This window comes from Camponotus floridanus, unplaced genomic scaffold, assembly GCF_003227725.1.
Source record: "Camponotus floridanus strain SB8 unplaced genomic scaffold, Cflo_v7.5 scaffold234, whole genome shotgun sequence".
Taxonomy (NCBI): Eukaryota; Metazoa; Arthropoda; class Insecta; order Hymenoptera; family Formicidae; genus Camponotus; species Camponotus floridanus.
Genome location: NW_020229364.1, coordinates 1 through 60,103, shown reverse-complemented (window position 1 = coordinate 60,103; position 60,103 = coordinate 1). Strand labels below are relative to the sequence as shown.

General features: G+C 27.6%; 2 protein-coding genes across 3 annotated transcripts; one reads left to right on the top strand and one right to left on the bottom strand.

The window, feature by feature from the left end:
• The first annotated feature begins 249 nt into the window (after positions 1-249).
• LOC105257938 (plastin-2) lies at positions 250-41,980 on the top strand. The gene is made up of 4 exons (XM_025408844.1): positions 250-748; positions 34,435-34,865; positions 38,764-39,979; positions 40,910-41,980. The coding sequence occupies exons 1-4, from the start codon at positions 698-700 to the stop codon at positions 41,105-41,107; spliced, it is 1,896 nt and encodes a 631-aa protein (XP_025264629.1). The 5' UTR covers positions 250-697; the 3' UTR covers positions 41,108-41,980.
• Positions 41,981-47,843: 5,863 nt separating this feature from the next.
• LOC105255152 lies at positions 47,844-52,205 on the bottom strand. 2 transcript variants are annotated; one of them, XM_025408847.1, is made up of 7 exons: positions 52,052-52,205; positions 51,900-51,969; positions 50,441-50,615; positions 50,235-50,276; positions 49,989-50,127; positions 49,192-49,357; positions 47,844-48,117 (listed from the first exon to the last, which is right to left on the bottom strand). In XM_025408847.1, the coding sequence occupies exons 1-6, from the start codon at positions 52,151-52,153 to the stop codon at positions 49,250-49,252; spliced, it is 636 nt and encodes a 211-aa protein (XP_025264632.1). In that variant the 5' UTR covers positions 52,154-52,205; the 3' UTR covers positions 47,844-48,117; positions 49,192-49,249. The 2 variants fall into 2 exon arrangements, with proteins under 2 accessions (XP_025264632.1, XP_025264633.1); XM_025408848.1 differs by lacking the exon at positions 47,844-48,117 and adding an exon at positions 49,754-49,826 and having other exon boundaries at positions 49,200-49,357.
• Positions 52,206-60,103: the final 7,898 nt, after the last annotated feature.

Below are 60,103 nucleotides of genomic sequence, written 5' to 3'. Positions count from 1 at the left end.
CCCAGACTTTTGGGACACTCTGTATATATATATATATATTTTTTTTTTTAAGTAATACTAATTTTATTTTTAAGTGTATTCGTTAAACGAGATTTATTGTTAGTGTATTTTTTGAATACAAAATAAAAATTCGGAGCCCGACATATGTTCAATCCAGTCAAATTGACTGGACGGTTCGGGAAGATTCGTGCGTTCTCGGTGATGGTCGGGCTGCTGACACTGTGTATGTGTGTCTTCCCTCCGTACTCCTTATTCCTACTCCAGTGTTCGCTGCGACTCCGAGTAGGTGGGATGCTGTTGCGCGTTTAGCTCGACTGGCTGCTCGTAGAGTCTCGAAAATTTGTTCCAAAACGCGCCCCGCAACCGAGCCGTTCGTAGTCAACACTAGATATCGCGTGTTCGTGTTCGCGCAACAACATCGAATAAGAAAGTCGTCCATCGTGATCATCGACAGTGGTCGTTGCACGTTGCTCGCCGCATTGTGTCACCGTGTGTACGGAGCATATACGCGAGTCACCGGGCCGAGAGGGACAGACGGTTTCAAAGAGGAAGTGAGAGAGAGAGAGAGAGAGAGAGAGAGAGAGAAAGAGAGAGAGAGAGAGAGAGAGAGAGGGCGTGAAGGAGTGACAGAGAAGCATTGACCGGGGTCGCCATCGCGGAGAAAAGAAAGGCGGAAGGATTATATATTCCGGCAAACATGGCCACTGCGATCGACGACCGGCAGGAGCTATTGGAGCAATTTCAAGCGGTGAGTATTGTCGGTATCCTCGGTGAGAAATTTGCGGATCTCGCGCACTTTTCTTACCTCACCTTTCCGTCGTCTTGACTACTCCACGCGGTTTCTTATCGATCGCCGGTTTTATCAGCGTGGAAATCTACCTGTCCTCTAGGTTGCGTCTCAAAATTTTCTCCTTGAAGTGGAATAGAGTTTCGTTGACCAATCAGGACAAGGAAATTTTTGTTTCTTCCACCCTGATTGGTGGATTGAACGCTACTCTCTACTCCAAGAGAATTTTGGAATGTAGTCCTGTAGAAGCCGCGCCGGTTTTGTCACCACCCTTAATCAGCCGGTGCCTCCTGCGCACCTGTGAATCAGAATTGCAATCGACAACGTCCTTTTGAGGTGAATCATATCTCGCGCCATTTCCCAGGTCATTTCCCAGTAAACACAAAGTAACAGTAATATAACATTAATGTTATAATTTCCTATTCAACAATGTAACTGTTACGTACAAGGCATGTTACATTGCAGTTATGTTGTTGAGTGGGAAATTATTAAATAATTATTAAACATGAATCTTATATTACTATTACTTTGTGTTTACTGGGTTAACGAGATTCAACATGCCGATCGTACATATTTATTCCAAGCTATAAGCGGAATTGCGAATTTTCCGATCGTAAAAATTATATTGACGATATATAAAATCATCGGAACGATTGAAAATTTTTGTCTTAAATATACATATATTTGTTTTAAATATATAATCTGTATATATCCTATACAATTCTGTTAAATAGTTTTATATTAAACAATTTAAATGTAAAAAATATGGATTGTACTAAAAAATATAAGTATATAATAAAAATTGTTTAAAATTAAAAATAAAAATGTACACAATATATAAATTATGATACGTAATTAATATAGAATTATAATATACCGGGTGTTTCAGACCACCCGTACACCCCATTTTAAAGCAAAGGAAGTGGTTATTTTGAAAAATGTTTCAGACAAAAGTTGTTGAAGATAAAGTAATGCATTACATGGGTAAATTTGATTGACCTTGGGTGGCGTTGTGAAGGTCATGTCAAGGTCGACTTGAATTTTTTAAATGGGAACCCCTATTTTTCATTGCATATTCTTGTAGCTTATCTCGAGAGCTTTCCAAAACACTATAATTAAGTACCTTTTTATTAAGTACTTTTTGAGTTATAAGGCTTGAAATAATTTCTTAATTTTACATAAACCATAAAATATCTAGTAAACCATTCATTTTTCGATTATCTTACCTTCATACTTTTATGTACAAAATAATGAGAGGAATCAATTGGTGTAAAGAAAACACATAGTTGTTTCTAAGAAAAAATATGTAATTTGCAATTAACAATTCCATATTTTTTCTTAGAAACAACTATGTGTTTTCTTTACACCAATTGATTCCTCTCATTATTTTGTACATAAAAGTATGAAGATAAGATAATCGAAAAATGAATGGTTTACTAGATATTTTATGGTTTATATAAAATTAAGAAATTATTTCAAGCCTTATAACTCAAAAAGTACTTAATAAAAAGGTACTTAATTATAGTGTTTTGGAAAGCTCTCGAGATAAGCTACAAGAATATGCAATGAAAAATAGGGGTTCCCATTTAAAAAATTCAAGTCGACCTTGACATGACCTTCACGACGCCACCCAAGGTCAATCAAATTTACCCATGTAATGCATTACTTTATCTTCAACAACTTTTGTCTGAAACATTTTTCAAAATAACCACTTCCTTTGCTTTAAAATGGGGTGTACGGGTGGTCTGAAACACCCGGTATATATATGATATATATGATACTTGTATAGAAGATTATAACAAGAAGATTACGCAAATTTACATCGAAATTTCAACATTTCACATTATTTATTTCACATCATGTATTTCACACCTCAGTTAAGTCGTATATTCTGTAAGAAAATTTTCGCTCTGTAAGCTCTATAACTCTGTAGCTCTTTAGCTCTTTCTTTTTTTCGCTCTTCGCTCTTACTTTTTTACTCTACAGTGCTACATAGCTTATAGAGATGCAGCTTATAGAGCATTTTTACAGAATAGACCCATAAATCTCTTTTCTAACGTTTTTTACGTTAAGCTTGCGATCAAAAAAAAAAAAGAAAAATAATAAACTTTTCATTCTTTCTAATTGTAATATGTAAAAATTGTTCAATGGGAACGATTAAGTATTTCACACTCGATCGATCATGGTCTGACACAAAATTATATAATTATATTCTTTCATGAACTCGTTGACTGAGCTTGAATTGTAAAACAATGATAAATTGTATAATTATGTTACCTAATTTTACAATTTTAAAAAAGTTATAAAAAGATATTACTTTTTATTTCAAAAGGAATGTAAAATATTTTGATATAAGAGTACTTAAAGAAAATAAATTGTATTATAATTAGGAGGTCTCATTTTGCAATTTTAAAGACATTATAAGATGTTATTATTTTTCAATACAAGACTTGTAATTAGGAAATGAATAAGAATCCAAAATATTTTGATATAAAAACGTATTATTAACTCATAAATTTTTGTATGTTTGTTTTACAAATTAATTTGTTTTTAACATGTGAAGAAACTCACTGGCTACCTAATTTTATTGCCAAAAAAAATTTCACTAAACAAAATAAACACAAATTTTAAGAACAAATAAATAGTGTATTATATGAATTATTCGTTCAATTTTCTTTAGGTGAAGAAGCCAACTAAACAAACATCTAAAATGTAGAGAGTAGATTACTATAAATATATACATACATATATACATATGTATACATATATATTTAACATATATTTAATATATATTTAACATATATTTAATATATATTTAACATTTATACATAACTAAATTTTTAAATCAACAAACAGAATTCATTTATTTTTAATAAAATGTGAATCGCTTTTATTAACTTATACTTTAATAAATTATGCAATATTTAAATAACTCAAACTTAAATTTGAAATTTAATTACTTAAATTTGAAACTAAATTATTTAAATAATGTAAATTAAGTAATATTAATTAACTTATATTAAGAATAACATAAGTTAATTATTATTATAATAATAATCAAACTTTTATTAAACAAATCATTTAAATTTAAATTTTATATTTTGTATTTTTAAATTTTTATTTCTATAAAAAGTTTTTATTTCTACAAAAAGTTTTTTAGTTTTACTAATATTATATAACTTTAGTTTTATTAATATTATATTATGTAACTTTGAGAAACATGAATAAATAGTTATATATTTAGAATTCATTTCTATATGATATGACGCAGCAATTTGTAAAAGTTTGATCAATGCATCATTTTTCGTCTACACATCTTCAGATGATACAGTTAATTGTGAGCAAAATTTTACGATATAGATTAAATATTATTAAATACCGATAATATGATCGTGCATTGAGATGTAGCTATGTATACATATTTGATTGATTGAATAATATTTTTCTTAATACTGTTGGCAATTAAAACATACATAGATTGCGATATTGATGAAAAACAAAACTTGTTGAAACTGAGATAACAAAAAATTATACAATAATTAATAATTAATAGTTTCACACACACACAATATTATGTGTCTAAAATAATAATTCGAAAAATATTAGCAACAATTTTTGTTTAAGAAATGCAAATAATTATATTTTGCAGTTTAGAAAATAATTCAATTCAGTTTAGATACTAATTAGAGATAACAATTGTTATTTTATAATCTAGAAGTCCAAATCTATATTGTATAAAATAAATTAGGAGAAAGGAAATGGTAGAAGAAATAGCCAATTCATGTATAAACATTCTCTAATCATAATTTCGTTTTTCGATGATATTTGTCTTTTGTGTCATCATTAGTAAATTTTATGATCGCTCTTATTTTATTTCGTGTGAAGATAAATCAGAGAAATCACAAATATATTTGCTACAGCTTTTGCAAGTATAATTCGTCTGGTTGCTACTCAATTGCATTCTATTCTTTGTGATAGACATTTTACGGTTGATCGATTCTGAGCGCATAACTGCTTGTTTCTAAAAGCATTTTTTTTTACCATTCGCGATTTCGAAAGGTTACTTGACTCTACTAGTTGATAATGATTTTTTACTAAATAATAAATAATAAAACTATATCAAGGATTAGATCGTTTTATTAAATTTTTAGACGATGTAATAATATAATAAATATATCTACATTTAGTAAATAACTTTTTGTACAATTTTAATTCTGTATCAACATTTTTTTGATAGGAATTTTATTATAATGAATAATTTATTATAATCTTTTATTATAATTTATTATAATTTTATTATGATAAACAATAATGGAAATTTTGTTATAATATCATATTAAATTAAAGGACTTAAAGATAAATTAAATTTCTCAAGATTGTCAATTCAAAGTCAATAAACTAATTTTAATATTAATTATTAACAGTAATTAATTTTAACAATAATTAGTGAGACTTCGATTATCTTACTTTAATACTTTTATGTACAAAATAAAGAGAGGAATCAATTGGTGTAAAGAAAACACATAGTTGTTTTTAAAAAAATCGGAAAAATGGATATTTTACAAGATATTTTACGATTTATGTAAAATTAAGAAATGATTTCAAGCCTCATAATTCGGAAGTACTTAATGAAAACTAACTTAATTATAGTGTTTTGGAAAGCTCTCGAAATAAGTTACAAGAATATGTAATGAAAAATGGGGGATTCCATTTAAGAAATTGAAGGTGATCTTTACGTGACCTTGACAACGCTTTTCAAGGTCATACTAATATTACTATGTAATGCGTTACTCGAAACCCTATAACTTTTGTAGGAAACATTTTTGTCTGCCGTTCTCGGTTTTTGAGATATTCGGCTGGCACGGGTGATCTGATACACCCTATATATATATAGGGTGCATCAGACTACTCGTGCCAGCCGAATATCTTTCCGAATATATATATATATATATATGAGATACATTTCTTTTTAATCAAAGAAATATTTGTAGAAATTAATCTATTATCATTATAAAATACAAAAATAAAATCAGCTGTGTACTAGAAATCAATATTATCTGACATGAAAAAATCAATAATAGATGATAAATCGATATACGTGTAAATGTAATTTTGAACCTGAGCATGCGAATTCTATGTGATATCATTGGCAAATTTTGATCGTTATAACTCAAAAATTATTGTAGCCTCAATATTGTTGTATTAGAATTTTCGTCTCAACTTTTGCTCAGAAATATGTCATTAAAATTTCGATTGTGAGTGGCGGATTTTATATTTTATGTAAAATTAAGAAATTATTTCGAATCTTAACTCGAAATGTACTTAATGAAAAATAACTTAATTATAGTGTTTTTTAAAACTCTCGATATAAGCTATAAAAATAATGAAAAATAGAGATTTCTATTTAAAATTTTTAAGTTAATCTTCGAATGACTTCCAAGTTTGATCCCTAGGTCAAAGTCAAGATCATCAAATGTCTCTCTCTTTGAATTTTACAACTTTTGTATTTGACATTTTTTTCTAAAGTGCTTTTCTAAAGAGTTATTTTAGTGGATCATTTAAAAAAATGTGTCACCCTGTACATACAGGATGTACCTATAGTCTGGAAACGGTCGAATATTTCATAAACTATACATTTTAATAAGAAATGTTTCTAACAAAAGTTGTATGACTTGAAGGAGGCCATAAGATGGTGTCATTGGTTTGACCATGAAAAATTATTTGAAAATCACGTGAAAATCACCTTTAATTTTTTAAATGGAACCCTTTATTTTTTATTACTTATTCTTGTAGCGTTTCTTGAGAGATTTCTAAAGCATTATAATAAAATATTTTTTGTTTAATATTTTTCGAGTTATGAGGCTTGAAATAATTTCTTAATTCTATATAAATCATAAAATATCTAGTAAAATATTCATTTTTTGATTATTTTATCATAATACTTTTACGAACAAAATAATAAGAGGAATCAATTGGTGTAATGAAAAAAACAGTTGTTTTTAAAAAAAAATATGTAATTGTTAATTGCAAATTAGATATTTTTTTTTATTTTTACACCCTGTATATAAACTGTATTAGTGTAATTAATTGTTATGATTTACGTTTGTTATTATGATTTATTATGATTTAAAATGTTTCCCGAATAAAAAAATAATGATTGTTCTTAAAATATAGAATATCGAATTTATCGCTCATCGTGTAATTAGAAAAAGAATATTTAAAAAGAATATTTAAAAAAATAACAGTATTAGTTAGCGTAGAAACATAAATTAAGAATTAAGTGAATATAAAGTATTCATCTTCAACTCTTAATTTATTGCTTCACAATTGTGAAACGATAAGAATTAAATTAATTAATTAATTCGATAAAGGCAGTTTGATTATTTTATAACTTACAAACAGTTAATCCGAAAAATAATTTAAGATTAAAATAATTTTATTAATTATTTGCGTTAATATAGTTTATTCTTGTAGATAATAATTATAATTTATTCTTGTAGATAATAATTATAATTTATTCTTCTAGGTTATTAGCATTATGTGTGCCACATGTTCGGTTTATTTACCTAAATTAGACAATGAACAAATAAATTCAAAAATGATGTTTTGGGAGCAATTAATTTAAGAATTAATTTTATCAAGCTGATATTGTTATCTCCGTATTTCTTGATTTTATTTTCATGTTTATTATGCGTTTATAAAAACTTAATATTTTCAATTTGTATTTTTGAAGTAGGAACGATACATTTGTGCTTAGAATAAAATGAATAACAAAATTAACAAAATTAACTTAACAAAATAATTAACAAAATTAACTTAATTAACAAAATTAACTTAATTAATATATTCGAATTTAATTTTTCATAGTGGATTGTATAGAAGATTCCAGGTTAATAAAGGTCAATTATTATTAATCATAATTATTAAACATTTAGCTGACTTTACAAGAGAATGGATATTTTTTAAATACATATTTCTCAGAATACCTATTTCTTAAAAACATGGAAAATGTGGAATTTTCATGGATTTTTTTTTATCTTATAAAATCAGAGAATTTTCATTAAATTTTGTTAGGACACACAGAATTTAAAACAATTCCTTCTTTAATAATTTGGTTATTATTGTAAACAAACAACAAGTCAAGTAAATTATGTATTTAAGATACATTATAAATATATATTTATCTCTTTTTTTATACGTATATTCAATATCTTAACAAAATATTGAATGCAGTACATATTCTTTATTGCATTTTTAGCGATAAAAAATGGAAATGAATACAAATGAAAAATATTTATTTTGCGAGAGTTATTCAATTTTTTTTCAATACATTTAGAAATCCAGCAATTCTTTAAAATTTAAGTACTATGTTTTTCCTTTCATATGATTGAAGAACATTAAAAAATGCATACAATAAAAAAATTTATTTTTGAAAGTCGTAAAAAGTTCAAAATTTTAAAATATTCTCTTTATCTGAAATTTTAAATAAAAATATCTGGAATGTCAGGAAATTTTCAGGGAATTGTTTTTACAAGATTTTAATGTATGTAAATATCTTGCTTGTGCAATTATGCGGAGATTGTCGCGAATCTTTAGGACTTTTCTTAAAAATAAAATTTTTGTAGAGTACTTTTTGAATTTTGCGTGATAACAAATAACGAGTTTGCTGTATGCACGAAAACATTTAATCAGTGTATTGGAATATCTGCATATTATACAATATGTAATTAAATTCAATGTCGTCGAATAACAAATTATCATTCTCGCAGTTATAATTTTCAATCTTTGAATGGAGCTCTAAAATCGCAAATAAACGAAATTCTTTTCTTTATTTTTATTAATTCTATTCTTTATTTTTATTAATCGAATTGATTTTATTTTTTTTGATAGGCTTTAATTTAGGTCTGTATTCCCCCTCTCTCTCTCCGATAATGTTAAGATACAAAGATATCTTTTTACTGTATTTATATTGATATGTACAATAAAATTACGAGAAGGAAAATAAAGGCTGCCTTGAAAATAATGACCTTGCTATGAGCGAGATAGCGGAATTGTTCTTTTCCGCCACGATCATACTGTCGAGAAAGTCTTCAATTATCTTATTGATCGCATTACCGGTGTGAGGCAAGAGGCACAACCCTTTCCTACATCCTGCATGGTAAAATTGTATGCGAACGATGTATAAGAGCGTATCACCCCCGTGTCATGATGCACGCATGATGAATCATCACACTTTAAAGTCGATAAAATACAATAAAATATGCTTGCGGAAGACACAAATCACTTTTCCTTTTTGCGTATAAAAATATTTCTTGAAAAGGAATAAATGATTCGTAATTATTATTTTTATACCTTTGCATATGATCATCTATCCATCTATCTATCTATCTATATATCTATCTATATATGATACACACACACATACACACACACACACACACACACACACACACACACACACATATATATATATGTATGTACAGGGTAGGCCATTTTAATTTACTGAAATATTTCAAAATCTATAAGCTTAAGACAAAAATGTTTCAGACAAAAGTTGTATGGCTTGAACGGGGACATAAGATGATGCCATTAATTTGACCTTGAAGAGTCATCTGAAAGTCACGTGAAGGTCATCTCCAACTTTTTAAATGGGACATTCTATATACTTTTGCATATTCTTGTAGCTTGCATCAAGAGATTTCCAAAACACTATGATAAAGTATTTTTTTATTGAGTACTTTTCGAGTTATGAGGCTTAAAATAATATCTTAATTTTACATAAACCATAAAATATCTAATAAAATATTCGTTTTTCCATTATTTTACCTTAATACTTTTATGTACAAAATAATGAGAGGAATCAATTGGTGTAAAGAAAACACATAATTATTTCGAAGAAAAATTATGTAATTTGCAATTCTTACATATTTTTTCTTTTGAGACAAGCTACAAGAATATGTAAAAGTATGTAGGATATCTCATTTAAAAAATTGGAGGTGACTTTTACGTGACCTTCAGGTGACTCTTCAAGATCAAGCTAATGGCACCATCTTAAGTTCCCCTTCAAGTCATACAACTTTTATCTGAAACATTAAACTTATGGATTTTAATATATTTCAGTGCGTAGATTAAAATGGTCTACCCTGTATATACCGGGTGTTTCAGACCACCCGTACACCCCATTTTAAAGCAAAGGAAGTGGTTATTTTGAAAAATGTTTCAGACAAAAGTTGTTGAAGATAAAGTAATGCATTACATGGGTAAATTTGATTGACCTTGGGTGGCGTCGTGAAGGTCATGTCAAGGTCGACTTGAATTTTTTAAATGGGAACCCCTATTTTTCATTGCATATTCTTGTAGCTTATCTCGAGAGCTTTCCAAAACACTATAATTAAGTACCTTTTTATTAAGTACTTTTTGAGTTATAAGGCTTGAAATAATTTCTTAATTTTACATAAACCATAAAATATCTAGTAAACCATTCATTTTTCGATTATCTTACCTTCATACTTTTATGTACAAAATAATGAGAGGAATCAATTGGTGTAAAGAAAACACATAGTTGTTTCTAAGAAAAAATATGGAATTGTTAATTGCAAATTACATATTTTTTCTTAGAAACAACTATGTGTTTTCTTTACACCAATTGATTCCTCTCATTATTTTGTACATAAAAGTATGAAGGTAAGATAATCGAAAAATGAATGGTTTACTAGATATTTTATGGTTTATGTAAAATTAAGAAATTATTTCAAGCCTTATAACTCAAAAAGTACTTAATAAAAAGGTACTTAATTATAGTGTTTTGGAAAGCTCTCGAGATAAGCTACAAGAATATGCAATGAAAAATAGGGGTTCCCATTTAAAAAATTCAAGTCGACCTTGACATGACCTTCACGACGCCACCCAAGGTCAATCAAATTTACCCATGTAATGCATTACTTTATCTTCAACAACTTTTGTCTGAAACATTTTTCAAAATAACCACTTCCTTTGCTTTAAAATGGGGTGTACGGGTGGTCTGAAACACCCGGTATATGTATATACATACATATTCGTCACATTTTTAATTATTTAATATCAATTTTTACTTATATTTGGTATAATATTATTGTTATTTATTTCTCATATAGGATTTTATTTCTTAAATATAGTTTCAATATTTTTTCTGCTCTTTTTTTTAGTGCAACTTTTTCCCGATTAATTATTATTTTCTTTCTTATATAAACATTGTCTTTCTTATAAATATTTACCAATGTGAAAAATGTAATTTTTTAAGAAATAATAAAATATTTGAGTATGATTCCCATAATTTCGATAGTAAATTTTGATAATATTTTAGCGGAGAATATTGGAAAAATATTTAAAAAATTCTACGACCAATAATATCATTACTAAGCAATAAATACATTAAAAAACAAAATTCATTCTATATCTAATCTTGATCCTTGTTGAGAGTGAACGTCGTTTCGTCTTGAAAAATAAATATATACGGATATAGTGGGTTCTGTCCCCCCTCCCTCCCCCCTAAAGAGGAGCTTCACTTCTGGAAGATATAACCTAATCTTTTCTGATTTATAACTAAAATTTGGTTCGCCTTGAAAAGTATATGCCTGAACAACATCTTTCTTCAAGTCGTAAAAAATATAATAATTTTGAAAATCGTTAAAAATAACATAGAAGTTAATTATTGTTCTATCTGATTTCAATATAAGAAAGGTAAACAATGTCAAACAAAAACGTATATAGTCTATATTCAGTGTCAGGAAATTACATATTCATTATATTAGCATTAATATTGTATATTAATAATATCTATTGATCGTAGAATTTTTTAATTATTTTTCACATATTCTCCGCTAAAAATATTATTGGAATTTACTTTTATATTATGGCACCAAAGATATAGGAACCAATATTTGTTGTAATATTAAAATTAGTAAATAAATAAATAATAAAATAAAAAAATTATGAACTATATAATTTTACTTTATAAAAATGATAAATAATACTAATAATAAAGAATAAAAAAATTAATAAGTAATAATGATTAAAAAAACTCATGATTAATAAAATTTCACATACATTGTGAATGTAATTTTAGAGTAGTATAATTTCTTTTTCGAGATTTTTTTTTCTTGAAACTCGTCTGGCTGTAAAGGCAAAAGTGTGAAAAAGGGATATGTATTCAGTGTTTTCTGGTGGATTACCCATCACCCTTTTGCAATCATTCTTGATGCTTAATCCTTTTAGTCATTCAAGCATACTTTTTATGTCGCCGTAAGCACGATTACGTGAGATGCATATTCAAATATCAGAGGATCGAGGGATTAAAATATACACATTAAAAAACTATTTTTTGTAAATAAGTAAAAGTAAATGAGTATGTCTGTAGTGCTTAATTAATAAGAAAATAAATAAGAAAAAATAGATAATTTCTTAACATTTAACATTGAATTTGTTAATAAATGATTTTTAAAAAGTTTATCTTAACTACATATCTTAATTATATAATGAAGGAATATATGATACAGTTAATGATAATATAAATATTTAATATTAATAACTACCAATTTATTAAAACTCTATTTATTTAGTATTTTCACCATTTTTTCATAATTTTTAATTAAATTTTTGTCACATTAAAAAGTTTTTAATTAAATTTTCATTAAGATTGACTTTTAATGATTTGCCATAAATAAAAACTATTTACCATTTGAAATAAAAACACTTTATAGATTGCATTAGCATTGCAATATGTTTTTCTTCCAAATATCATTTTTTGCAGGTTATTGAAAATGGAACAATGCAATAAAGTATATCTTGAATTGCGTAAGCTGAAATGTGTGCACGAACTCGAGCTGTTGGAACTCGCATTTCGCTCATATTTCCTACCTAATATTCGCTTCTGGAATTTCGCACTTTATTTGCTAGCAAAGGCAATTCATTGTGTCAGCACGATGACTTTTTTTTTGTCGTGTTATCGAGTCAACGTAAAAATACCCAAAGCATTAAGATTATAATTAAATTTGAATTATAAGCACTGAAACTAAATTGGTTTATTTATTTTTTTGTATTTCTTATGTTCATTTATCTTATTTAAATACAAATCTAAATTGAAAGGATATATATTTTTTATATGGGTATTTGTGTGTGTGTATGTATATGTATACATTCATTTAGAAGATATTAGAAATAGCAGTTTTGAAATCCAATTAAAATTTTTAATTCGGATTATCGGGTGATTCGAATTATAAAATTAGGAGAAAATAATTAGGAGAAAATTGATAATATTATAGAATTTTATATATATATATATATATATATATATATATATATATTGTGAGTATTGTGAGAAATCGTTTTATATAAATAAATATAGTAATTTATTTAAAAAAAATAAAGATGACCTTGAAATAATCTCATTTAAGATTCCTTCATTTAAGATTAAAATAATTCAAGAGGGATCATCTTATATCCCTTTGAAATCATAAAACCTTTGAAGCAAGTATTTACCGCTGGAAGACTTGGTTTTCGAGAAACCTCTGTTATTTAAAATAAATCATTCTCTCTTTGTATATACATTTATTGTATATACATTGTATATACATTGTATATACATTGTATATACATGTATATACATTTATATAAGATATACATAGGTAGTAATCGTGATTTTCGCATGTATTATTACTCACGTGAGAGCTATAACGGATTGTGCGTACACGCAAAAAAATTACTCCAGAATAGAAGCACAAGCGGCCACCCGAAGCGCGTCGTGTCATCGCGTTGGCACGTGCTGTTCTTTTCTTATCCAGTAACCGCGTTGGTCTTTTGTAAAAACTAGTGGGAGACCAACCACTGTGAATAAGTAGTGTTTACTCGTACAGTTTACTCGACATATACGTGATTATAACGAAAACAAAAATATTGACGTTAATATCAAAATAAAAATATCCAACAATACAATTTAATTAATTAAGATTATGTTAAGACTTTTACCAAGTGTGCAAAATTTTGCTTGTTATTCAATTTGGATTTTTCTTGTCCATCGATTTCAAGATTTTCAATTTCTAAGTTTCCTCCTTCGCTAATAATAAGAAGATTGAAACAATAATTAAAAATAAACGCTTGCTTGCTGATTATATAATAATAGTGAAGAAATACAGATGTGTGTTGTTAACAGATGCGTTTCATGTGCCGGAGATTCTTGAGATATTACAAAATCATGTAGTCGGTTGAAAAATATTTCACAGCTTCAGGAGCATGAAATTAATGCGGAATCTATTAATATCCACGTGAAAAATATTTTTTGTTTTATTTTATTGTTGATTAAAACAAAAAGATTTGAAAAAATATGCCGAAAAACGAGAATTAAATATCTTCATATAATGCATTTTTATAATTTATTAAATTTTATTAAAATTATTTAATTTTAGAAGGAATATATTATTAATGGTATTAAATGGAATATATTATTAATAGTATTAATGGTGTTGATGTGTCTTAAAAAAATATTAGATATGTTATTAAAAATTATTTATATTTGTCCTATTAATTATTTGTCCTTCTTTTCTCCTTTTTTTCTAAACATTATCTATGGACATTAGTTCAAAATTCTCGTGAAACAAGTATTTGCATTGGTGCATTAATGTCAAGATGTTATTGCATTATATATTTATTTCGATAACGGGAAATGAGATGAGAAATAATTCATTTACCACCGTAAAAATAATACATATTATCTCGCAATATTTATATACCTGTGCGTTTTAAGATATTCCTTGAACTTTTGCAAAGCGAGCCAATTTGTATAAACAGACGCAATTGCCGCAAGGACTGCTCTTATCATTAGAAGGCTAATAATAAGCTCACTATTTCAATTGTTGCTCAACTACGTTGCTGCAACCTAGCGGCATGCTACAATTATTGTTATGCAATTCTACGTCGCTGGTATAATAAATGGGTCGCACAATTAACTATTTAAAAGTAAGATCATTGCGCAACTGTCCCTAAAAGGACATAAGGTCTAATGCACATATTACATATATTTTATGAGATTTTACTAATAAATAATTCTCAATAATTGGAGTGTCTCACTAAAAAATTGGAATTCTCTTTCTCTGGAAATTCCTTTCTATTATAATTGAGGAATTTTCATTGAATTTTATTGAAAGAGATAGGAAATTAAAAAAAATCGTTTTTATTAATTTTATTCTTACATTGCAAGTCGATAATTCATTGATTAACCAAGTTGTGACTTATACGAGTATGTATATATTTAAAATATATATCTCTTTCTGTTTATATATTCAATATTTTACTGAAATACTGAATATGCAATATACATTCTTCATTTTTATGTAATGTTAAAAGATGAAAATATGTTATGCAAAAATATTTATCTTACTAACCATTTAATTGTTTTCAGTACATTAGCAGAAATGTAGTATTTAAAATTTATTTTTCCTTTGTATAAATAAAAAAGAGTCTTAAAAATAACAACACAATAAGAAAACTTATTTTTTAAATTTTTATTTTAAAATACTTTCTAATTTTATCTGGAATCTTAAATTTATCTGGAAAAGTAGTGAAATCTTACAATTAGGAATTTTTTTACAAGTTTACTATATAAACATTATTTATGAACAAGTTTTTATTCGATGTTATTTAACTGTTAAAAAAATGAAATAAACTTATAAAAGTACATTACTGACATAGAATTCTAGCCTTGTTTCTTGATCAGCGGTCAGATTAATAGCGGTTAATGGCGCAATAATGTATGATAAGTTGTGGTGAATCATTCTTGATATATTTAATAGTAATTTTTTTAACTAACTTGAGATTAAATATGCAAGAAATAAGCGCTATAGTGAATTGAATTATCATCATACGATGTATTTATATCATTTAAAATATTAGATAAAGTGAAATATATATTACAATTGTTATCATAAATATTATTATAATATATTTTATTATAATATTATATTACATTATAATACTTTATATTTAATTATTATTAATTCCTATTACATTATAATTATTAATAATTTGAACTTTTTAATTAGAAATATATTTATATTAGAATATTTATAATTAGAAATTTATTATTGCGTAGAATCAATTTTTATAAAATGAAAATAATAGGAATTATATTCAAGAGTAATGTTTCTGCTGATATTCGTTATTTAACATTTATTGAATCTTTTTTCATTGCGTTTAATATTTTCCGCGCATATAATCAGCTACATTCTCTATCAATACACGCGCGCGCACACACACACATTCACACACACACACACATATACAGGGTGGCACGTAAAGTGTTACAAATTTATAACTCGAAAACGAAGTAATTTAGAGAAAAATGTTTCAGACAAAAGTTGTATGATTTTAAGGAGGACATAAGAGGGTGCCATTAGTTTGATCTTGAAGAGTCACTTGAAGGTCACGTGAAGGTCACCTTCAACTTTTTAAATGGGATATCCTATATGTTTTTACATATTCTTGTACCTCATTTCGAAAGCTTTCCAAAATACTATAATTAAGTTAGTTTTCATTAAGTACTTTCCGAGTTATGAAGCTTGAAATCATTTCTTAATTTTACGTAAACCGTAAAATACCTTGTAAAATATTCATTTTTCGATTATCTTACCTTAATACTTTTATGTACAAAATACTTTTATACACAATACTTTTATATACAAAATAATGAGAGGTTGAAATCAATAGGTGTAAAGAAAACATATAATTGTTTCGAAAGAAAAAAATGTAATTTGCAATTACATTTTAACTTAGAAAAATCGACTCGGATGAATGGCTATGCTAGCTTGCCTACAAGTGTAATAATAGCAGCTCGTCGTATCTATTAAGCTGGCACAGTCACTTTAACACAATCGAATAAAACTTATATATAAATTTAGTGTTCTTTTGTTGCTAATTTGCTCTATTCCCGATTTTGTTGTTCCAGCCGATTCGGAGAAAATAATAGCTGTGCTCACTATAGATTAAAGTTAGCACAGCCACAAAAAAATTTTTTTAAAACAAAAAAAACGATATATTTCTTTAGTTCTAATTTGTTGCTAATTAGTTGGTCTATTCCCGATTTTTTTGTACCACTTTTAAATTTCGAAAATCACCCTTAAAGTTATCCCATTTTAAAAAAGTGTTATGAAATTGAAAATTAATTAGATATCTCGATCGATAATGTTTCAATGATTTTGTTATTCGTCATTTTTAATGAATCCGATTTTATTGCTTCATGTTTGACTTAAAAAAATCGACTTGAACGAATGGCTGTATTAACTTGCCTATAAGAGTAAAGTATATTAATGCAATTAATTATTGCTATTATTTCGGTTTTAAAATGTTCCTCTAATTTGTTGCTCTCTAAATATTTAATATCGAATTTGTTGCTCAACGTTTGACTTAGAAAAATCGACTTGGACGAGTAGCTGTGCTAACTTGTCTACAAGAGTAACGTCTATTAAGCTGGCACAGCCACTTTAGCACAATTCAATAAAACTTATATATAAATTTAGTGCTCTTTTCTTGCTAATTTGCTCTATTCCCGATTTTGATTTTTTTTATCTTCATAAGGTTGTTTCTAGAGGAATATACCTTTTTGTAAAAATTTATATTATTTCTGCAAAAAATATATATGCATTTTTATAAATCTTTACTAAGGGTAAGTCCTGTATTTTTACAAGATTTCATTTTCTAGATATTAGAGTTCACTCTCAAGGTGGTTTTTGAATAATGTTATAACACGATAAATTAGTCTCCTTAGAAGTCTTCTCTAACAGCACAGTTTTTATATTTTTGCGATACCGTTTTCGAGATAAATTAGATTTTACCCCAGGAGGTTTTTGAAAATTGCTATGCGATAAATTAATTTCTCACATCTATACACACACATATTACACATATGCACACACATGTACATAAATGGTTTTGTTTCTTAAAACATTTTTGCACACTAAAGAGAATAATCATATATGCGTGGTATGAACGCAGCTTGAGGGACAAAATCGCTTTGAATGTGTGTGTGCGAAGATACGTTTGAGTCTGAACCTTATGACGGAAAATAAAAAATGTCAATTCTGATATGCGATTATCATTTCTCGGGATTGACTGTACCAATTTTATTTAAACTGGTCACAATCGAAAGCTTGTATTCACATTATACAATATAAGAAAAATGTCTTTATTAGATTTTTAATTACAGCTTTAGTTTCTGAAATATTTCAATCGAAAGTTTATTTGACATAAAATTCCGGATAAACTACTTGGTAGCGCCGCGTCGAGAATAGTGACTCTCAATGCTCGGATTCAATTTTTTATCAGTTTTTTACGTACTTGGCGTCGCGACGCTACCGCGTCGCTTCATATATAAATATAAAGTCATATATAAAAATATCATACATAATGTTTTCCTTGTTTGAGCTGGCTCTACATCAGAGAAATGTGATCCTCGTGAGGGATTTCGCTATAGATTTGGTTAACAGAAGAACGCTGTACTATGAATGCGATCGTTATGGTAGGCAACTTATCACTCGAACCTCTTTTTGTCCAGCCAGGGAAAATTAATCTATGAATTCCGCCTCTGTGATACCAGCTGGGGATGTCTGGCCGTCTATTTACCTTCGTGTGCTGCGAGCAGATTGAATTCACAAAGTTCTTCAATAAAACGAATATATATATAAATATTATTTTAAAGTTTCAACATTTAACTTGTCTTGTCTTAATCAGAAGTTATTTGCATAGATATCCGGCAAAGCTACAGAAAATGTATCTTTTGATGTGATTTGTTCTCTTGACTAAATATTATACATAATATAGACATAAAATCCCAAGAAGCACAAGTACAACCTATGTGCGAACGTCTATGTCGGACATTATGTACATCCATCGGATGTCCATATTACCTGCAGCGGACGTACAAAGAATGTCCACTGTACGTCCGTTTGCAACTACTCTGGACGTCCATAAGACGTCCTTTAATGGATGAAATATGGATCTCAAATGGACGAATTTTAGATCTTGAATAAATACGTGAGAAAATGGTTTATGTATAATTGTGTAAACATAATTATGTATGGATTTTGGACTTGATCTAACCATATATATATGCACATATATATATATATATATACATATATATATATATATATATATATATATATAGAGAGATAGAGAGAGAGAGAGAGAGAGAGAGATATCAAATTATTTTTGATTATATATAAATGGATATTATGTATTCTTTATAATATATAAAACATGTGACTTCAAGAAAATTAAATAATAATATAATTTAAATTTTTTCTATTTCATACAAAAATTTTAATATATTATAAAAATTTCGTATAAAAATTTTATTTTATTTATATTTATTTATTTTATTTTATTTATTAAATTTTACTTATATTTATACTTGCATATTGCACTTTACATCTTAAATATGTAGATAATGAATTATTTTCGTTTATTTGCCGAACATTTACTTGTCCGACTTATAAAATCAATTTAATATCTAAAGCATTGAGATCAGAAATTAAATTGAACAATATATCTTTAATGTTATTTGTTATTCTTTGCATACTTTATATAATTCTCCTAACTAAAACTTAAATACGAGAATAATAGCGCATCGCACGTCGCGTAGCTGTAAATGAACGAACCAACACATCCTTGTGTGCTCGTGCGAAATTTTGACGTCCAAGACCGGACATTATGTGGACGTCCAAATATTGGCTGTTAACGAATATCTGGAATTAGATGTACGATGGACGTCCATTTCATGTCTATGGACGTGCGGATGTAAAATGGACATAAAATGAACGTCCATAGGACATCTTGTGCTATCTGGGCTATTAATACGCAATTTGTAATAAATTAATCTGTTACTATTAAAAAAATAATTAAATATATTATTTAATTTGTAAATAATCTTAGAAAAAAATTTGATAAATAATTTATATTTCAGAAAAGTTTGCAACGTGATTCAAAGTGTACGTGATATATTCAGGTCTCTATTTTTTTACTTTAACACTATAAAATTGTAAAAATCAAAGTGATCGGTAATATAATTCTGTTAATATATATCTACAAAATATTTGGTATTTAATGATATTCGTGTTTCAAAGTATGCACAGCGAAGAATAAAAATATCGGTTGTAATTAGAGGACACTTCTGAAAAAAAAAAAAAAACGAAAATGTCAAAAAACGTAGCCTGGATTCCTTTCTCAGCTCCAGACAATGCATGTTTCGAAATTAATTCTCACATAAGAACACCCGGGTATGTACGTGTTTTCATACCGTAATGCGTACATGCATCCTTTGTCGGTTCCGTTCCCACGCTTAGCTCCTTAATTACGCTATGTAGTTATAATTAATTCTTTCACGGCACATGACGAGGTTTTGAGATTAAGATTAACAACAAGGCGCGATGAAACGAGGCATTTTTAATTGCACATTTTGGAATCTTTTTAAGAATCAACTTTTGACTTTGCAGGAGTGTCATTTAGATACAAGACTTTTAATATAAATGGACTCGCAAACTAATAAGCTTATCTATTATCATTATGATTTTTTTAAATAAAACATATTTTAACATATATACACTAACAAGTATATGTATGTTTGAATAAGCTATTTAAATATTTAAATATTTAAATATGTTTGTTTTACAACATTTTGCGAAAGCTGCGAATTTATTTTATATTACAAAAAAAATGTCATCCTAATATTTTCTAAAAATTTTACAAAAATAATTACAATAATTTTTTTGGCGTTAGATTTAAATTACAAATATCTCTTCAAAATATAATTTTAATTATTTATAATATTCAACACTATGTGTATAAATATATATAAATATTATTCTCTTTGCAAAGTGATAATTTTAAATATTTACTTTTAAGGAATATATATATGTACAGAGGAAATTTAAATAAGTTGAACAGATGATCGTGATGCTTTAATGGCGGCTAGGATATCAGAGTGATCATTTTTTAAGGGCAAATGAAATATTTTGAATTGATGAATCAGACAACGGATGTATCTTCTTACGAGACTTGGGTCAGCGGCTAATAAGATCACTCGAGTTACTAATCTATGCCACGTGACAGTGTCGAGTGCTCGCAATACGAGTATTTCAATCTGTCAATTCTACTTTTCGTTCGTTTATTTCTTTATACATGTCATTGAAACTTAAACGTTTTCGCATCAGCAAAGGGCGCAAACATCAAAATCGAAAATATCAAAGCGAAAATAGCCTCACTTAAATAACCTCAATAAAATATGTGAATTCACGGTTATAAATATCATTTTCTACAGAGCGCATAAATATTATTTTCTACATTTTAATTTAAATATAAAACTATATTATATTAATTATTATAGCGTTTATTATACTGCGAGAATTGTAAATACATTCTAGAAGGAGAAGCGAAATAGGCGGAAAATAAAATTCCCATGTCATTTTTTTAATTGCGCACTTGTATCATGCAGTACCGTTAATTTAGTCGTACGATCATATGCGTCGGTATGCTAATTGTCCAACTTATTTATTTTTAATTGATGCCACGATATAGACAACATCTGATAAATACTAGAAAATGAGCTTCAATCTCGATGCCTGAGAGATTAGATTCGAGAAGACTTAACAGAATAAGGGAATCTTGATTACGATAGGAAATATATTTATCTTTTCGTCATTACCGTTCTTCTTATTTGACATTTCTTCGCGGCCAATTATTAATATCAAAAATAGAAGCCGCCAATGGCAGAAGAGGAAGACGCGATACAAATTTTTTAAATACTGTGAGAAAACAGTGCAATTACTGTCGATTTTTTTTGTTCTAGATCGGCTTGTAGGAATAAATCTGAATTATGGGAAAGCAATATTAAAATATAAAAATATTTTGCTTTCTCATGTAATTCAGATTTATTCCTACAAGGAGATATTAAAATATTTTTATATTAAAATATAATAAATTTGTTACAAAGTGGTTCAAATGTTCAAAATCGCAAATCAAAGGAAAAGGCAATTGAACCAGAAACGCTGAAAGTATTGCGTAGAGAAATTCTTAAATCATATTACAGAATTATTGGAACATATTATTATTACAAAATAAGAACCGAATTCTGTCGAGAATTTCTTATATATTATTTGCGGTTCTTATTTTGTAATAATAATATGTTCCAATAATTCTGTAATATGATTTAAGAATTTCTCTACGCAATACTTTCAGCGTTTCTGGTTCAATTGCTTTTTTATTTTTATATTGTGAACTTTCTTTTAAAGACGTTCGAGTATTACAGCTAATAATTTGCCGAATTGTCGGCTGATAATTTCGTGTACTAAGATATGCAAGATAGATATGTAGAGAACACATAGTTGTTCTTAAAAAAGAAAAAAAAACGTAATTGTTAATTGCAAAGTACACATTTTTTCTTAAGAATAACTATGTTTTTTTACATCAATTGATTCCTCTCATTTATTTTGTACTTAAAAGTATAAGATAAGATCATCTGAGAAATGAATATTTTATGAGATATTTCAAAGTTCATGTGTAAAATTAATAAATTATTTCAAGCATCATAACTCGAAAAGCATTTAATAAAAAAATACTAAATTATAATGTTTTGGAAAGCTCTGAAAGTAAACTATTGTAATAAAAAATTGTGATTTCCCTTTAAGAATTTTGATTTCCAAAATTGTGATTTCCCTTTAAGAATTTTAAGATGATCTTTACCTGAGCTTGACAATGCTATTCAAGATCATCCTAATATTACTATTTAATGCGTCACTTAAAATCCTGAAATTTTTGTATAAAATATTTTTCACGAAAATGAATATATGAAACGAAATGAATATTTTTCAAAATAAACGCCTGATACAGTCGCTCTGCAACACTTTATATATATGTATATATATTGTATTGTATATATATGTATATATTGTGGCTTATAACCTTCTTAACTTAATAAAACTCATAGTGCTTTGAAAAGCTCGAGATTAGCTACAAAAATGCACAATCAAAAATGGAGATTCCAATTAAAAAATTTTAAGATAATTTCTACGTGACGAGTTTTAATACTCCACGATAAAAAAATACACAAAAACAAACACACGTACAAATTAACATTGCAATGTAATGCATCACTTAATATTTTATATCATTTAATATTTTTTTGGAAAATGTTTATTTTCCGAAATATTTTAAAGATTTCCGATACTATTCGTGTATCCTGTATATGCATCTTTTATTATTTAGATGTGTTGCTGAAAGATAATTCAGTTCGCATTCGCGCGCTCTACAATCTATATTAATATCGATTTTTTGATTACTCAAAAGTGATAAATGATTATCTTAACGAAGGAGCTGCAAAACATTACTTTATATGGCATTTTCAAGAAAATTTAGCTAACATGAATAAAGTATTTTATGCTGATATTTATCATGGCACCGTCGATGCTTAATAATGACTCTGTCTTTTTTTCTTTCTTTCTCTCTCTTTCTCTTTCTCTCTTCAGGAAGTCGAGATTGATAGCGTCGAATATACTCTGTGATTGTGAAAAAAATGCTCCGCTATCGATGTGCTGTTGATTGATTATAAGAGTACGTCAATGACATGAGTCATTCAGTTGGAACTTATGAATGTTTGATTTGACGTCACCGTTTCATTACATTTGAAATCAATGACTCATTAAGATCGTGTTAATTTTACTTTCGTGAATTTTGAAATAAATGCTTTGATTGAGATTTTATTTAACTTTATTACTTTTTCATTCATTTTCTTCACTATGCAATGCATAATACATTTATATTTACATAGTAATTCTCTAGCTCTAATCATTTTGATATGATATAAAATTTGATATAAAAAAAACTTTCAACAATCATTTTTCTTTTTTCTGCGATTTTTTCTCTAAAATAAATTAAAAATTGTCACTGGAGTTTTTTTTTCAAAAAATACAGACTTTTTTGATGTTATTAAATTTTTTAATGAAATTTCTTGTAATATTTTTCATAATGACGCAAAATAAATATCGTTTTGTTTCTGTAAAACAATTATGTTTTGTTCTCTTCTCATCGTTACTTCCAAGATCGAATGTTAATGAGTAATAGAGTTTTCTTCGAAAACATTATTCGCTTTCAAAATAAGGATAAATAATATATAAAAGAGAAAATTGCTTTGTTTGTTTGAGATTTACGAAGTATGATTCATAAATAGAGTCGTACCGCTTCAATACATACATATACATGCATATATCACACATATACATTTATATACATACATATATCTAATGTCCACGAGGGAGAAAATCAATAATATTCGCACATAATTTTCATCGAAAAGATTATCATAATCGTCATTCATGACTCTAGAAAATGAAATCATGTTTCAAGGATATTTTTAATGACACAGTGTGATTCATAATAATATTACATATTGTATATTTACGTGGAAGAAAATGTGATTCTGAGTAAAACATAATTTATTACCTAAGGCTAATAAGAGTCAAATGCGCGAATGATGATAGAGTGGAAATTTTAAAAAAGATTAATTTTTTTTTGAAACTGTAATAAATATAATACAAGGCACCAATTTTTTTTGGTGCAATATCAAATGATTAAATGAACTTTATTTCGAGATTTATTTTTAATAAACATCCTTTATTTTTTTCTAAAGAAAGAGTATTTACATGAAAGAATTGAGAAAAATGTTTTAATAATAATTTATTATTTAGAAAATGTTTGGTGCAATATCAAATGATTAAATGAACCTTATTTCGAGATTTATTTTTTAATAAACATCCTTTATTTTTTTCTAAAGAAAGAGTATTTACATGAAAGAATTGAGAAACATGTTTTAATAATAATTTATTATTTAGAAAATGTTGTATTCTAAATTCTTCCCATGCATCACAGAACATTGCAGCAACATTACCAATGTTGTATGGATTGGTGAAAGCTATCTCATCAAGGTAATTCGATAATTTATGCGCCGTCAAGCCATGTTTAATCATTAACTTTTGTGATGTATATCTTTATGACTATGCAAAAATACTCTTGATGTATTTTTGTAACATGATTATTTTTTGTAACATAATAATTTACGTATTTAATTGTTCAAATTTTAAAGAATTAGCGAGATTATAAACTCAGCGTGGCACACGTCAATCAATTTACTCGTCATCGGCCACTGCCGATAATTTATGCCTATCATTAACCTCTTTCCGCGTCAGGTTTCACTTTCACACACACGAGTTAATTGTGAATCGAATCACGCACGGATCAACGACGCGTGTAACACGAGTAAGACGTGATGCCTGCACATAATAGAAAAGTGATGGTGCGATATTATAGCTCTGCATTTCAACACGGCGGATGATGTTGATATTGATGAAAAACTGTGGTTTGTATTTATTTATATCTGTAATTATATTTTAAATAGAATTATTATAAATGCTAAATATATTGTATATCATCAATAAATATTTCTAATTTCTATTAATTTTATATTTTGTTCACAAATTTTAGATGTTATATGATGAACTGGTTTCAAAAAATCTGATATTTATTTGATAATATAATTATACAGTTTCTAAATATTAAAATATAATAGAGACACAAGAATATAAGAGAGATTGTGTAAAAAATTTACTGGTATATTTATCATATAAAACTCATCATATAAAACTCATCATAAATTACATTCATTACCTTTTGTAGTATTACCAGTAATTATAATTAATGAAAATCTCTTTGTTTTGATTCTTATCGTTTAAATTGAAAGAAAGAGTAAACGAACATGCATGCGAAAGACAGAGAGAGACAGAGAGAGATAGATAGATAGATAGATAGATAGATAGAGAGAGAGAGAGAGAGAGAGAGAGAGAGAGAGAGAGAGAGAGAGAGAGAGAGAGAGAGAGAGAGAGAGAGAGAGAGAGAGAGAGAGAGAGAGAGAGAGAGAGAGAGAGAGAGTAATAATAATTACACACTTATATGCATCGCTTTAGAATAACAATATAATTATATATTAATTAATATTTATTATATTATTTCAGAAATATCTATATTAGTTTATGTTTTATAATATTTAATATTACAGAGTATTGAAAATAAATGCGGCAAATATTCACATATAGTGAAATACATTTCAAAAGTAACCAATGTTTATCTCTATAATTATATTCAAATGCATTTTGTGAAAGTTAAAAATTTTCAAAATCATTGTAATAATAATGTGCATAAAAATCAATTACATGATACTCTACCTACGATTCTGTTTGAAACTTACTATGAAATTTATTACGAAAATTTCGAATTATTGACTAACCAGATTGGAAAGAACAAAGATTTCTTTTTTATATTATATAACCTAAAAAGCTCTCGAGGTAAACTACAAGAATATATATACAATGAAAAATGGGGGTCCATTTAAGAATTTGAAGGTGATCTTCATGTGATTTTCAAAAGACTATCCAAGATCAAATAATTGTCACCATCTTATATTTCCCTTTCATTCATACAACTTTTTTCTTTAGCATTTTTTTGTATATGTAAAAATAACGAAGTTATTTTAGGTGTAAGAGTTAAAACATCCTGATAAACAAAAATTAGGATGATTTTATTTAAAAAAAAAAACTACGTTGACTTTTACATGACCTTGCAAAATGATCTTACAATTAGTTAAAATTAATTGTTTCGAAGAAAAAATATGTAATTTGTAATTAACAATTATATATTTTTTCTTAAAAACAACTGTGTATTTTCTTTACACCAATTGATTCCTCTCATTATTTTGTACATAAAAGTATTAAGATAAGATAATAAAAAAATAAATATTTTAAATAGATATTTTATGGTTTATGTAAAATTAAGATATTATTTTAAGCGTCATAATTCGCAAAGTACTCAATGAAAAAATACTTTATTATAGTGTTTTGGAAAGCTCTCGAGATAAGCTACAAGAATATGCAATAAAATGTGAAGAGTTCAAAATTCATTTCAAAAATTCACGGTGGCCTTATCGTGATCTTGGCGACGCCATCCAAGTGTCAAACACATAGCGCCAGTGAATAGACCTTTTTACACCCTACAACTTTTGTTTGAAACAATTTTTTGTAAAACTTCTATTTTTTGTGATTCCGAGGTCTCGACTCTTTCGAACACTCCGAATGCCATAGCGATGTAATAACACGTTTCTGATTCCAGGTTTATTTGCAAAAAATAATTCTTATGGTGTCCCCGATAATCTCTGAAAATTTGTCGATTGAATTTCCGAACACCCTGTAGATAACCGCTGAAAATCACAACGAGATTGACACTATCAAAAAAAGTATTGTGATCAAGGTCAATGTCATGTACTTATACAACTCTTGTCTATCAATGCCAGATGTTGTCTAAAGAAGCGTCCAAATATTCATACTAAATTTTAAGATATCAAGAAAATAAATTATTAATTATACGTTGAAATCAATAAAATTAGAAAGTTTAACAAACACTGTTTTATTTACATTTTTTATTTCATATTATTTGAATTTAATTTGAGACAACATTGTAATATTTATATTGTTTGTTGATCTTAATTATCAAAGATTGTTGTATATAGTCTGATATTAAGAAAGCAAAGTTGACCTTCGAACGCGTATTCTCATAACATTTAATCGTGCGTTATCTGTGTATATATGAGATAATTGGTGGTATAATGTAGATGTTACTCTCTGCACGATAGTGGCTTTTCAGCCACTGAAACATGTATAACACATTTTTCATTTTAAAAGTAAATTAAGTGTTAATGCTGTTGAAAGTAGATACTGTTTGGTCTTTCTCCTGTGATCGAAGTATCGAAATATTATAATTCAAAATTAATCATTACATGATCTTTATATGATCATTATATGATCATTAACCATCATAACAATGATTATATAAATTCCACAAGATGTGTCTAAAATAATTTGAATGTTATAATTTATCATAATTTGTATAATGACTTTATTGAGAGAGAGAGAGGGGGGGGGAAGAGAGAAAGAGTGAGAGAGAGACAATATTGGCGAAATAACAATAAGAATAAATAATATTAATATAACATGATCTCTTGAAATAAATAATATTAACATAATATGATCTCTTTCTCTCTCAAAATAATTATTTATCTTTCTTTTCCGCTTTTTTTGTCTCGTATATTTTTTCATCATAAATAATATTTAAATCTGTTTTTTATTTATCACAAGAGAGACAGAAAGGATTTGTAGATTATATGTATATTAGAATAATTTGAATATACAAATTAAAAACCTTGAAGATTGCGGTCTGCTTGTTGCTTTGTCTATATGATCTAATGCTGCTTTCGAATCCAATATACATGTGTGCACACAAATATGTGGGAAGAATCTTAAGATGGCATAGCTATATGACATTGCCTTGAAAGTGAGTAAATTGAATAATCGATTGGAAGATATGTATTCGCAGAATCGCATTTTTACTCATGGCCATTTGTTTTATTTTTAGAAGCACGTTCGAGAAATGCACGCAAATCTATCGATTTAATATATCTAATTATCTATTTTATAAAAACGTCAACATTGCCCTCCATAAAATGCTTGGAAAATCGAATCATAAGCAGTTAAACGATTGTTTGTAATTACATATTGATGAACAAGATTTTGATAGCTAATGTTTTCTTGAGAACGCACAATTATAAATCAAACAGGATAAAAAATAAAGCAAAAAAGTAAGAACAAGAATCGTTTCTATTGACTCTCACAGGATAAATATCAAAAGGAGTGTTTGCATAATTTTAATAAAATTATAACCGCCATTTTAATAATATAATATTTCAGTAGCAAGTAATCTATATGTGTGTTACAAAAATTGCATCAAGCAATTAATATTCATATGTTTTAAGAAAGTTTTTCTAACCTATCAAGAAGAAAACGCTTGTACATCTGAAGAGGCGATCCGAATAATGCGCTTCAAAAATGCACCGTTGTTATTATGACGCAGGCCAATATGTTATAACTTCTTTTACGCAAGGTTCCGCATAATGTACGTGGGCATTCGCCCTAATCTTTAGATTATCTATTAATGTGTTAGAAGTGCGTATCTACAACACATTGATATTTTTTTTCTTTTTGTTGTTTCTCTCTCCTCGTAATCCAATCGTAATTTTCGCGGGTACACACAGGATAGGGACATGTGCAATGTGATGCCGGGCGAAACCAGTTCTCAGGATAAAAGCGAAGAGAGAGAGAAGTTTGACCCCGAGAGTGGGCTCTAGGCTGTACAGAGTGCCTCATATTTTGCTGCCCGAATAAAATAGCGACTAAATTCTGAAAAAAATAGACCGTGTTTTTCTCTTCATGAGCATTATCAGAATTATGTTTCAAAAAGAGAATTGCTTTTCTTGAATAATAACTAATTTATATTTATTTGGTTTGATTAAGAGGAAGATGTATGAGACTGACGTGTGCAGTAAGCGGTCCGAAGAAAAAAAATTAATTAAATTGCAATATGACTCGCATTTCATGAGTCAAAAATTAATAAATCAAAATAAATATAATAAATCAAAATAAATATAATAATTAAAATCTAAATAAAAATCTACACGATCAAATGTAATCGATTTGTAATAAATAGCTTCATGAATCAAGAAAACAATGGAACAATAGGACATGAAAAAGAAGTTTGAATAAATATATCATATATATATATATATATATATATATATATATATATGAATTTTGTATTAAATATGTATTAAGTATGTATTAAATATGTAGAATTGTGCGCATTAAATTCTATGTGGATTTCACATGTGTGCACATAGGATGATACATATTTCCCCTTCTCGTGATATCTGCGGTTGTTTAACGTTTGACAGGAAACGGATAAGTGATCTTCCTAAAAGAGCTCTATATCAGTAAAGTTTCGAGATACATGTGCCTATTTCTTCCGAATTATCAAATACTTCCGCTGCTTTGTTTTAATCATAATTAACAATTATATACAATATTCTTTCTGGAATACACTATGATATTATTTTTGTATATTTTGTCTTACTAAAAAACAATCAGAGGAATACTTCAGTATCAGTATACTTCAGAAATGCATTTTATTTATTATGAAATAGTTATTACACGAGTATGGTTACAGTTTCTTCATTTTGGTGCACCGGCAATGGCAGGTGTATGCATTTTAAGTGACGTGTACTATATATGTGACCTGAAACAGCATACGCGATTAAGATCAATGTATACAGGGTGTCATGAAAGTAATCATTACTTTAAAAAATTAAAGTAGATTGGCTCAAAGTTAGAAGAAAAGTCTTGTACAGTTATGCAGTATTCGCAATAATTAACGAGAAATAAATTAAAGAAAATCGACTAATCTGTATGAATAGAAACGCGCGGCGGCGAAGGCGATCTCACTGTAACATAATGGCGGCGCGCGGTGAAGCGGTGATTGAGGAGAGGAAGAGCGATGAGTGTGTAGGCGCGCGAAGGCTCCTCCTAACTCGAGCGGTCGAGCGCTTCTCCCATTCGTCCAATTTCAATAATTAATATTTCGATTATTATTACAAAAATCGTTACATGCAATAGGATTTCTTTATTTAATTTCCTGCGCTCTACCTTTTCACAAGGGTGTGATCTCATGCTTAGGGACACCCTGTATGTGTGTGGAGGGGAGGGGTGTGGTGTGTGTGTGTGTACACATATATACATACTTATATACATACATATATATATGACATGAAACTTTATGTTTCTTACAGTCAGATAAGTCAAAAAATAATATATTTATTTGAATTTTGTCTTAAAATATTTTTAGAATAGTTATTGTCATTTTTAATATATCATTTAATATATCAAAATTGCTTCTTATGTGTATTAGCTATATTATGTGTCTTATCTTTACTATCATAACATCTTGCGTTTCTCTCTTACGAAAAATTTGCAATAGAGAGATACTTGTATAAAATCGAATTATATTTTTGACAAACCATATATGTTGTATTGTAAAAATTCTTCAGTTTCTCTGGTAGCATTTAGTAATGATATCGAAACATGGTAGAAAAGATTATTTCCTTATATTACTGATCCTAATGAATTTGTCAAATGTCTAATACATATAACATAAACTAATAACTATATATATAACATAAACTAGAAACTGAATTGCTTCGAAAATGAAATTGAAAGTGTGTTGTTATCAATTTATTTTATCTTAATATTATAAATAATTACAGTTATAAATAATATTATATATATTTTAATACAAATTATTTTAAAACTTCGAGAATATCTGTACTATATTAGCATACAATATAATAATACGATATACAATATACAATTCTAATTTTAACTTAAAAGATTTTAGTATTATAAATTTTAAAGAGAGAGAAAGAGATTTTATTTTTAATTTATTTTAACATATTTTAGTTAATTTATTAAGCATAATCTTTTCGTTTCTAAATGTTGTTTGTATTGTGTCGATTGATATTTCTGCATATTTTTTTACTTATTTTCTATTTTATCATACAGTTGATAAGATTTGATAAGTTATGAATGACAGTCCTAGTATGTTCTTTCATGTCGCGATGAAATGATCCTTTTTCCTTAGTTTTTTTTCTTTCTTTGACAATGTGGAAATTTATAAGATATAAAGAATAGGACATTATGGATGAATTCTTTTAAGAATTCCAAGATTTAAATTTGTGAGTACTCTTAATTTCAATTTTTTTAGTATTTTTAACGCGCACTTTTGGCATATCTTCGATTTTGTATTTAATATGTTGAATCAATAAAAGTGAACACGAGGAGAATTTCAAAAACTGTTCTTTTTCTTAAATGCAAGTTTTCTTTTGCTAGTCTACATCTCGTAATCAAGGAAAATGTAACATCATATCATCTTGTGTATATATGTATGTATGTATGTATATATATATATATATATATATATATATATATATATGTATATCTATATATGATAAACAGAGATTGATTTATACTTACCTTATCTTCTTCATAAATCGCGAACTGATCGTATCTATTTAACATCATTATCATATGCTCTCGATAACAAAAATGGAATAGATTTTAAATTTATGATTATCCGATATTTACGATAAAAATTAAATGCTAATTAGCTGGCGATTCGTACATACGGCATTGCATTTATGGCAGCATTTCTCTAGAATAGTAAAGAACTACTGATTAACCACGATGAAATTCTACCTTCTAAAAAGTTGCACGCAAGATTGTTCCCGTCATTATTGTATATGTCTATTATTCTCACGCGAATGATTATGAGCGATGCTTAGTCTCTAGTAGAGTTTTTCGCTTATATTTCTTTCGTGTAAATTCTGCGACTTTGCAAGAATGGCATGGGTGTCTATTTCTTACACAATGTATTTCTTACGGAACTTTAATGGTGGGCGCAATCATACAGGAACTAATTAAAAGATCTTGAAATTACTCATTTTCTATTATTCGCGCGCATGCAATGTAAATTTGAATTTCTATAATATTCTATGTTAACATGCATGTTGCAAGTAAAAAAATCTTTTAAAAGAGTTTATAAAAAGCTTTTTATAAAAAAATTGAATAAAAAGTATATAAATTTTACATGAAACTTATATTAATTTGAATAGTAAAAGTATTATTAAAAAAATTACGATAATAGTATTATTAAAAAATTAAATATATTAAATATATTAAAAATTTTTTAATTTTTTTAATTAAAAAAACGTAATTTTTTAAAATATGTTTTTTTAAATAAGTAATTTTTAATGCTACGTTTTAATATTGAAATTTTGGAATTTTATATAAGTTAAAATACGTATATGCGTCAAAAGTTTTTAACAATTATAGATAAATTGAAGCCATCAAGAGATATGATTGCCTATCTCAAATCAAATAGGCTCACATATATATATATATATATATATATATATATATATATATATATATAGGTATATATATGTAATGTTTTTTGACAGACACACAGAAGAAAGAATCATTAAATTATAATAAACTTAAAAATAACACATTATAATAAAAATAATTTCCACATCTTTTTTTCTGATTCTAACAATGTTATCCTTTTATTTTTTTGATATATTTTACAAAATCTATTAATGCTCTTTATATCAATATGATCATTAAATTAATTGTACTTTATTATCTGCTGTATACGCAATCATCCTTTCTTAATGAACACATTTTCTTCCGCATAGAAATCGTGTTGCGGAAAAGCTATTGCTACAATGTTATCAAAGGCGATGTTGCAAATTTGATCTATCTATGGTAATTCACAATTGTTACCTAGCGCCAAAATGAAAAATTAATATGGAAAAGAAGAAAAGAAAATTTTACATGTTGCTTCATAAAATTATTTATTTATTGTATTATATTACTGATGTTAGTACAGAGAAAATTTTTTAATTGAAAATATAGAAAAATAATATTTTTATCTCTAACAAGATAATAATCTTCATATAATATTATCGTATTATAGGCTTGCGAGGTTCAGTTAAAAAAAGGAAAGTAAGTGAATCTGAAAGATTTTGTGACGCTGAAAACGAATCTGGCTGTAGAATTTCCCCAGCACGGCAGGTTTTTGAGTAATTTGTAAAAAATGGCCCAAAAATCGCTATTTTGGTCAATTTTATGAATTTATTGTGGAGAAACCAAATTTTTTGAAATATTTCTGCCAATGGCATTGTATAGTACTCACTTTTTAAATCCATTTTCGATTATCGCCGCACGATTTTTTTTCGTTGAGATATATAAGTATGAAGTTATAAGAAAATTTACGTCAAAGAAAATTTACATAGACATGAATATGGTGGATCCATCATCTTGAAATTTGAAAAGACTGACATATGTCAGGTTCGGTTGCCTAAAAAAGTATTGTAAAGAAATATCTAATACAATTGTTACACATTTTGAGAAATTTTTCTAAATTTTATATCCTTTTATTGTGATTCCATCCGCCATTGGATGCGTTATTTTTAATTTCTAAAGGTGACAGAAGGTATTTAAAAATGTATGTTTTTAAATCTCTAATTTTGATTCGTAGTTAGATAGAGAGATGGCATAATTGATTTAGAATGGCTTATTGGGTCTCTGTACATGACCAGTCTTATAATTTGTATATCTGAACAAAAAAAAATCGTGCGGCGGGGGGGGGGGGGTAATCGAAAGTGGATTTGAAAAATAAAAGTAAATACTATACGATGCCATTGACAGAAATATTTCAAAAAATTTGATTTCCTTACAATAAATTTATGAAATTGGCCAAACCCTAACAGCACACATGTCCAAAAGATGTCCAAAGGACATCCATAGAATATCCCAATCTCCTATGGATATCCTATGGATATCCTTTGGATATTTTTCGGACATGTGTGCTGTTAGGGAAATAGCGATTTTTGTCATTCAACTTACTCTTGTCATACAAATTACTCAAAAATCTAACGTGCTGAAGAAATTCTGCGGCCAGATTCGTTTTCAGCATTACAATCTATCAGATTCACCTACTCTGCTTTTCGTAACTGACAAAAGCTCAAATTTCGCAGGCCTGTGTTATTAATGAAATAACTGATCATTTTCTTCGTTGGATAGATCGACGCAAACGGAGATGGTTTCATCAATGTTACCGAACTGCGAAATGCATTGGACGTTTGCGGCTTTAAGATGCCAGGCTACAAGGTGCGTCAAATGATCGAGGAATACGATGATAAACAGCGATTGGAGCACAGGGGTCGTCTTTCCTTCGAGGAGTTCGAGAAACTTTGCAAGGAGCTCAAGGCTAATGAACTAGGTTCTACGTTTAAACATGTCGTCTCGAAAAAGGAGAATCTTGAGACTTTAGGTGGGATTTCTGAAGCATCCAGTGAAGGCACCACACATTCCGTCAGGCTCGAGGAACAGTTGGCGTTCAGCGATTGGATTAACACCAATCTTTTACATGACCCCGATTTGAAGCACTTATTACCTATTGATCCCGAGGGAAAGGCGCTTTATGACAAAGTCAAAGATGGAATATTACTTTGGTATATATTCATATTTTATTTTATTGTTTTATTTTACTAATATTAATATATTTTTGAAAGATTAAATATGAAATAAATTTCTAATTGCATTTATTACGCTTTAATTGTATTTTAAGATTTAATTTTAATAGGTTTATTCTCATATTTAAATTAACAAGTAAAAATAATTTCTTAATAAATAAAAAATTTATGACTAAATAAATGAAAATTTATTGCGTTTCTTTAGTTACTAATTTATGTTAATTCAATTATTAGTTTCTTAAAATTATAATCTCGCATTACCTCAAATTTTCTCACATAACACACTCTCTATTTTAATCTAATTAGAAGATCTACATATAGTTCTCACACACAATTAGAAGATCTACATATAGTTTCTCACACACGATAGTACGTAGTACTTCTCATTCTCTCTCTTTGTTCCTTCTCTCTCTCTTTTATCGCTCTTTTTTTCACACTTTTCCTTTTTTTTCTCCGATTTCTCTCTTTTCTTCTCTATATTTTTTTCATTAATTTCTCTTCTTTTCTTTTTTTTCTTAATATTCTCTCCATTTCATTTTAACTTCTAACTTTCTTTTTTTCTAATCTATTATCTTTCCCAACATGTTCCTATATCTTTTTGTTTTTCCTACATATCTTACATTTTCTTCTCTCTTTATCCCTTCAATATCTATTTTTTTCCATTTTATTTTCTTAAATCTTGTTATTTATTCCATCTTAATTCTAACCAATATTTTTTAAGATAATCTGGTATTCTTTCTGCTTTTATAAATTTGCATTTGTTATAGAACTTTCGATCTTTATTTATCTCTTCTTCCTCTCCTTTTCTCTTTCCTTATTCTTCACATATCTTCAGCCAGCATCTCTTCCTCTCTTTTCCATATTATAATATCTCAATTTCATCTAATTCTTTCTCCATGAAAAATTCATTTCTTTTCTCTTTCCATTTTCTATAATAAACCTTTATCTTCTTCAATTTTTTTTTATTATTTCTTTACTTTCAATCTTCTCAATCTTCTTCCCCTTCTCTCTTCCAATTAATTTTAAATTCCAAGTCTTCTGTACAGTCCTACTTGCTAACTATCTCCTGCAACTCCTTTCATATCATATATCCTGGTATTCTCTAGTCTACATCTAAAATCTATCTTATATACTTTTCCTTCATTCAGCTTCTATAATCTATAAAATTATTCAGATTAGAGTAATCAAATAATCATCATAATAAATATCTTATCTTTTTCTTATTATCTCTCCAAATTTCCTTTTCCCTACGTATTTCTTATATCTATTTGCTTAGCTATATCTTATTCCTTATATTTATGTCTTTTTTATTTGCTTGAAACATATCTCAAATATTGTTTCTTTAACTTCTAATTCTTTCCTTTTTCATCTCGAATTTGTTTCTCTCGTATTTTCTTATTTTCTATTATATTCTCGATTATCATATTATCTTTTGTATATGTATATTATTAATTTTCTTCTGTTTCTATATAAAATGCTTCCCTGATTTATCTAGTTATTCTATTAATCTGCTTTTCTTTTTATTTATTTTTCTATCTTTTGATTTTTCATTTTTTTAAATATTCTTTTCTTCTTCCTTTATAATTATCTTACATCCAATTTCTCTTGTTGTAACATTAAAATATTCTGCTATCATTATTCTCACTTCTTTTCACTGCTTTCATCCAATTATTTCCTCAATCATTTTAATTTTTTCTCTAAGTCTTCTCTCATTCCTACTGTTCTCAACTTTTTGTCTCCGACTTTTTATCCTATTAGTCATTATTTCTTTTTCTATTATTTCCACTTTTTTGCCTTTAATGCCTTTATATCTTATCCTTATTACATATTGCTCTTCGTTTCTTTTTTTTTTATTGCATATGTACTTCTTATTTCTATCCTTTCCGATAGTTTGTTCTTTATCTGTAGCAATTTTTTTTAGCCAACCACGTTTCCTTGAATGCCATTACATTCTATTTTTCAATTCTCTTCCACAATTCTTCCACAATTCATCCTTATTCTTCATTTCTGTCATATTCTAAAATGTTACCTATCTTTTAATCTGTTAATTATCTTTTCTTCTGTCTTCCTATCTCTCTTTCTCTTATTTTTTCTCTTTCATCTCTTTCCCTTCTTTTCTCTTTATTCATTTTCCTTCTCTTTATATCTCTTTTCTATCTTTATTTCTATTTCTATTTCCATGTTCATTTACTTTTTCATTTTTTTCTTATTATTTCATCCTCAAAACTCTTCTTGAAGGTTCTCTTCTCTCCTATTTCTATTTTCTCTATCACTTTCTTCTGATGTATTTTCCATTCATTCCTTTTATTTCCTCTTTTTTTCTCGATTTTCATTTCTTTGTATTTTCTTTCCATATTAAATCTTCTATCACTCTCTTTTTTTTCAGCATTTTCTTTTTATCAATTTTTTTTTATTCTATTTTTTCTTGATCTTATTATTATCCTTTTTTTGGTAACTCGGGGGAAATCCTTTATGGATACTCTCATTCTAGGAGAATCGGGTAAAGACTATGCGGGAGTCCCAGCAGCAACCTAACGTTGGTTCCGCCGGTGTACTCGCTAAAACCCCCGAGGTGGCCTTCCGGAGGGGCGGGCAAGGACCTGGAACTTACAGGGTATTACTTCAGGTCCTTGACGATGGACTCCCCTCCGCGTTTGAGACTCGGTGATTCTTTGGTTATCACTGGGTCTCCTTCCTGGGGGAGAGCATTGTGTGATTCTCCCCGCCTTCTCATTCTTTATTGCGGACAGATGAGGCCACGCCACATCTGTCCGCCTTCCTCGGGGGTCCGTTGCTAGCCGACCGGGTCCCTCCCTCGCGCCGACTGGATTCCAGGGTCTTATTACTATCCTGCTATATCATCGTCCTTCCAATCTCTTTCTTACTTTTTCTATCAATAATACTGTTCCTAGTTTTCTAATTAATTTTATATTAATATGTTTTTCTCCCTATTTCTCCCTTTATCTTCTTTTGTTTTCTTCTCTTTCTTTCGTTCTAATTTTCTCTATCTTTTTCATTCTGTCTGTTTTCACATTGCATTTTCTATACACTTGTTTCCTTTCCTCTTTTTTTTATTCTCTATTTTTATTTCTTTCATATTCTTTCTTTCTTTTCTATTACTCAATGTTTTATTTTTGTTATTTTTTAAATTTTATTTTTTATTTCTTTTTTCTTTCATCTTTTCTTTTTCTCCTTCAATTTTTCTTTCATTTTTTTAATGTCTCGTTCTACCACTTTATTTTAACTCTGCTATCGTTTTTCTTTTAATTTCTTTTTCAATTTTTTCAATAATTCTACAATATTTTTCATTCTTCCTCCTGTCAGTAAATCTCAACAATTTCTAATCTTTCTGAAATGTCTACTTTTGTATTTCTTTTCTGTTTATTTTTTTTTCCACTTTTCCTCTTTTTTATTAAATAATTCTTTAATGTTTCCTTTCTTTTTTCAATATATTTCTTCGTTATCATTTTCTCTTTCTCATTCATTCTCTTTTTACATCTATTTTCATTTGCTTGATTCTTATCTATGTACACACTATTAGATGATCCATTCGCACAACTTTATCATATCTCTTATTATCTCATTATCATTTATTCTTTCTATTCCTACTTTTCTAATTTTCTTTTTCGTATTTCTTACTTCTCTTTTCTATTCCTAGCCTATTTCTCTTATCTGTGAATTCATCTAATTTCTAATGCTCTTCTTTTATCTATTATATATCTTTTAAATGTATATGTATAGATTTTAATATTTAAAGCAAATTAAGATATCGGAATTATAAATTTTTCTCTCTCTTAATTTATTTTAGTAGATAAATAATAGTACAATTTATTTATTATATTCTATTGCTGAAATTAATTTTTCATCTATTTTTCAGCAAAATAATCAATCATTCCTGTCCGGACACTATTGATGAGCGTACGATTAACAAGAAAAATTTAACGTTGTACAAGAAGCACGAGAATTTAACGTTGGCGTTGTCCTCGGCTCAATCTATTGGCTGCAATATCGTAAACATTGACGCTCACGATCTCATAAAAGGTTCACCTCATTTAGTGCTGGGACTGCTGTGGCAGATTATCCGAATTGGCTTATTCAATCAGATTACTCTCGAGAATTGTCCTGGTCTTGCGACGCTTTTGCAAGATGGCGAACGAATCGAAGATCTGTTAAAACTATCTCCGGAGGCCATTCTTCTCAGATGGGTGAATCATCATTTGGAAAATGCTGGCATCGCCAGACGGTGCAACAATTTCCAATCTGACATTACAGACTCTGAGATTTATACTTATCTTATCAAACAAATTGCACCTAACTCGGCTGGTATCACCTTAGAGGCCTTAATGGAACCAAACCATATGTCCAGAGCAGAGATCATGCTTCAGCAAGCCGCTAAACTAGGCTGTCGTAGCTTTGTAACTCCTAGTGATGTTGTAAACGGTATCTACAAGCTCAATTTAGCCTTCGTTGCTAATATGTTCAACAATTACCCCGGATTAGACAAGCCAGAAAGTAATATTGAGGGTTTGGAATCTCTCGAGGAGACGCGAGAAGAAAAAACTTATAGAAATTGGATGAACTCGATGGGTGTGATGCCTCATGTCAACTGGCTCTATTCAGATTTGGCTGATGGCTTGGTTATTTTCCAGCTGTATGATATTATTAAACCAGGTACTGTAAATTGGAACAAAGTGCACAAAAAGTTTACGAAACTCCGGAAGTTTATGGAAAAGCTGGAAAACTGCAATTACGCTGTCGAACTGGGCAAACAAATGAACTTCTCGTTGGTGGGTATCGCCGGACAAGATATCAATGACGGAAACGCAACCCTGACATTAGCTCTTATATGGCAATTGATGAGGTCATATACCCTATCGATCCTGACGTCTCTAGCTGGTACTCAAGGAAGCACTGTTGAAAAAGAAATCGTCCAATGGGTAAATTCTAAACTTCAGGCGGCTGGAAAAACTAGCAGCATCAAGGGATTCCAAGATTATGCGATATCAGACGGCAAGGTTGTTCTTGATCTTATTGATGCTATTAAACCTGGTTCGGTGAACTACGATCTGATTAAAGAAGGTGGGACTGAAAAGGTAAGGATTCTATCGATAAAGCCTTTTAATATTCATAATATTCAAAGCTCGTATTAATATTTGCTGGATATGAAGCATACTATTTAGTCTATTATGATAATTATTTTCGTAGCTGATCAATTTTTCGCGTCAGTTATTCGCATTACATTCATATTATTAATATTAAAATATTATATATTAATGTGATGATTCCTTAATATTAGTTTGAACGAATTTAAATAACAAAAAGAACAATTTTATAAATTGCTCTTTTATTAACTATTATTAAGGAATCATCACATTAATATATAATATTTTAATATTAATTTTATAAAATTTATAAAATTTTATAAATTTTATAAATTTCAATTGAATTTTAATTTGTTAAAAACTAAAAAATTAGTTAATCAAAACTTTTCTAGAAACTATAGAAAAACTCTAGAAGAAAATATGTCCAGTGATTTATCTAAAATTACTACACGATCTCAAAAATGTTCACAGAACATTCAAAAATTAATAAACATATTTATTCGCGATTTTCTAGTTTACTTTTAATGCAATAAGATACTGTCGTAATACATATTAATGAAATCCATTTAAGTCAATCTTGAAGGGATTCTCATTTCGATCAATAACAATCTACAGTTGTATAAACAGCTCCGAACCGAGTTATGCGCGTATTGGCAGACGCGTTTGTTTATATTGATTTTATCAGTATGTCTAAAATCAGCGTGTATCTGCAAATGCACTTTTTTTAATCGGCGGATATAAGTCTTTACGCCCACAGGCATCAATCTATTAGTCATAATTAACATTCAACGAATTCTGTCTCATTATCTTTCTAAAAATCTAAGCGGTTGATGCCAATCAATTGTGCAGAAAAGAAAAGCACTTCAACCTTGTTGATTGGATTAATTGTTAACATTTATCGTTTTGTCTTTCGCTGCGCAGGAGAATTTGGACAATGCTAAATACGCGATATCCTTAGCGCGGAAATGCGGAGCGCGCGTCTACGCCCTGCCAGAAGATATCACTGAAGTAAAGCCGAAAATGGTGATGACGGTGTTCGCCTGCTTGATGGCCATGGATTATATTCCAAATATGGACTCTGTGAAAAATCAGCCGAATAATGTGAACGACAGTCAATAATGTTGACGCCGATTTTGTCTCATCTTTTGTATACAGAAACTTTCGAATCGGCCATATCGCTTCACGCCTCTTCCACGAGCGTAACACTTGTATATACGTAGTTTAAGTTAGCTTGAGAAGAGCAAGAAATATTACTACTAGGAAGAGTTAACAAGATGACAAAGAGAAGAGCTTGGGAATCCTGACGAAATCCTATTTGATTCCCGTTTGAACGAATAATGCAAGCGATTATAGCAGAAATCATGTGTTTGACGAAGAAAATTATTTTATTGTAAAACTTAGATATTTCCATAACATTGATTCCACATAACACATAAGTATATAAAATATCAATATAATAGTGCATTGTGATACTTTAAATATATACAATGCAGTAAGATTTTCACCTACAATATTAACGATTGAAATTTGAAGTAATTTTGAAATAAATGGATTTTTTAAATTAATATAAGACAATTTTTCAACTAAACTATTTCAGATTTATGCCGTACATCGATATTTTCATGCCAGAATGTGTATTTTATAAAGATATGCAAATTATATCTCGAATTGGCATTATTAAGCTTTAAGTATTTTTTTCGGATACATAATGATTGATTGCTGCTATGGGATTCTTTTTCATCATCTTTTGTAATCATATCATTTGTTTCCACAATATATTATTTGTTGTGACATTGTAAGAACCATTTTTATTGAGAAACGAGTAGAAATAAAAACATGCTAAAAATCATCGAGATATACTTGCAACGCATACCGAAATATTTTGAAAGATGAATATACAGGGTATTTCATACATTAATTTTAACGATAAAAGATTTTGAGAAAAGTTCTAAGTTTAATTAACGAGATATATTGAAAATACAGAATTTTAAAAATTAGAAATTAATAACTTCTTTAGAAATTTTCTCTTGAAAATTGATTTTTGATTTGGCTGAAAAAAATTAAGGAACATTTTGTATATATATTTTAAGTAAATAAATTATCTGGCGCATATTGCATATGTATAGAGTGAAGGAAGTTTACTATGAAATTTAAAAACTCATATATACAGAGTGTAGACAAATATACTTAACATAATGTATACGTATATTTGATAGTATAGATGTAAGAAACTTGTGATCTGTTCGAATTGTTATTTTGCACGCTCTCAGTGTTTCACAGCATCTATCAAAAAATCATACGGGGTCTAAAAACCATTTTGTTGATTCAGTTTCTTGCGCATCAATATAAATGGATTTTATATCGAGCATAATATACAATGGCTATATGAATTGCACATCAAACAAATATCTTACATTTCTTCGTATGCATATACATATTAAACTTTATATACATATTAAATGAAAATATCGACGAATTTTTATACACTTTGTCTGACTCTAAACAAAAATCCATTTTTGAATTAAAAAATGGAGACTTTTGATACTTCATCGTTGAAATCTGTCTACGCTACTCTAGCGCGGTAACAGTTTCTATGACATATATTGAAAACGATGTATTATTTAAAAATATCAGTTGATGATTATGTGCGCCATCAGTCGCCAGATTATGTGCGTTGCAAAAGGACAGATAATAAATAATAATAATGTAATAATGTAATGTTCATGTTGACACATAGAAATTATTATAATCGTGCCATTATTACTACTGAGGTGTGATTTGATATTTATATGATATTTATAATCAATTCCAAAATCGAAACGTACTTATGCAATAATGACTATTAAAATAATAATCGTGGTTGTTTTTGCAAATAAGAAAAGGTAAAATGCAGATTACTCTTCTTCCATTTCTCTCTCTCTCTCTCTCTCTCCCCTCTCTCTCCCTCCCTCCCTCTCTCCCTCCCTTCCCTCCTCTCTCTCTTACACATACACATTCACGCACATCATCGTTTTTAAAAAACAAATTATTCTTATGTATAAAACAGAGATTCAGTTTTAAAATATAAAGTGATTGAAATTCTTTTGAGAAAATTTGAAGAGGAAAAGAGAGATTTTATTATATTGCATATAATTAACATTTTTAATAAGCATTAAATCTTTAATAACGGAAAGAAAAGAGGAAAAAATATAAATTAAAGAAAGTATATGAAAAATTTCAATATACTTTGCATAATTATCATTGACTTTAATAATAGATCATTGATTAATTATTATATTTTTATATCATTTAATACATTGAATTAATATTCAGATATTAATTCAATGTATTAGATGATATAAAAAATTATTTGCAATGAATATAATTAAGTGCAATGCCTGTTAACGAGATTTGTATAGATACTGTTATTATCTATACAAATGTGTAAATTTCTAGTGAGCCTTATTAATCTCTTAATTGTAAATTTCTTGTCTTAAGACATCATTGCATTATTATTCCAAAAGTAAGCAGAACGCGTGTGGACACGTGATTGCAACGTATTCATATAACGTATATTAGTAAAAAAAGAAAAATTGAGAAAAGAAAAATTGCTTGAGAGAAGAAACTGAAATTTAATTAGATGTAAACTTGAAATATTGAGTTATATATTTAATTATGTTTTTGTATTCAACTTCGAAAACTCTGTCGAGGGCAATTTGACTAATTAGAGTTAAGTATTGCAATCATTGAATAATAATTTGGATTTAGAATTACTGCGTGCATTTCATATATATACATGTACATGCGCCACCACACACATACAAGTGTATACTATGTATATTGTGTGTGGATATGAACGTATTATGCGTCCATCCCATAGTTATAATTTAACATGTATGTAATTTAAATAAAAGAAATTTATTATATACATTATATGACAGCTTACTGCTCTTTACTATTAATTAATAAACTAAAAATTAATTAATAAACTAAAAATAATTTTACTTTTAATAAATTACAGTGAGAGAATTTAAAACGAATATATCTTGTAAAAAATGTTGAAAAAATATATATATATATATATACCCAGACAGCTCATAACACTGAAAGATATCTTTAAGAACTCTTTTTTAAGATGTCTTTTAGAACTGCGAATAAGATCTCTTATAGACGTCAATTTGAGGAAATCTTTTTTCTATCATCAGAAAGACTTCTTAATTCAGATTACAATTTGTTATCTCATTTATGACGAGTTTTAGACTGACTCATGGCTTCCACTGAATTTACTTTTACACGTCATATACCCACTCAGATAGCACAGAACGTCCTATGGACGTCCCTCGTACATCTGATTCTAGACATCCGTTAATGGCCAATATTTGGACGTCCATATAATGTCCGGTCTTGGACGTTAAAGTTTCGCACGAGCATGCAAGAATGTGTTAGTTCGCCCGTTTACCGCTATGCGACGTGCGATGCGCTATCATTCTCGTATTTAAGTTTTAGTTAGGAGAATTATATAAAGTTTGCAAAAAGTAACAAATAATATTAAAGGTATATTGTTCAATTTAATTTCTGATCTCAATGCTTCAGATATTAAGTTGATTTTATAAGTCGAACAAGTAAATATCCGGTGAATAAACGAAAATAATTCATTATCTATTTAAGATGTCAAGTGCAATATGCAAGTATAAATATGAATAAAATTTTTATATGAAATAGATAAATTATATTATTATTTAATTTTGTTGAGCCAAATGTTTTATATATTATAAAAGATACATAATGCCATCTACTTATATATAATCCAAAATAATTTTACCTATCTATATATATATATATATATATATATATATATATTATTAATGTAATTAATTATATAATTATATATATATATATATATATATATATATAATTAATTATAAATTTATATATATATATATATATATATATATATATATAAATTAAATAATATTAAATACGTATTAATAAATATAGACCATATAAAACATATAAAAGACATAGACGCATAGACATACATAGCTGCATAGACACACACATAGACGCATAGACACATAGACGCATAGACACACATAGACGCATAGACACATATAGACGCATAGACACACATAGACGCATAGACACACATAGACGCATAGACACACATAGACGCATAGACACACATAGACGCATAGACACATAGACGCATAGATACACATAAATGCATAGACACACATAGACGCATAGACACACGTAGACACACAAGAGGAATTAGAAAATATATATTTATCGCCGTATAAAATGCAAGCACAAGAACATGCAATAAAGAAAAAACATGCAATAAAGAAAATTAAAGAATCATATTTAATTAATAGAAAACATTAATATAACATTATAAAATTAAATATATATTATAAAACACTAATTCTAATAATAAACGCATAAATTATTATACATATATAAATGTGTGTCATAAAAAGAAGGCTGTAAATATGAAAATAAGCACACAAGTATAGAATATAATTATAAGTGTAAAATATTTAGAAGTTTCCTATTTTTTCTTGAAATTCCTTTATATGCTTTATTATGCTGCGATAATGTATAGTAAATATGCATGCGTAAAAACAGTTTTATCAAAAAAATTGTAGGGAAATTTGGACATGGTGATACAAAAGTTACATTTTGCGCAAGTTCAAATAAATAGCCACTGATACCTTTCTGAAAATAATTATTTTCAAAATGTTGTACAAATATTTCCTCTAATTTATGAATATGTAGACAGAAATTATTACTAGGTATATTTAAATTACCAAAAAGATTTGCTCCTTCATTTTCGTAAACTCGAAAAGAACAATATAAAGTTGAATCATTCAAAACAGCCTTATTTTCATTTACATAATGTATACATGCATCGCACGAATGAATTTCTGTACATTTTTTAACTAAATATCCACATACATATTTAAATGCATTTTCTTCTGACAGATCCATTGAATAGTAATCATGAGTTCGAATATCTAAAATTTTTTGAGTATATAATGGAACAACTTTCGAAATAGATTGTACATCATTATTATACCCAGATAGCAAAATGTTAGCAGTATGCCAGCAGTATAACAGCAGATTCAATCATGAATTTGCAGCAGATATCGCTCAGCTGTGTTCTCATTAAGTTTCTTTTTTCCAATACGATGTGCCAATATGATGTGATGGCAGAAATGCAGCAGAAATGAAGCACAGTGTGCCGTCATGATATGACAGCAGAAATCGAGCAGGATCTGCGCGTGCAATTTGATGTTAGATTGTCAGCAGAAACCGAGCAGAATCTGCGCATGCAACCTGATGTCAAATTGACAACAGAAACTTCACAAGATTTGCGCTTACTTTTATTAATGTTATATAAATGCAACAAAATGGATTATTACAGGTGCTAAATAACAATATTATCGGCAAGTTAATTAGAATTTTCTTAGAAAATGACATATATGTAATATGTTATACCGTAGTTCTCATATACCGAAGGACTAATTCAATTTAATTAAATTAATAATAAAGTAAATGATAAAAGTAAATGTAACTTGTAAAATTTGAGATGTAATTTATTTAGAATTAAATTCTTGCTTTATGCCTCAAATAGGCAGTATGAATAATTTTCAATTTATCATATTGATTCCAATCAGTTTAATATTCTGACTCTCATTTGCTTGTATCAGATATCAGAAATTAAAGTGATAGAAATTAAAATGATAATTACTTTTAGTCTTTTATTCATATTCACGACTTTATATATATTTCTGAGAAATTGAATTACGAGAAAGAACAGCTCACTTAGCTGTTACAGCTCAGCTTAGTGGTAAGTGAAGGAACTATCGAATCATGCAAACTCTGTTCCGTTTCTGCCATCAATCTGCTATCAAAGATTGTGCGCAGATCCTGCTCGATTTCTGCCGACAATCTGTTGTCAAATTGCATCGCACAGATCCTGTATTTAAAAAATTAAATGTCATCGTATGACGGCAGAGCATGCTGCATTGCTGCTGTGTTTCTGCGGTCATAGCGTGCTTGCACAAGTTTGATATTTCTGATGAGATTTTGCTATTACAGCAGATTATGCGTACTCTCAGTATGCATTCTGCCGACACATTATTCCAGCATTGACTTGTTCTATTTATGTTCCCCGATAACCAAATGTTAGCACGGTAACCGCACGATGCACGCACGCATGCGTTATCGTGCTGTCTTATGATGGCCAGATGCAACCGCATCTGGCAAGTATATGCTTGGCACGTCACACTTAGCAGATAGTGCAGACAACATGCAAGCATTTTGCACATCAAAATGTCAGCATTGTGTAAACATACAAATTTGTAAAACGATAATAAATGCTTTTTTTATAATTATTAATATATATTATATATATATAACATTGTTTAATAAAATAAAAACATTATTTAGACTTATTCATACAAAACATTTTTATTTAATATGATATAAATATATAATCATTTTTTTATCAATATATTATACGTTTTGTATTATTTATATATATCAACTTATAAATTATTTAAATAAACTTTATATAAACTTATATAAACTTATATAAACTTTTAGATGTATGAAACAAAACTTGTATAATATAAACTTTTAAGTAATCAAAAAAAACTTTTCTTAAGAATTTTATAAACTTTTAGATGTATGAAACAAAACTTATATAATATAAACTGTTAAGCAAACAAAAAAAACTTTTTTTCAGAATTTTTGAAAAAAAAAAAAAACATTGTGTTTTAGAAAACATATGAAATTTAAATTTCGCCAAATAAATCATCATTAGATGAATTATAACTTTCTTTAATTATATCTGCTTGATATTCTTGATCTTCTATTATTTCTTGCTGAGCATCATCAGAATAATCAATATTAGATTGACTATGTGTGTCATTTTTTCGCTCATCTCTAACAATTTTTCTTCTTCTTCCCAAATTCTTCGGGCTCGTTATCATCATCATCGTTATCGTCATTTTCTACATCACATGTAGATCTTTTTTGTTGTCGGCGAAAACGCTCTTTCGTGCTCTTCAGAGCTTTTATCATAGCATCTTCAAATTCATGTCGTCGTGGTTTTGGAAAATTAAAATTACTGCTGATTGCATCTAAAAGAAAAACATATTTATTTATTTTTTTATATTGTAAAATTTTAATTATTTATATAAATCTATAATATATTTTATTTTATATCCCAGACAGCACAGGACATCCTATGGACATTCATTTTATGTCCATTTTACGTCCGTACGTCCATGGACATGAAATGACTGTTCATCGTACATCCGATTCGGGACATCCGTTAACGGCCAATATTTGGACGTCCACAAAATGTCCGATCTTGGACATCAAAGTTTCGCGCGAGCACGCAAGGATGTGTTAGTTCGTTTGTTTACCGCTATGCGACATGCGATGCGCTATCTTTCTCGTATTTAAGTTTTAGTTATAAGAATTATATAAAGTTTGCAAAGAGTAACAAATAAGATTAAAAATATACTGTTCAATTTAATTTGTGATCTTCTCAATACAAGAGTTTCAGATATTAAATTGATTTTATAAGTCGTACAAGTAAATGTCCGGCAAATAAACGAAAATAATCCGGTACTTATTTAAACTTGCTTGTTGCACTTTACATTTTAAATTACCTATTTAAAATGTAGAGTGCAATAAGCAAGTATAAATATAAATAAAATTTTTACATGAATTTTATGTAAAGTTTTATATGAAATAGATAAATTATACTATTTTATTATATTATTTAATTTTGTTGGGCCAAAGAATTTTTTATGTTTTAAATGTTATGAAGGATACATAATGCTATTTATTTATGTATAATAAAGAACAATTTTTTATATATGATTAAATTAGGTCAAAATCCATACATAATTATATCTACACAATTATACATAATTAAATATAAATTTTTTTCTGAGTTTATGAATTTTTGATATTTATTCCAATAATAATTTGAAAGAGTAAGACACTGAAAATGATGTCCATTTTAAGTCCTTTTTTGGATTGTTTTTTGGACATCCGAAGTAGTGAATAACCGACGTCTTATGGATGTCCAATGGATATCCGTCGGACTTAATTCAGACATCTTATGGACGTCCACATGTCCAAACTCGAATGTCCATTGGACGTCCATAGGAGTTCCATGTGCTATCTGGGTATTTATTTACCTTCACAAGCATGTGCGAAGCGAGTATGTTTTAAAGCTTTTAACTGTTTCGTTCCATGTCAAGTTACTTGCAGCGAAATTTGCTCAGCATTTTGAAAAGCATATTTGAAATACATTGCAGCACAATCAATAGGATTTAATCCACCTATATAAATGAAGTAATCTACCTGAAATAAAAATAAAAACAAAATAAGTAATAGATATTTTTTGTTCAACAATTTAATTATTGTCATGCATAAATATAAGCATAAATATGTAAAACAGAAATATATTTCAAAAATCATGCTCAAGCTTTTGACGTATTGCGTATTGTAAGATATATATATTTAGAAATATAGAATATATGCAATATAGAACATTATTATTATTGCTTTTATTAATTGGATCCACTCTTGTTTTAAATTACTTTAGAATGGAAAAGAATTTAAAATATAGTTACGCAGTTATAAAAAAAAGAACTTTCATAATAAAGTAAACATGCAGTCATGGTTATATATTGTAAGTTGATATAGTGCAAAGCTATAAAGATTAAATAATGAAATATTTTTCAGAAAATATCTTACACGAAACGTACTGATGATAGTAATATATATGTCGATAACTTTTGCGATTCTCTAAATTTTCTGGATTTCAATCCTGTACATAAAAATTCTGTTACAAAATTACAGAATCATATTGTAATAAAGCAACAAAATTGCTTTTTAATTAGAAAATATTTTATGTTCTTAATGTAAATTACTTGAAATATTTTATATTCTTAATATAAACGACTTCAGTCATTAATTACAATATACTTACAACTTCATCGTACAGTTCATCAGTTGCGTTATCAAAGTTTATTAAACTTTCAATAGATTTAAATGGAAAACATTTTGGCATCAATTGGACTCTTCTATTTTTTGCTTTTGTTAATCGCAACAACATTACATGATTTTCACTACACAAATAAAAATAAGTATATGTAAAAAAATATTTTTAAATGTAAATGAGTAAAGTAATTCTACAGATTAATTCTACAGAAGTTTGATTTTTATAACGTTATACCTTTCTCTCTTTTCAATAATATCCAAGCGTTGATTTAATTTCCTATAAAAAATAAAGTATATATTAAATTTCCTTCTTTTCTTTTGTATTGTTTAAAGAGTGTACGAAACTTTAATCATACAATAGTTTAAAAATAGATATAATAAATAAAAGATATTATACAAGAAATATTTCACCCAACGTAATATACTTTATATTATACTTACTTAAATAATTGTTGAAAAACATTAATAATATGTTGTTGTTGAATCATATTAGTGTTTGCATTCGAAGAACTGGAAGCTTTTGGAATAATTGATTTATCGCTTGTTGCTGACGATTGTATTACACAAGCAGGATTTGTTGGTATGGATATTTGATTAAAGCGCTGTTTAGAAGTATATTCTTTTAAATTAAATCGAAAGGAATTAGGCTCGTTATATATTCAATAACATGATAAGAAAACTAGCGTCTACGAGCCACAGAGGATGGTAAATGCCTGAAAAATTCTTTTTGATTGTACGCGAAATTTTAAACAAAAAACACGGCATATGCATATATTTTACTTGGTGCATTTAATCAAGATATAGATTCTCATTTTTGAGAAATTCTATACAACCCTCTTTATCCCCCTGAAGAGACGTAGACGAGAAAAATATCGGGGCGAAGTCGCTGAATCGGGAATCGAACCCGAGTCTTTCGTTTGCCGGGCGACTGCTCTTACCACTGAGCTATTCAGCCCCACACCGATATTACCCTCGTCTATTTGTTTATAACTATGGACAATGAAACGCGATCATTTCAGCTAGCGCGTGAATTAAATTAAATCGAAAGGAATTAGGCTCGTTATATATTCAATAACATGATAAGAAAACTAGCGTCTACGAGCCACAGAGGATGGTAAATGCCTGAAAAATTCTTTTTGATTGTACGCGAAATTTTAAACGAAAAACACGGCATATGCATATATTTTACTTGGTGCATTTAACCAAGATATAGATTCTCATTTTTGAGAAAGCGAAAGACTCGGGTTCGATTCCCGATTCAGCGACTTCGCCCCGATATTTTTCTCGTCTACGTCTCTTCAGGGGGGTAAAGAGGATTGTATAGAATTTCTCAAAAATGAGAATCTATATCTTGGTTAAATGCACCAAGTAAAATATATGCATATGCCGTGTTTTTCGTTTAAAATTTCGCGTACAATCAAAAAGAATTTTTCAGGCATTTACCATCCTCTGTGGCTCGTAGACGCTAGTTTTCTTATCATGTTATTGAATATATAACGAGCCTAATTCCTTTCGATTTAATTTAATTCACGCGCTAGCTGAAATGATCGCGTTTCATTGTCCATAGTTATAAACAAATAGACGAGGGTAGTATCGGTGTGGGGCTGAATAGCTCAGTGGTAAGAGCAGTCGCCCGGCAAGCGAAACACTCGGGTTCGATTCCCGATTCAGCGACTTCGCCCCGATATTTTTCTCGTCTACGTCTCTTCAGGGGGGTAAAGAGGGTTGTATAGAATTTCTCAAAAATGAGAATCTATATCTTGGTTAAATGCACCAAGTAAAATATATGCATATGCCGTGTTTTTCGTTTAAAATTTCGCGTACAATCAAAAAAAATTTTTCAGGCATTTACCATCCTCTGTGGCTCGTAGACGCTAGTTTTCTTATCATGTTATTGTATATTCTTTTACTTTAAAAGTATTTTTGTTAGGTTGTAGTTGTTCGCGAAGTTCACATTGAGGCATATAATTCTGTAACAAACAAGGTTATGTTAAACATATTATTAAAATAAATATTTAAACATATTTTATCATTTTTAAATATTATATTTACTTGTGATGACTGGTTTTTTGAAACTGATTCATCTTTTTGAATGGATTGCGATGCTTTATATTCTTGAGAAGTCTTTTTAATAGAATTTTTCTTTCCATACATTGTTAAACTTGAAACTTCAGCTCCATCATTTCTATTTCTATTATTTTCAATTAAAGGTTTCTTTTTATAAGGACTAGAACAATACAGGCGCGCGCTACGCGCGCGCTATTTATTTATTACAATTGATACTGCATATATATATAATATATATACATATATATATATATATATATATATATAATTTAAATTGGAAAATGGCAAGTTCTCATCAATATAAATTATATCGTTATGTCCTACCATATCGCATGGTAGGCGGAACAGAATACCATAGATGTAGCTAGACTTACGTTTTGGGGTAAGTTAAAAATATTATTATAGCTTTGATCTTAAAAACGAGAAAACCTCTATACAATATAAATCATTGTAATTACATTGTAGCAATATCTCTGTAATGTTTCATTGCAATATTGCAAATTACAATAAAACATTACAAAGACATTGCTACAATGTAATTGCACAGAAAAATCCACAAAATGTCAACACAGTTGCAAGATAACATAAACATTTCAAAAAAATTTTTAAATCAAAATTCTGCAATTATATTTTTTTAAAATAAAATATACAAACTATAGGTAATAAAGTAAATTATTCAATTTTTACTTATTTTATCCTTATAATTGCTTAAATATTACAAAATCAAATTATATAAAAAAGTAAGATTCACTTTAAGAGTTTGATTTAAAAAAAAATGAAATTTTTAATCTTCAAATCTATAAAATATAAAACTTTTACTTGTAAAAGTTATAAATTTTCATTTATAAAAAATAAATATAATACATAATTAGCATTTGCTTAAAATCATTCAATTTTTTTATATATGATAACTTTTCATATAGCATATAATTTTTTACAAATTGATAACTCAAGTATATAAATTAATAAATATCTCATGCTATATAGTACATTACAATAAATGAAAATAGAAATCTAGACATTTCTTCTTAATAAATTAAATTGTAAAAAAAAGTATTATAATACTTTTACATTTGGTACGATGCAACAAAAATGTTGATTACGCTGTATATATAACTGTGTATATAATAATAATAATAATAAAATTATTATAAGTATGATTAAGTAAGCACAATAGACATAAAAATAAATAAATTATAAATATACTATCGCATAAAATTATAATATATAACATAGATGTATAAAACAAAACATGATATTGTAAATTTATTATAATAAAAAAGTTGTAGAACATCAAACGAAAAATAAATTCAATATTAAAATATAAAAATAACATCAAAAACTTAGCTACTTTGTTTTTAATTTGAACTATTGAAAAGAATGTGAAATAAATCGAAATGTATAGAGCTCTATTACTTCTATTTGAATAGTTGAAATATATTTGTATCAGAACCTGTGAAAGATTTCAATTATACTTTTCATTATTTAATATAGTATTTATATACTTATTTTGTATAATATAATTTACATATTATATAATTGCATATTTACTTCACACACGTTATACATATTTAAATGAAACATTTGTTATTATATCAAATCAAAATTAAATTGATTCTATAGAATTTAATATTGAATTTTATTGCAATATTTTAGTTTATGACTCCTTTCTCAATAATAATAATTAATATAAATTAAGTAATACAATATATAAGTTTTATAATATTATTAAGCTTTAAAATAAGAATTATTTTAATTTTCTTTAAATAAATATTATTACATATTTAAAAATTTTAATAAATTATTTATAAAAATAGTATACATATTATGAAATAAACAATGCTTTATTTATCATGAAAACATATAAAAAAATAATATAATCTAATAAATTTAAAGAATCCTGATAAAATCAATTAGCATATATTGTAAAAGAATTTATTCACTTGAAACTAAATTGTTTCCAAATTAAAATCAATAAATATACAAATATATAAATATTAATTTATGTATTACATATTCATATCTTTTAAAATTACAAAACTGAAAAAAAAATATATATAAATTTTTTTATATAAAATTTGTATATATATCAAATAAAAGATAATAAAATGTAATATTATAAAGATCTTCATTTGAATAAAAAGAAACATCAACAAATATTTTCTCGTATATAAAAATTAATATATTTTAATAAAAATTTTTTATAAATTATAAACTTATTAATTAATTTATTATCAAATATGATTACAATTTAAATAGCTGTTTGTTAATTTTTATATTTGATTTATTATATCATTAAAAGATTAAGTGCAAATTTCAATTTACATAATTTAATCGATGTTTAATAATAAATAATTAATAAATTATCAATTTTAAAAAAATTTTTGATAAAAACTATTAATTTTTATATAAGGTAAAATATTTGTTAATATTTCTTATTCAAAGGTTTTTGTAATATTACAATTTGTTATAATTTATTTAATATATGTACAAATTTTATATTAGGTGAAGTAAAAAGTTCTGAGCGTTTTCCGCTAGATGTCTTTAATGAACCATATCTCACGATGTATACATCGCATCGGGTCATACGATACGGCGATTGAAAGGTGACATTACGCTTCAAAAAGGTTCTGTGACAGTTTTGTGTTTGGTCAAGCCAGTTGTGTGTTACAGCGTTCCAAAATGGAGGTAAAAAAAGAGAAAATTCGATACATTCTTCAGTACCACTACGACCAAGGTGAAAAGGCGGAGCAGGCGGCCAAAAAAATTTGAGCTGTTTATGGACCCAATACAGTATCAAATGCAACAGCAAAGCGGTGGTTCCAACGATTCCGTTCTGGTAATATGGACGTCGAAGATGAGGCACGCTCTGGTAGGCCAATCGTCGAAAATGTCGATAAAATCAAATCATGGAAATCGTCGAGTCGGACCGGCATGTGAGCACTTATTCCATTGCCCAGGAACTGAAGATTAGCCAAAAAACCGTTTGGAACCATTTGCATAAGGCTGGTCTCAAGAAGAAGCTCGATGTATGGGTGCCACACGAATTGACGCAAAAGAACCTTTTGGACCGAATTGATGCCTGCGATTCTTTGCTGAAACGTAACGAAATCGACCCATTTTTGGAGCGGATGGTAATTGGTGATGAAAAATGGGTCACATACGAGAACAACAGCCGAAAAAGATCATGGTCTAATCGCGGTGAGCCGGCCCAAACGATCGCCAAGCCCGGATTAACGGCCAAGAAGATTTTGCTGTGTGTTTGGTGGGATTGGAAAGGAATCATCCACTATGAGCTGCTCCCATCGGGCCAAACACTCAATTCGGACCTCTATTGTGAACAAATGACCAGATTGAAGCAGGCGATCGACCAGAAGCGGCCAGAATTGGCCAATAGGAAGAGTGTTGTGTTCCATCAAGACAACGCCAGGCCACACACATCATTAACGACGCGCCAGAAGCTCCGAGAGCTTGGATGGGAGGTTCTATTGCACCCGCCGTGTAGTCCAGACTTGGCACCAAGCGATTATCACCTTTTCAAGCATTTGCAAAATTTTCTTGATGGTACAAAACTGGCCTCAAGAGAGGCTTGTGAAAATGAGCTGGTCAAGTTTTTTACGAATAGGGACGAGGACTTCTTTAATCGCGGAATTATGAAATTGCCTTCAAAATGGACAAAAGTTATCGAACAAAACGGCGCATATTTGATCTAAATCGGATAATCCTAACTATGTTCATTTCATCGTCAAAATAAAGCGAAAAAACGCTCAGAACTTTTTACTTCACCCTATAATAAAATTTATATATATAATAAAATTTATATATATATATATATTTTTTTTTTTCAGTTTTATAATTTTAGAAGATATACATTTGTAGTACAAAAATTTATATTTATATATTTGTATACTTATTATATCTTAATTTCGAAATAATTAAAGTATTGCAATAAAATTCAATATTAAATTTTATAGAATAAACAAATTTAATTTTGGTTTTATATATCAACAAATGCTTCATTTAAATATGTATAACGTGTGTAAAGCAAATATACATTTATATAATATATAAATTATATTATATAAAATAAGTACATAAATACTATATTAAATAAAGAAAAGTATAATTGAAATCATTCACATGTTCTGATACAAATATATTTCAATTATTCAAATTGAAGTAATAGAGCGCTCTATACATTTTGATTTACTTCACATTCTTCTCAATGGTTCAAATTAAAAACAAACCAGCTGAGTTTTTGACGTTATTTTTCTGTCTTAATATTGAACTTATTTTTCGTTTGGTGTTCTGCAACTTTTTCATTATAATAAATTTCTAACACAATATCATGTTTTGTACATCTGTATTACATATTATAATTTTATACGACAGTGTATTTATAGTTTTTTTTATTTTTGTGTCTATTGTGCTTACTCAATCATGCTAATAAATTTTTCATTATTATTATTATTATTATATTACACAATTATATATACAGCGTATATAATCAATATTTTTGTTGCATCATACCAAATCTAAAAGTAATTATAATACTTTTTTCAATTTTATTTATTAAGAAGATATAGAATAAAATCTAGATTTTTATCTCCTATTTATTCTAATGTCTTCTATTTATTGGAATGTACTATATAGTATGAGGAATTTATTAATTTATATAGTTTCTCAATGTTTATTATATACTTGAGTTATTAATTTGTAAAAAATTATATAATATGTTATATGAATAGTTATTACATTACAAAAAATTGAATGATTTTGAGCAGATGCTAATTATATATTATATTTATTTCTTATAAGTAAAAATTTATAACTTTTATAACTTTTAAGTAAAAGTTTTATATTTTAGAGATTTAAAGATTAAAAATTTCATTTTTTTTTAAATAAAACTTTTTAAGTGAACTTACTTTTTTATATAAAATGATTTTGTAATATTTAAACAATTATAAGGATATAAAATAAATAAAAATTGAATAGTTTAGTTTATTATCTATAGTTTGTATATATCCTATATATAACTATAGATTTTATTTTAAAAATATATAATTGTAAAATTTTAATTTAAAAATTTTTCTCAAATTTTTACGTTATCTTGCAACTGTGTTGGCAATTTGTAGATTTGTTCTTTGCAATGTCTTTGTAATGTTTCATTGCAACTTGCAAAATTGCAATGAAACATTACAGAGACATTCCTACAATGTAATTGTAATAATTTGTATTGTATGCAGGTTCTCTCGTTTTATCAAACATAGAATTATTTTTAACTCACTCCAAAACGTAAATAGCATCTATGGTAAGGATTCAAACGTCTAGTCCGTGGGCCGTACCTTTGACACCCCTGATCTATGGTATGTCTATTATGCCTATGTATATACTACACGATGTGGTAAAAGATAACGATTTCGTTGTATTAATGAGAGCTTGCTATTTCCAGTTTGACTGCGTCGAAAGAATAAGTAAGATTAAGTGTATTAATTATTAAATACACATTTAAGTGTTGATACGCGTTAAGTGCACAAGTATTAATACGCGATTAAGAACACGTTTAAGTGTTACGCAATTGAATATAAGAACACGATTAAAATTCACTTTCAACAGAACTTTGTTGAGGTAAGTTTACCATAATACCACAATATAATAAATTATAAGTTTATAATGTAATAAATTGTTATATTAAATTAATAGACACACACCACATATACATATACTTATTCACATTACTATTATTATGCAGATTATTATGAATGCTTTCTAACAATATATACAATGCTCCGATTTTATAACTTTTATTAACGACGATAACATTATTATTAATATTATTGTATACATATTTTGATGTTAAAATATGTATATAATACATGATAATGATAGTGATATTATCGTTAAAAATTATAAAATCGTAGTATAAGTAAAACCATAAAATATAGTATATATATATATATATATATATATATATATATATATATTTCAGTTTTGTAATTTTAAAAGATATAAATATGTAATATACAAATTTATATTTATATATTTGTATATTTATTAATCTTAATTTGAAAACGATTCATTTTCAAGTGAATAAATACTTTACAATATATTTAATACTTTTACAATATATTTGCTAATTGATTTTAATTTTATCAGAAGTTTTTAATTTTATCAGATATTATTTTTTCTATAAGTTTCGATGAATAAAACATTGTTTACATTATAATATGTATAAGATTTTTATGAAAAATTTATTAAAATTTGTAAAAAATGTAATAATATTTAAAGAAAATTAAAATAATTCTTATTTGAAAGCTTAATAATATCATAAAACTTATATACAACTTATATATTACTTAATTTATATTAATTGTATTATTGTGTAAATGTAAAAGTATTATCATAACACTTTTTACAATTCAATTTATTAAGAAGAAATAGATCGAAATATTTAGATTTCTAGTCTTGAATTGAGAAGAAAAATAAATCAAAATGTTTGCATTTTTAATCTTAAGTTAAAAAAAATAAATCAAAAATTGTCTACATTTCTATTTCTATATAAACAATTAAAATTATGTTTGTATATTGAATATTATGAAAGGCTACAATGGTTCTTTGTATTAATTTTTCTAATTGTACGTTTTAAATACTTTTGTGTCATTCAAATAATTTGCAATTTTATTTTAAGAAGAGAATCTATAATAATTTTGCATATAATTTACATTATGATTTACAAAAAAAAACATTGACATTTAAAACATGACAAATTATTGATATAGAAGAATGAATAGAATATGTAAATTGTATTTTTTATATTTTCATCCCGTAATCAGGAAATAATATTTTTTAAAACATTTTTAAAAATTTTTATAAAATATTTTTGAAACACTATTTTAAAGCATTAAAATTATAAATCTTTTTTAATTCATTAAAAAAAAATAATTATTTTAATATTTTCTTTAAATTATTATTTCAAACAACAGATTCATGTAAAATAATTAATGAAATATATACAGGGTGAGTCATTTTAACCAATACACTCGAATATCTCGAAAACAGCACTCTTCAGAAAAAAATGTTTCAAACAAAAATTGTAGGGTGTGAAGGGGGACATAAGATGGTAGCATTGGTTTGACCTTGGAAAGTCATTTGAAGGTCACATAAAAGTCACCTTCAATTTCTTAAATTGAACCCACTATTTTTCATTACATATTCTTGTAGCTTATCTCGAGAGCTTTCTAAAACACTACAGACAAATGTTTTTTCATTAAGTACTTTTTGAGTTATAAGGCTTCAAAGTTTGCAGTACTTCAATATAAAATGCAAAATATCTCGTAAAATATTTAGTTTTCGGTAGTCTTACCCTAATACTTTTATGCACAGGATAATGAGACAAAACTATTGGTACAAAGAAAACGCATGATTGTTTATAAAAGTGCATTGCAAATTACACATTTTTTATTATAAACAATCATACGTTTTCTTTGCACCAATAGTTTTGTCTCATTATCCTGTGCATAAAAGTATTAGGGTAAGACTACCGAAAACTAAATATTTTACGAGATATTTTGCATTTTATATCGAAGTACTGCAAACTTTGAAGCCTTATAACTCAAAAAGTATTTAATGAAAAAACATTTGTCTGTAGTGTTTTGGAAAGCTCTCGAGATAAGCTACAAGAATATGTAATGAAAATAGTGGGTTCAATTTAAGAAATTGAAGGTGACTTTTATGTGACCTTCAAATGACTTTCCAAGGTCAAACCAATGCTACCATCTTATGTCCCCTTCACACCCTACAATTTTTGTTTGAAACATTTCTTTCTGAAGAGTGCTGTTTTCGAGATATTCGAGTGTATTGATTAAAATGACTCACCCTGTATATATATATATATATATATATCTCATCTTTGTATATTTTGTAGGATAATTATTAATTTTGCATCTTTACAATATTAAATCTAAAAATGTCACAATATAATTTGGATGATTCGGAAGATCATAACTCAAATCATATATTTCAAAACTCTGAGAATCA

What these genes read in the sequence shown, in the direction of transcription:
- LOC105257938 (XM_025408844.1), top strand. Translation starts at nt 698, where the DNA reads ATGGCCACTGCGATCGACGACCGGCAGGAGCTATTGGAGCAATTTCAA. An exon ending in TATTGGAGCAATTTCAAGCG is followed by an intron (nt 749 to 34,434) that starts GTGAGTATTGTC and finishes TTCGTTGGATAG; the next exon opens with ATCGACGCAAACGGAGATGG. An exon ending in AAAGATGGAATATTACTTTG is followed by an intron (nt 34,866 to 38,763) that starts GTATATATTCAT and finishes TCTATTTTTCAG; the next exon opens with CAAAATAATCAATCATTCCT.
- LOC105255152 (XM_025408847.1), bottom strand. Translation starts at nt 52,153, where the DNA reads ATGTATGGAAAGAAAAATTCTATTAAAAAGACTTCTCAAGAATATAAA. An exon ending in TACTTTTAAAGTAAAAGAAT is followed by an intron (nt 50,616 to 51,899) that starts ATACAATAACAT and finishes ATTTAAAAGAAT; the next exon opens with ATACTTCTAAACAGCGCTTT. An exon ending in ATGAACTGTACGATGAAGTT is followed by an intron (nt 49,358 to 49,988) that starts GTAAGTATATTG and finishes TTTTTATTTCAG; the next exon opens with GTAGATTACTTCATTTATAT.